General features: G+C 41.5%; 1 protein-coding gene across 1 annotated transcript; it reads left to right on the top strand.

The window, feature by feature from the left end:
• Nucleotides 1-12,334: 12,334 nt before the first annotated feature.
• Nucleotides 12,335-62,889, top strand: BASP1 (brain abundant membrane attached signal protein 1). The gene is made up of 2 exons (XM_065629689.1): nucleotides 12,335-12,497; nucleotides 61,996-62,889. Exon 2 carries the CDS (start codon nucleotides 62,005-62,007, stop codon nucleotides 62,737-62,739), a length of 735 nt encoding a protein of 244 aa, XP_065485761.1. The 5' UTR covers nucleotides 12,335-12,497; nucleotides 61,996-62,004; the 3' UTR covers nucleotides 62,740-62,889.
• The last annotated feature ends 9,200 nt before the right edge of the window (nucleotides 62,890-72,089 follow it).

The raw sequence follows: 72,089 nt of genomic DNA, 5'->3' as shown, positions 1-72,089 counted from the left end.
AAGGAACAGCTGTGTTGTCCCCTCTAAGATCACAACTTCATCTACCCCTGTTTGCATAAAGGTAAGGAGGACAGGTCCTAGATTTCTTTTGCCTCCAAAATATGAAACAAACATTTAACGCAGCAAGTTTTGCCTGACTTGTGTAAGTGAACAGTAAGCTAGCTATAAACAGACATCAAGGTTGGTCAACTTGAATGTAGATCCTGTATTCCTCTCTTGTATAACATAAAGCCCTGGTGAACAGAGACTGAAGTCCATGGTCAGACATGAGTAAAGGCTATTCAGGAAGGACAAGCAGGGAAGAAGAGGAGGTGAGCTCATGAAGAGTCTGACTGTCCAGTGCTCCAGTATAAAGCTGGAGGACAAGCTCATTGAGCATGTCTTCGGGTCAAGAACAGAGGAGGAGGGTACACTGAGAATGAATCTGTAAGAACTACCTGACCAAGAGGACATAGCAGATGAGGCTTTCTAAAGTGACTAGTAAAGATCTGCTGTTTATAGGGTCTTGTCCTCATGTGGTTTTCAGCCCTCTAGACATTGACAACATGGCATTATGTAAGCACTACAGGAAAACCTTAGGTCGTGTTGGTACCTGTTTCCTAACACAGAAATACTAGAGGATCAACCATAGGTAACGGTCTACCAACTGTGAAGATCTTGTGGAAAATGCAGACATAGTTCGCAGCTTGGGTTGCAATAACCACAGGATGATTTAGCTCAGGATCTGAAGGAAGGCTGGGAAGGAAAACAGCAGGGTTAGCACTCTGGATTTCAGGACAGCAGACTTTGGCTTATTTTTAGGGAATTGCTAGGCAGAGTGCCCTGGGAAGTAGCCATGAAGGGGAAAGGTGCCCAGGAAAGCTGGCTTATTTTTAAAGAAATCTTTTTTAGAGCTCAGGAACAAACCATCCTGTTGTATAGGAAGACCAGGAATTCTGGCAGAAGGCCTGCTTGGTTATGCCAGGAGCTTCTCCATGAACAAAACCAAAAAAAAAAAAAAAAAAGAGAGAATACAAGAAGCAGAAACAAAGAGAGGCAAGGAAAGAAGAGTATAGCAATATTGCTCAGCAATGCTTAAGGACAAATGCTGCAGGGACAAAATCAGGATGATCAAAACAGAAGGTGGATCTGGAGCTAAAACTGGTCAGGGACACATAGGGCAATGAGAGATTATACAGGCACATTAGCTGGAATAGGAAATTCAGAGAAAAGCTAAGTCAGTGGATGAATGAGGAGACAGTCTAGTAACAAACACAGAAACAACTGAAGTACCGAAGTCCTTTTATGCTCCTGTCTTCACAGGCAAAACCTGCTCCCAGAGCTCTGTGTTTACCAGCACATATTGGGAAGGAGGTGGTGCATAGGGGCCATAACAGTTTAGAGACTACCTAAAGAGGTGAGAAGAGGTGGTTGCTGACAGAGATGGCTGATATGATTGTGATGCCTCTGTCCATGGAAAGTAATGACAACCAGGAGAGGCAGCTGAAGAACACGTCCTCTGGACATTTACAGACCCCAAAGTACAAGAAGGTAGTGAGGACTAGTCAACACATATTTCCAAAGAGCAAATCATCCACGGCTAAACAGATTACCTTCTCTGACAGAATGACTGACTATGTAGGCAAGAGGAGCTGATTTTAGTAAAGCATTTGACACCACCTCCTACTGTATCCTAGATCTCACTCAAAAGCTCAGGATGCTTGGGCTTGAGTAGGGTAGAAATTGGGGGTCAAAGGGCAGAAATCAGTGGCTTTAGGTCTGACTGGTAAGTAGCAGAGTGCCTCAAAGGGCAGCACTACGATCCACATTATCATCCACAGTCTTGATGATGAGGCTGAAACCTTGCATTTCAAGTTTATTTTGCTTGTGTGGTGTATATCAGTGAAGGTTATACAATTCAGATCATCAAGAAAACCCTCTGGCTAAGGAATTCATTTCAGTTTATCATATATTTTCCCCCTCTGTCCCAAAGCAAATTTTTTTTGAGAGTTATTTGTTTGGTGAGAGAAGTGAAATATTCAGGTGCTATGTTTTGAAAGGTGTGGGTAACAAACAAAATTGGATTGCACATAAATCCAGAAACTGATAGTTAAGCAATTGAATGGAAAGCAACCTCAAGTCAAACTGCTGACATTTAGTTTTTTGTTTACAATATTAATTCTAATATACCCTAGTAAAAATATTCTGGTTCAGCCTTGCTATCATAATGGTGCAGGCTCTTGCAGTAGATACTTCCCAAGGTTCCTTTTAGCAGAACTACCTTCTGGTAGACTCAATATTCCTGTTATTTACTGAGTAACAGAGATAAATCTTGTTCTATCTCTTTTTGGTATAAGAAGGTTGAAAGAAGTGGAGGCAAATCTTCAGCATCTTTCATTCATTGCATGGCATTGGGAATGAGCCGTATCAGGTTAGAGTTTCTTTGCAGTTGGTTACAGGGAACAGGAGGAGAAGATGGCCTTCCTTCAAGTTTCTTGTTTCATTATCCGGTTGGGGCATCTACTGGCTCTAGTGACTAACTTGCTTCATGGCTATGAAATAAACTCCTGGACACATTTTAGTTTCTTCATGTGAAAGGCCTACACTGTGACAGGTAATTTTAACAAAGGTTTTCAATGTTATGCTATAGTAAAGGCTAGTGAGTTCTTGCTTCTAGATAGAAGAGAGCGTTTAAGAAGGCAACATGGGAAAGTTGATGTTTTTATCCTCTAATATTGCTCAGAGGCTTAATTATTCTGGTCAGAATATAGAGTAATTTTTGCTTAAAACCAGTCTTTTTAAAAAGGAACACATAAAGAAGGAAGGCAAGAGGAGTTGCTTTAAGTTTTGTTACTGATTTCCACAAATAAAAGAAACATTGATTAGAAGTGGCACAACAAGAAAACCAGATTTAGATTGTAGACTGAGCAAGATTGGAGCTTCAGACCATGCACATCATTATGCGTCTTATTCATTACATACCACTGCAAATTCACCATGAAATTCTCAAAACTAAGTCTGATGCATCTGTTGTAGAAAAGTAGAATATTTACTCAGAATATGACTGCCTCAATATGCTCTGGTCAGTTTTTCTTTCTCAATTCAACAATAAGGATTTTTATTAGTAGTACTCATGGTTTCCATGCCAAAAACTGGGTGTAGGAAAGCTTCTTCCTGAACTGTTCTGACAGCCCTTTGACATCCTTCTCTTCCTGCAAGGAGGAAATGGTTCTGGCGTCAGTAATCTTCCCTGATGCATAATTTCAGTCACACTGACTTTGTTGGGACAAGCAGGAGGAGGTGCCTGAGCCAACTGCACTGTCATTAGCTACCCACACAACAGAGGGGGATAGCCCTCATGAAATCCAGCCTTGTTGCCTCCTAGGTTCTTCTACTCCCAGTATAAGGACATTGCTCATCGTTATGCTTTTTTATGATCCCTACACCTTACAGGAGTCTAGCCAGCATCATGATCTTAATAATCTATTTGACTTGGCTAGAACCTACAACACATGGTTGTGTATGAGCCTGAAAAATTTGTGCCTTTGTCAGAAAGATTTAACACTGCAACAGGACAGACTGTGCAGATGAAATCACATGAAAGATTGAAAGTAAGACAGCTGTGGTGATTTTGAGGTTTGGTTATGACTTGATTTTACCTATGTTATAAATTCCTGCAGATTCCTTATATTCCCTTTGCATTGGTGAAAGATGGTGTAAACTCCTACCCTTGTTTTCCTGAGTACTACAGCCTCTCTGGCAAGAAGCCAGAGTGCTGGTTTGTAAGGGAAGGAAAGGGAGAGAATAGGCAGGGGGAGTACAAAGAAGAGCTAAAGCATCTCTTAAACTCTAAACAATTCAGCATTCAGCTAACTGGCAACCGTTTTGTACTATAGCGTTGCCCAGTTTACTTTCACAGTTCCAAGAAATAGCTGCTCAAAAGCCCTTCTGCTAATGTTGTGGCTACCACATTTGGAATAGAAACTCTTTACTGATTTGGCTTGTAATCTTTGCTTATTAATAGCTCAGCCTCAGGCTTATGGAGCTTATGGAATTCAGGATACCCGTGACTTACCTTCAGGTGTGGAATTAGGCTTGTTTTCCTGAGTGACAAATTAAGGCACACAGGTGTACTTGAGACTACAGAGCAGATGGGGCCAGTACAAGATGGCACCTATGAATTTCATTGATCAGAAGTAACACCATGTGCCTCTTCACAGAAGTCCTATCAGACAATACATTCAGGAAGTCTAGGCTGTAAGGTCACACCACGGCCCACTGGGCAGCTCTTCTGGAAGGTGCTAGAGACTTCGACTGTCTTGGAAACTCTGATGTTCCAGAAATACTTGGAAACTACTTCTTATAGAAAGTTACAACTTTCCACCCAAACAGGCTGCTTGTCCTGTCAGCTTCATGTCAGACCTACCAGCAATGGAACCTCCTTCAGTGATTTTGGTGAGAAAAGATGATGCCCTGCTTGTCCCATTGGAAAGTTCTTCATCAGCTTTTTAGCTCACTAAATTCAAAGTGAAGGTGCTGTTTGCATGGTCAGATATTGTTACTGCAATTAACCAGTCTTCACTGAAGGACAGACTGGTGGTGTGATAACAGTAGCCTGTGCCTGTCACCACTGGGCTGGTGGGCAAGCAAGCAAAGCAACATCTGCCTCCATTACATGAAGTCATTCAGTTACACCGGTCAATGAACTGTAGCTGATAAAGCACGAGATGTCTGATACTTCCATGCTCGAACACAATCAACTATCAGCTTCTGGATCTCCACTGATCCCACTGGCCTATATCTTTTCCTTTATGAAGCTTTTCAGTAAAGCTGGAACCAGTTTGTGTGTGTGTTCTATTTATGCACTGTAAAAACCTTGATCCTACCATACATCAGGACTCCCCATATGTTCTTTCATTTATAGTACCCACAAAATTCACCCAATAAAGTCAAAAGTTATAGGCTGGCTACAGATCCCCTGTCATTCAGCTACAAACAGCTGGTAGTGCACATTACAAGGCTTATTTAAAGCTCAAGTACTTTCACCCATGCTCTCTGGTAACTGAACCTGGCACGTAAAAACATGAAAATAAAAATATCAAAGTAGTGTAGCATTTCAAAGAAGCATTCAGGAAGCAGACAGCATGTCTTGCTCCAACACAGAGAATTCTGTTTCCGAACGCATGGTGCAAGCTTTGAGAATGTACCCATGTCTGGAATGGAAAGGACAGGTCATCTAGATGTGGCCGCATAACTCACCACGTAGCTGCACACACTTGCGTTCGCCAGTCTGAAGCACTGGATCCTTTCTGTGATGATCTGCTGCTAACAATTCAGTTCCAGAGAAATCTCCACAACTGACCCTTGATTGGAAGCAGAGGAGTGCTTTTGTACATGGGAGTGATAGCAACAGCTTGTGCTATTGACATATCTGGTGGTTAGTTGAGGAATAATGGTTTTGAGGCGTGAGTATTATCTGACTCTCACTTTCTGGGAGAGCCACTTACATCTCAACATTTACAAATATTTTGAGCTTTGGCTACCTCAAATATAGTTATTTAATGAGACTCTCAAAAAGCCATTCAAAGCTTGTGCTTGGCACAAATAGCACAGTGAAGTACAAGAGGCAGATAGCTTTAAATCTAGTGCCTCCAATTTGAAGGAATAAAGGGGTCTAAGAAAAGCAGCTGTATAGGACTAGAGCTGATGTAATTTATGGAGGTTTAAGCTCTCTTCCATGACCACTTCAATCACCAGAGATCCTCAGAACACCTCATTTCAATCAGTTCCTGACCTAGAAATGCACTTTATTGGGAGAGGATAGAAAAGGACAGACAAGGCATATAAATGAGTGCTGTAACCTAGAGTGGTAGGAAGACAACCAAACGATCCTATAAATTGCTACTGTACAATGAACTCCCAGGCTTTCCAGCAGTCAGCTTCCAGGACAGGAGAAGCAGCAACAATGGATAACTCTTAGGAATATTTGCCCCTACTAGACAAATTAGAGGTGGGTGTCCATCTTGTCCTTTCTCTGCTATGACTCCGTGGTGACACTGGCACTGTTAGGAGAGTTTTAATTATAGGACTAAGTTTGCAAAAGTACAGATGCAGGTGCTCCTGAAGTGGCCTCCTGTGACACAGTTTGAATCTGAAAGCAGTGCAGTAGTACCAATATCATGAGTGCTTTCATCAACAAGCAATGTGCCAGGTAAACCTGATGGCTTAAAATGGAGTTACCTCAAGGAATGGGATTTTGCGCTGTCTTGACACAACTAACTGGGCTGCCAGGAGGCAGCTTTGACAAACCAGATATCGGGGAGCAGCAAGTGCAGGGGCGCTCTGCAAGGGAGGAGGATCCAGGAGCTAAGTGGGGCAAGATGGGGAGCTAAACCAGATCTAAGATCCATCCAGGAAGCAGCATAGGATGGGATCAGAGACAGGGCTGGGAACAGGCATGACTGTGTTGTCACTGTGGCCGAAGACTAGTGGCCCAGACTGAGCTGAAACAGCGTCCTGGGCCATGGGCAAGGGTGGGGGGAAGTCCCAGGGGAAGCCTGGAAGGGTCGGTGAAGGCTAACAGTGCCCTCAGGCCCACGGCCCTGGAGTTCACAGCCAGAAGTTCTCTCTCAAGGTAGGAATCCAACTTGTCTTTCAAACAGAGCAATGTTTTAGTCCAGTAAGTAAAGTACATAAGCAGCCTTCAGTGTGGAGATCAGAACATCAAGTCCTGGAGCAGAAAATCACGTTTTTCTTCTCTCAGGGTATTTGACACTCTTTTCTGAGGGCCTCATTTTTACCTTGTAGGAGGTACATTGTAGCTGTCACATTAGTTAGATCATCCAGTCAATCATGCATTTGATCCTACATTACTGACATTCTTGTAGTTGAGTAAGAACAGAAGAAAACACTACAAGATAAGCCAATTCTGATCACTATCAAGATATTGATATAGTCAATTCAGCTGTTTACTGAAAGGCATTTTTGTGGCCATAGGAGCCAAACAGTGAACACCTTATTCAGCTGTTGCTTCGGTGAAACTTGCAAGTAAAAATGGAGCGAAGACACCAAGATCTAACCCATAGATCAGGGGTGTCAAATTCATTGTCACTGGGGGCCACATCAGCTTTGTGGTTGCCTTCAAAGAGCCAAATGTAATTTTAGGACTGTGTAAATGTAACTACTCCTGAAAATGAGTTTGACACCCCTGTTATAGATGATCACAGAGAAGCCTGACATAAACAGATCACAAGAGAAGCTTATAGTAGTTGAGCACATTTGCTTCTTTTGTACATGAGCAACTCTAAGTCTTCAGGGTAGTTAGGGTAGGAGACAGAAATAACCCAGATAATGGTACTGTCAGAACAGCAACTATATCCATCTTTGGGAAAACTTGCATACAGAGTTCTGTGGAGCAGGAAAGCCTTTTAAAATCAATGGCTCATGCAGGACCTCCTGGGAGGCACATATGCTTTGCATTAGAGATTGAGCTGAAGCCAGGAATGTTGGGGTAAAGCAGGGTTCAAAACCCACATATCCCTACCTGGCTACAGGCATGAAGCACCACTCTTTATGGTATAAACAGAAACATCCAGTCTAGCAAAACTAGACCTAGCTATGCCTACCACCATACAGCTTTGGGTTGTAAAGATTAAAATTCTCATCAGAGGCTTGCATCAGTCTTAATGTTGGGACTTAAATTTGGATGGAGGTGTTCCAGTAGCATGTTATCAAAGTTGTTATTTTAGGATTTTACCATAGCTTTTGTTTTATGCATTTCTTTCTGAAATGCTGTGAAAAAGAACCTTGTTTCTACCTGTGGTATCGCAATCAATTTTTGAAATTTGTGTAGTTGGTATTTACATTTATGAGGCAAATGATACCCACTGCAAATAGAAAATTTTACATACGCCTTATACTGACATGTAATATGTCAGTTTCTGAAAAATAAATGACTCTATAACCAGATGAATCAAGAGGGAATTAGACTCTGATTACATTTTATATACTCATTATAAAACTTACTATATGTGAATAACACTCTTATGAAATGTTAAAAAATTGCACTGCATAGTAAAATAAAAAGTGTGATTAGGAAAATGCTTATTGAATAGACGGGCTTGGGAAAACCTCTACATACAGGAAACTGAGTTTATTGTCTTCGCCTTCATACAGGGAAAACTAGGTTTTGCCAATAAATTGAACAAAACACTCCCTCTTGTGGTGTAAGGCTGGAAATAGAGCAGCAGATGGAGTCTCCGGAGGCCAGGCTGCTCTGCCAGATGCAGCTGAACTCCGCAGGTTTGGAAAGTCCTGAGCTGTTAGGACTCCCAGTTTGCTTTTGTTTTGTTGTGATGACAAGTGGAAGGAAGGAGGCGTTTCTCTTCTAGGCTGATTCTGAAAGAGGAGCACAGGTGGGATTTTCAGCTTGGTGATTTTTTTATTTTTTTTTTTCTTTCTGGTCCTTTCTTCTTACAGAGTAAAAGGAAAAGGCCTCACCTTCCCCAGAGTAGATGCTCCTTATTGATACTAGCTTCTCCTGAGGAAAAAGATCAGACAATCCCCAGATACAGAAAAGGAGGCGCTGGGTGACAGGGATGGGGGGATGTTGGTAAAGTGGGAGCAGAAGAGGGGAGGTGGCCATGTGAATACTTTGGACTTGTGCTGCGATAATCCTGCACTAAGAACCACGGCTTGTGGCTCTGTTGTCAGACCTAAGACAATCACAGAGCAAAAAAATGATTATTAATCAGGAGAACAAATCGAATACAAGTAAAAGAAAAAAAAGCAAGTATTTAGGATTGGATTTGTTTCCTCATGGGGAAGATGGAAATATGACAGTGGATAAGATCCAGAGGACAGACAGGGCTGAACAAAGTTGTGCCTGAAATGCTGGAGCTGGAGAGAAAGGCACTGAGATGGAGTAACTGGTAAGAAGTGACAAGAGAAGCTGGCTAAAAAGAGGGAGGTAGCGTGGGTGTTTGCCACAGCAGAGTAACACTGTGGATTTCAGAGAAACAGTGAACCGCTATGATACACAGAAGGGTCTAGATGTACCTATGCTTCCAGAACAGACCTACTTCCCCATCCTTTTGCAAGTGTTTTTTCAATGTTTTTGCTTCTTCCTGATACCACCTTTTACTTTCAGTTCCTTCAACATATGAGGAAAAGGCGGGGATACTTTACACACCCCTAGTTATAATAAAGATATTAAAAGGCTGTTTAGAATACCCATTTTGATAAATGTATCACATTTATCAAATATGACATCTAGACATGTATGATATCTTGATGCAGCAAAGTAACTAAAGGGAGCATTTGATGAATTTTGAATTTGAGGGCATGTTCAGTGATGCATGATTTAGCATGTAGGTATATTTTAAAGAATACTAGCTGGTCAACCATGATTATAATCTCAGCCTTGTAGCTGGTGAAAAATGGCAAAAAGATCAACTCCCCCTCTCAAACTGTTAGCAGCAATTACTATTTCCACACTACTTTCGGTTGTCCAGGCTTTCCCAAGCAAATGACTCAGTACACAGTCAGGAATTTTATTTCCTTGATATACTGGGAATCCTGCGTAACTTGTCTTTCCCTATCAAGTCAGATGGGGCTTGACTCCGTCCAGGTGAATATTCACTGCCTAAGCCCACCTTCAAATACAGGCTTAGATACTGGCCTTTTTCTTTCCCTCTGCAGTATTATTTCACACTGGTTTTGTAGTGGTTGGGCAATTTTACAAGTCAAACCCGACACTCTAAACATCATGGCCCCGTGGGCACCCTTAGCCCTGATTTTCCCTGCCCAGTCTAACCTGGAGCTTCCCCCGAGCCCCACCCATGGTCCAAAACCCCATTTCAGCCCAGAGCAGGGCCTCAGTCCCTGGCTGAGCTGTTCTGTGGGCATGCTGTGCTCCACCTTGCTTCCTGGCTAGATTTTGGACCCATCTCGCCTGTCACTTTCCTCCAGTCCTGTCTCAGAACTGCACAAGGCTCAGAAAGAAAAGTGGAGACAGGGATTTTTCCCCCTTGACCTTGCAGCAGGCCACCGACGGGTAGGCACCGGCGTTACTGCTCCCTCTACAGGGATGCTCCCGGGAACACGAGCAGGCGGACCCCGGCTCGCCCGGGCTGCGCGGAAGCCGCCAGCCGCCACGGCCCCGCGGCGCTCGATCTGCCCCTCCCCGCGGAGGCAGCGCGGGGAGCAGGATGCGCGTCGGATCCGCGGGGAGAAGCTCTCTCCTTCCCCCGACAACTGAGACGTGTCAGGGCGCTTCCTCCCCTCTCCGCCCGCCCTTTTATTTTTTTCCTCGATTACCCAATGTAACGGTAAACGCTGCTTGCCTCACCCGTGCGGCGTTGCCGCCCCTCAGCAGCCCGTAACCGCAAGCGAGGCGATGTCGCGGCTGGGGGTGGGGCGGGGGTCTCGCCTGCTCTCCCTCCCCCAGCTGCGGCAGAGCGCAGCCAGCCCCGCACCGCGCCTGAGAAGGGGTGGGATGCTGCAGTTGTGCAGGTGTGGCACGGCGAGCTGCCGCCCCCCGCAGCTGCGCAGCGAGGGTTAAACCACCAGGAAAAAAAAACCGCAGATGCAGAGGAGAATTAAGGAAAAGGAGAAAAAAAAAAAAAAAAAAAAAGGCAAATGGCTGAAACAAGGGCTGGCATTTGAAGGTTTGCACGAAAATACGGAGAATTGTCTCTGCAGTTTCCCGGGGAACCCGCCGCACCCGTGCTCGTTCCCTCCCTCCCTCCACGCCCAGGGCTTTTGTGTGACGGCGGGGGAACAAGGGGGGCTCCCGCCGTACTCCCCGCCCGGGTCTGAGGCCTTCGTCGCTCCCGACGGCTCGGGCTGACTCATCGCCCCGGCAGCGGCATGGCCGCAGGTTGTGGTGCGTGAAACACATACACCTCAAACACATTTTATTGCCCGATAATTTCCCTGCGTGGGAATGTATGGGAAGCAGGACTCCTCGCGTCGCACATCGCACCGCACACCACGTCCCTGCACCAAGACATCCTCGCCCCAGCCGCGCTCGCCCTCTCCACATGCCCTGCGCCCTTTTCCTCTCCGTCTCTATCGAAAACGCAAACCGGGATTATCCTTATCACGTGCCAGCTACGGGCCTCACGCTCGGTGCTCGTCCCCGGATGAATGGGAAATAGCTTTCATTGTCCCCGCTGAAAGATGGTGCTGCTGGCTTTGAAGCCGTGGCGTAGCCGGACCGCTCCCCCCCGGGCTCCCAAGGAAGTGCCGCCACCGCGGTTCGCTCCCAGCAGGTTCATTTCACCGGCCCTCCCTGGCAGCGGGGGCGGTCACCCGTCCGGGAGCCAGCACCCGGCCCGGCACAGCAGCCCCTGCCCGCCTGCCGCTCGGGGAGCAGAGGGCGCCCCAGCCCCGCGCATCAGCCGCGGCCGGGCTTCCGCAGCGCGGTGCGACGGGCATGGCGCGCCCGGCCACACCGCAGCCGGGCTGTGCCTGGCTGCAGGATTTTAAAAAGAGGGAGGTGGGAAAGCGCCCTGAGTTGTGGCGGCTGGTGCAAAGGTGCTCTGGCGGCCCAGGGGACAGTTTTCAACAGGAGGAGAACTGGAGCGATACCAGACCTGAAGCCCCAGCGACGTTCAGGCCAGCTCTTCAGCTGCAGGAGCGCCCGGGAGAGATCCATTCTCCTGAGAAATGGGTTGCTTTCCTCTATTGTTTTTGCCTTTCGTGTTTACCGGACAGATCCTCTCCTTAAGCGTGCCAAAAGCGTAACAGCCTGGGTTTTTTCAATTTCTTCCGCCCCTCTCCTGAGGGGTAGCAGGCTCCCACGCTCCCCGAAAGGGCTGCACCTGTAGGCAGGCGGCCCGGCTTGCCCGCTCCCTCCGCCGCGCAGCTTCCCAGCTCCGCCGGGGCCGGACCTGCCGGCGCCCCACGGGGCACAGCCGCCCCCGCCGCAGCGCGGCTGCGGAGGGCGGTGGAGCGCCCCGCACCTTGGCGTGCGGCCCCGCGCCCGCTCTCCTTGGGGCAGGAAGGCTGGCTTCTCCCTTCCCGCTCCCCGTTCCCTGCTCAGCGGGATCCTCCCTGAGATTTTTTTATAGGGCGGGGTGGGGGGAGAGAACACAAGGTTGCAAGGTGCGTTTGCGGACCTCCGAGTAAGTCCTCCCGCAACGCGCGAGGCTAATATTTAAAACCTTGGGTCCGTGCGCCCCCTAAGCGTGAACGCCGCGCAGCGCATCTCCTGCCTGCGAGCCTGAAAAATAAATAAATAAGTGCGTGTGGCTTTTGAACTGCCCACAGACTGTCACAGAGAAGGGGGGAGGGAGGGAAAGAGGGAGGGGGAGAGAGTGAGAAATGCAGAGGCAGCAGCCGCGGTAGCGGCGGCATTGCTCCAGCAGGCACTAGTCACTCCAGTCCCGGCGAGCGAGCAGGGGAGAGCCACAGCCCTCGGACCAAGCTGAGCGGGCTCTGGGCTACCTGGGACTCTCTTTGTGACACCCCAGCACACAAATACACAGAGGGGGAGAGCGGAAAAACATAAAAAGGTAAGAAGCGGTATATCTCACTTATGTCATTTACATAGCAGACCCCGAGAACTTTGCAATTTTTATGATTATTTCCTCACCCGTGGTGTCTGGGATGTGGGTAAGGAGATGTGCGTTTGAATCGGGGAGAGGGGAGCAGACTGGGAGCCGCCTCTCCGGGCACATTTTAGGAGCATCGCTGCGGGGAGCTCTGTTCCTCGAGGGAAACTGCCTAGGCGCGGATTCGAGGCACAAAATGGACTGAAGCCTATTCCGTGAAATTTAAATGTCTTTTTTTTGGGGGGTGGGGGGGGAGAAGGGAGGCAGCGATGGGTGTGGTGGGAAAAAATGTGGTTTATGTCCGATTTCTGTGCCTTGAATCTGTTTCCAGAGGGAAGCTGCTGAAAAAAATTGTAATTAAAAAAAAAATCATCCCCAAACCTCTCCACGAAACGAGGCGCTCGGAGAAGAACCCGCAGCACGCTCGGAAGATGGCTGGGCGGGGGGCGGTGGTGGTGCAGGGAGGCGCCGGGGGGGGCCAGGGGGTTCGGCGGGGCCGGTGCCGGGGGAGCGGGGCCGCGCTGCGGGGGGCGGCGGGCGGGGCCGGGCGCGCGGAGGAGCGCAAGCCCGCGGTGGCGGCGAGGCGCGGGGCGGCGCGTGCCTATTGTGGCTGGTAACAATGCGATTGTTCTCTCGGCGAGGCAGCGAAGGAGCGGGCGCTGCCTTCGCCGTCACGCGTGCCCGTGGACGCGACGGCGATTTTAATCTCTGTTCTTGGCGGGGCGCTATGCCAAGGTTTTGGGGAGCTCCGCCTGCTCCGAGTCCTGCCTGGGCAGGGGCTACGAACCGGCCGTCGAAGCAGGCAGGGACCGCCGCTGACCCCCGCCCCCCCCGCCCCGTGCTGCTCCGCTCACAGCGCCCCGGCGCCCCGATGGGCTTCTGTCATGAATATTCATCGAATGCTGCCCCCCCTTTTCCCACAGACTCCCCCCTTTTTTTCCCCTTGTGGTGTTTTTTTTTTTTTTCCACCAAAGCAAGCTACAACTTCCCTACAACCTGTTTTCTTTCTCCTCCCCACCCGCCTCGCTGTGTCGCCTGTCCCCACGCACACGCGTGTCTTTCAAACGCGGCTCCCGCGAGGAACTTTCCCCGCGCCTCGTCTGGGCGTGGTGGCTCACGCTAGGGAAGGGAGGGCAAACACGCACGCGGCACCCATCCACCGCCTCGCCACGCCGGGTGGGCGCCCCGCGGGGCTGCTGCCCGGCGCGGGGCGCGGTGCCGCGGGGGGTGACCGAAGCCCCGCCGCCCCGGCCCGCGCCTTTGTCTCTGCCCGGCGCATGCGCGGAGGCGGGGGCGGGGAAGGGGCCGGCGGCGGAACAAAGGCGCTGCGCTGCGACCCCCGGGCTGTCCCGCCCCGCCCCCCCGCCCCAACCCTCCTCGGCCAAGCCGGGGCTTCACCCCGGGAGATAAATCGCAGTATCCCAGCGCTGCTTCTGGTTTAGCTTTGGCATCTGGTACCATGCGCGACGGCGGAGCGGACCCGTTCCCCCCCCACTTCCCGTGCAGCCCCTTATCTCGCCGAGACAAAATCAGGCATTTTTGGAGGGGAAAAGGAGGGCGGTGTTGCCCCCCCTCCCGCAGCAGATTTCGTTCGGCGGAAGGCGAGTGGCTGCGGGGTGCCCGCCGAGCTCCCCCTCCCCGGGCTCCAACACAACCTCCCCCCCAAAAAAAACGGCCTTCGGGGGGGCGGCGCAGAAAAGAGGGAGCGGGGGGGATCCTCTACAGCCGGGCGGGTGCGGCAGGTCCGTTGAGGGGTCGTTTTGGTCAAAGAGGGCGAAGTGGGTGCGATGTACGTGCCGCAGTTGGATGCCCTGTGAAGCAGCCACGCCGCGGGGACGTGCCTGCTGCCCGGCTCCGTCTAGGGGAGACACGCGTGTTCTGCGTGTCCGAGCGAGCTCCTGAAGCGTCTTTCTCCGCCAAGGGGAAGCAGTCTTTCAAGAGGAAGATTTTGTGTGTGCGTGTGTGTGTTAGTGCGACATCTTGAAGCCTCTTTTGTTCAAATTGTTGCATCTCGATGCTGGCACCGGTGCTCGTTCCTTCTCCCCCCGTTTTCCTTCCCAGCAGATGCTCTTGTCCAAAACTAGGATACATGTTTCTCTTTAGGGTGAACATGCTGAAGCCTGTTGGAAATCGGTAATTTTGTAAGCTAGTATCTGTTAGGTTCTGAAGAGAGGCAACTGATGTATTTGTCAAGCCAGGGTTAAAGATGGTAAAAGAATACTGCAGAGGGTGGCAATGGGCTTTATTTTTTCCTCTCTAGGGTGATGAACATTTGCTGGAAAACATACACCCCAAGGCCCCCTACATGGTGATTACTTGGTATTTCAAGTGTTTTCAATTAAGGTCCCCTTTGAAGAAGCACTGCCATCAGAGCCCTGCAATCTGTCTTACTGTCCCCTCTCTGCTTGCCAGCTGCTTGCCAGGCTCCACCTAGACTGGTGGCCAGGCTTCAAACACCAGAAGGTTTCTCCCAGTGTAGCTGTTCCCTGCTAGCACAGGAGCAGCCAGAGCATGGGCTGGGAGTGCCCGACCAGGGGAAGATGCGGCATCTGCTGCTACTGCTGTCTCCAGTGGTGATACCTCGACCTGCGCAATCCTTTTGTATTCAAGGCTGTTTCTGAGAATTTGGAGCAGACCCTCCAAGCTTTAGGGAGGAGGGAAGAAGTAAAGGCATGATGAAAGGTTTTTGCATTTGCTGTCTCTATTCATTGTCTCACACAACTTCATAAGAGTGAGAAGCTTTGCTTTGTGATCTTTCCACCTACAGGATTGTATGCAGTGAATATTTTCTTTTTGTCTGGGTGTTTTATTTTAACTGGAGAATGCCAGCTCTGGTCTGTGGATGGAATAAACCCCAAGCATTGGGAAATTTGTGGTAGCTCTATCTGTTCTTGTATGCTTCATGTATGAAATGGCTGATTGTGTAATTCAGGGAATTCGTACATATCTGCCAAAAAGCAATCATGCAACAGGTTTTATTCTGTTGATATGAACCTATAAGCGTATCATATCTAGTTAAAATAAAATCAGCATTAAAAGGTAAAATGGAAAATTACTGTTGCAGTTATTGCATGAAGCCATGATTAGTTGTGGGTGGTTTTTTTAATTTTTTAAAATTTTTTTTTCCTTGCCTCTCTTTGCATGTTTCTTTGCATTTGAAATGCAACACTCACTGAAGCAACCTGGTAATAAAACATTCGTTTATCTCAGAAAGTGTCATACCTTTGGGGCACATCCTTTTCCTGAGATTATAGTGTGTGCACACTCCATAATTTCAGAAATGTCTCTAGAACTATCTGTAGTCCTTCAGTATTTATGTGTTTTGGTCTTTCAACATTAAGTCTCTGAAATAAATGGTATTTTCCAAGTGAAGCTTCTTGTGTTTGTGCCGTGTTCCACTGCTAGATTTGGCCCAAGCGGTGAACCATGAAGTCCTTCAGCAGAGCATCCTGCACACAGGGCAGCTTCTGTCTGAACAGTGCTAAATTCTTCCCTTGTGCATGCACTCATCTGTGCCTCAATGGGATACACTGATGGACAGAAGCTGGTTCCGGGACAGAAACAAGCCTTCCCATGAAATCTTAGGACCTGAGTTCTGTGCGGCTGCATTTTCAGGCTACCATTGAGCTACCATTGAGCTACTAATTATTTGGTAACTTGCCACTGAAAGCTGATTTAGCACTAATTTTGAAAACAAGACTTTCAGAATTTTTTTTTTTTTTCAATTTGCAAGAAGAGGATGCTACATTTGCATGTCCACATTTATGTGCAAATCCCAGGTCTTGATTTAGGTCTGTAGGTGTAAATGTAGTGTCCTTGTGTGCATTTTACTATAGGTTAAAATCTGAGTTCTTCAAGTAAGAAAACTGATGCTATTCAAATATAATGAAGAGTTATGAACCAATATTCAAGGCCCTACCTTCATTCCTACATGGGTAGTAAAGGCAGGACGTTTTGAGGTATTGTGCAGATGCATTGAGACATAGTCAATAACTAAAGAAAGAGCACTTAGGAAGGGCTTGGGTTGCTTCTTCTGTGTCAATCAGGAATGACAAGAATGAGGTAACGACTAGAGAAATCAAAGAAATTCCTGAAAGCATTAGAGACTTTAAAATAAAAACCATATGCAGCATAATAGAGGTTTCATGCATTAGTAGGAAATGCTTTCAAGATTGAAAAAAAATGCAGGGGAAAGAAGGATGGAAACACCTTGTGCAGAATGGACTTTGAAGTCTTCTCTACAGCATCCTATATCTCCCAGCTGTCTTTCTTAAAATCTTCTTACTCCAAGATGGAGATATGTGATTAGTATAAAAACGTACCTATTGGTTATTTGATATGAAAATTCGTAAGTTTAAAATATAAACCAATTGATAGCAACATGATTCCTCGAACATGAAAGATTTCTGACTTGCCAGAATCTGAAAATGAAATCCTCTGACTTTCTTCAGCACATCAATAAATGTAAAGAGATACTGATTTGTAACACATGTGGAATGCTCAGGCTCTGCCTGGGAGCAAGATGTGTAGTAATTCCCTCTTAAGTGTGGTTAATGGAATTTAACTCCGAGGAAATAGTTTTATTAATAAAAACCTTCTGTCTTAGGGTATAAATTAGAGGCTGGTCTCTTTTGATGTGTTTGGTATGGTGCTCTGCAGAACAGAAATTAAGCAAGCTGTACAGTTGATCTGACTTGTGGGGTGTAGATTTCCAAGTACCCCACCAGTGCTGTAGTGTTGGGAAAGCCACATGCTTTTTAGTCACAAGTTGCATAGTTTAGATTTTAGCCTGGTAAGTAGCGCCACATATGATTATGATCTGCTGAGCCTGGTATTTTTTTTTTTTAACCCTGTAGGAATTTGAATGTCTTTTCAAAAGATTTAATTTTATGTACGCTACCCTAGCAGCTCAGATCAGCATGCAGTTGATGCTTAATGTAAACCACAGGGTTGGTGGTAGTAGCTTCATTTTGATTAGAGTCTTGCTGTCCATATGAAGGATACAATACTGAATGTCTAATAAGGTTGGGCCTTAACCACCTACCTTTTGCTACTTATAAAGTTATATAGATAGATCCTTGCTAATGATGGCATGATGGTGGTGGTAGTACTGATGCATTGGCATGAAGACGATGTGAATGCAATGTTGAAGTATAACCTTTTACTCCAGGCAAAAGCATAGTAACTATAATGGCAAAGCTTCCCACAGGATTTATTTTAATGGCAGAAATCTATGTTGTCATGACTTTACATGACAAGTGGAAGCCACTTCTGTACAAGTAGTAAAATCAGGGGGCTACTGTTCATCTCCAGTTTCAGTAGTCTTTAAATACTTGTAGGATGTAGAGAATAACCCCTGCAAAAGGACAGAGCCTGGTTTTAGTTTGTGAATTTGTTTTCTGTTATTACTGTTTTCCTTATGTGATTGGTTGGTAAAGGAGGAGCTCATATGCAAAATTACAGATTGATTACAGCTTGATGTTATTAACTGTTTTAGGATGAAGTAGAAGATGGTTACATAGCAGGATGCCATAGATGTGCATCTGCTAGACAAATTTAAGATAATTGCCAAACTACGGAGAAGAAGTGAAGTAAAGTTAGACAAAACAAAGAATGGGTCAACAATAACAGAACTGATACATGTCCCATCTAACTGCCTTAGAAAAGCACATACAAAGCAAGTGCAAATCAGGATGTAGAAAACAGTGAAAACCCAGTTGAAAACGCATTATCAATATGGGAGAGTAAAACCATGAGAAACACTTTGGTACATCTGTCCAAGATAGATGGGAGCCCCAAAACTGCTACATCAGCTTCCTGTAATCGTCCTTCCTCAAAGCAGTGAAGCGTGTCATTCGGGGAGAAAGAAAACAAAAACAAAAGCAGGCTAGAGGTGGTATAAAACTAGGAGTCCGGAAAAAGATAGGGTGAAACCTGTCACCACTAGATCTGGTGCTCAGATAATTTTGGCATTCTCCATTCATATGCAGAGTTTCGTGTTTCTTGTATTTTGACCAGCACTGGTAAGCGCATGATTGACTTCTGCTACTAATTGTGCTGAGCTGGTGGGAGGAAGCAAACTCAGTGAGCTGAGGTGGTGACAACAGCTCTTCTGGGTTTCTTGCTTTCACCACCAAAACTAAGGCAAATGGGGAAGATGTGTTAGCTGCTCTAACCCACAGGTTTCTGAACCAGATGGGCTGAGAGAGTGGGCCGCCTTCTCCTCCAGCAGCATTGCTCAGCCCTGTGTGCAAACTCTGCACCAGTGGATGTACAGCCCATGCTGGGAAGAGCTGGTCTTGCTGAAGAGTGGGTGAAAGCTGCCTGTTGACTCTTGCTTTCCTTTTCAGATCTACAAGCCTTGTGAAGCAAGGGAGACAACAGCTCCCCAGAGTTTAAAAATGAAAATCTGGCCAGATTTGCCAGGCTTTTCCATTCTATACTCTGCTTGAGATGGAGTAGAGCTTACTGTTGGTTTGTAACTTTGTTTCACTAGGAGCTTTCACTTGGAGTGTGTGAGGCCCCTGCAAGTGTACCTGAGTGCTCAGGGCAGCCCCATAGCCTATAATTCAAGTGCCTAAATTAGTGGACTAAAGCAAATGTGGAAATGTGGAAACTCTTTCCCTGTTTACAGTCTATATGTGCTCTGCATAACTCAAACATTCATAGTTAAGAGCAACCTGATGCCTCTAGAAGGTTGCATGTAGATTGTGAGAGTTCAAGGAGTGATTCTGTGAGAGTGACAAATTGCCCATGCAGACAACTTTTTCTGATGGATCTGGTATCATTTGCAGAGAAGGATTTTGGTAAAAATGATTTGTCCATTCTGTGTTCCTATATGCTGTTCACTTTTCTCATTTCCTACCCTCAGAGACCTTCACCTTGAAGAAAACCATCCCACAATGCAGAGGTACCAGCAGAACCTCTTTCAAACTGCTTGTGGCCATCTGATGTTTCAACAGTATTGGACATTCTAATGATTTCCTCAGTGCTAATTTCTCTAGATTATATTTAGAGGAACATTCAGCTTTCTGCGTAGTGGCCCATGCTTTTCATCCAGTTGCCTTGAACTGATGACATTGCCTTAATGAATACTACTTTTAGAAGTAAGAGCTCCCATGTGCACTGAAATACGATAGCTCATCCAAGTGTAATATTGGATAAAATCTTCAACAGAGCTCAAGAAAACTAATATTACAGTAGTTTTTTATAAGCACTAGAATGATTATTAGGTCATCAAAAGTTCAGCTGTCGTCCTCTTCTGTGGATGAGTCAGTGACTGACAGATTCATGCACAAATTATTGATGGTGATGGCAAGAGCGATGTGGCACTCCTCATGGTGTCTCAGTCCTGACTGAATAATACACTGTTGTTGGCAATCCACTAAGTCATGATGACTTGAAAGTGGCCATCAGTGCTGAGTTAGCTTCTATTACCAAGGTTTCAAACTATACTGCAAATCACCTGCAGGTGATTTCATAAAAGTCTCTTGAAACAATGCTGTCACCATGGCACTATGGAGAAAAGCAAACATATCAGTCAACAAATGACAAATACAATGAATCCTCCTTGCATGAAGCAGGATAAATATTGTGTCTTTAAATACTTGCCATCTCTGTTTTCACTTGGAGTTGATACATAGAGGATAGTGTTGAGGGAAACAAGTGGCTTTTCGTGTTCTCCCACAGCTATTGACCATGTGGGACAAGAGATTGAACATCTGAGTCCCTCACCATCTACACCACAGAGGTGATACGGTGTGAAGGAAGTTCTGCATTGACAGATTTATGGTTCAGAAAAAAAAAAGTCTGTCTAGGAGTTTGCTGTGAAACAGTGGCAGTAAAATTTAGTCTGAGAACAGAAATATTTATCTCGGCATTTTTTTTTTCCTTTCTACTTCAAAACCAAAATTCTTTGGCACATTTGCTCCTGGTTAAAGAAGCCATTCAATGCATTTCTTGGTATAAACTTTGTATTCTAATATGTTGGGATATACCTTAATATCTCTGTGCATATTGGTAAATGCGTCACAGTAAAAAAGTTCCGGTGTCTTCAAGGTAGTACTTCTTACGCATTTTTTTCAGCTAGCTCTGACACAGTATCCTTTCTTGCTGTGTCCTTGTAGATCATTTATCTTTACTTCAATTAAATTGTCACAACTGGTTATGTTGCTGTTTCTCTTGATTATCCTCTCTCGAAGTCCGTACTTTCCGCTGTGAACTAACTCAACCTATTTCAGAGAACACCCTGTTAATCACACATAAACATGCAATATGTGCATTATCAGATATTCTGAATACAACAAGATCTATGTCATAAGCTTAAGTGTGTGCTGTCATTCTTGTGTAATACAAAGCAGGGATATGAGAAGAGAATAAATTATTGCAAAACTTTAATTCCAAGCTCTGAAATTAATGTTACTAGACCCCAACTGTTTGTATGGATATGGCTCCCAAATCTAGATGTTCATTAGAGTGAGATCACATCAACATAAGAACTTGATCTTAAAAAAAAAAATGTAAATCCTGTAACCATATAGAAATCCTGGAGCTCTGCCAGCCAAAGGTATTCAACACTTTAAACTTTTTATCACATGAAGAAATATTAATGCAATTTTTCTTTCTGCTGACTGAAAGGGAATATAATTCTGTCCTTTTTACATGATGTTTTAGTTCTAAGCAGAGCTGGCTTTTGACTAAATGAAAAAAAACCAAACCCAATCTCTATATGTGATAGCTTGCATTGTCAGTCTTTATTTTCAAGAAGAACTAATTTATTTGATCCCTGCAGGAAAGTAAACAAATTGCTGTAAGATCATAATTAAACTATATTAGTGAGTTACAAAACCTTCCAAAACACACTTTTAGGGAAAACATTTGCTATTATAACAGACAAAGCTTGTCTGTCAAGCTGTGGCTTTGCTGGACTGCATGTTGCATAAAGGCCAGTAGCTGTCACAATCATACTGGCCTGAGTGTCTTTCATAGAGAAACCCTTCTTTTGATCCACTTCTAATTGCTTAAAATTTTCATTGTGTCCAAATAAAGCACAACATCTATAAATGATTAAGACAATGACCTGATTGCTGTGCAAATCCATTATGAATGCCATAAAGATGTTTGGAACAAATCAGTTCATGATGGCAAATACATATGCCTTTTTTTCTGAAGTACAAGTTCGTGGCTACAGATGAAGACACAAAATAGCTTCTGGTTGCTGTGGAGGGTCCCCAAGTAGGGGAGTAGAGAACTGAAGTGGATTTAGATCATCTCCTGTACATTGACCTCCCAAAGCAGACCGAAAAACTCAAAGGAAATTATTTTCATTAGAATTACAACTAGTCATCTCAGTTAATTATCTCCTTAAATAGAGAAAACTTATAGCAATGAGAGAACCAAAATAATAGATAAAAGATTTATTCACAGCCCAGTCTCTGCCCATGAGCCCTTGCAAGTTTCATATACTAAAGTTGGTTTCAAGTATGCAGCGGTTTTCTGCATTGCAGCAAATTTCCACAGTTCTCCCTGGTCCCAAAGTTCCTTTCCAATGCTTTAAGGGCCTGACTGTGGGTTTGCTACATGCTCCTCACAGCATTTTTCCAGTTTTGTTCCTGAGCTGCCAGTTCCTGGTTTGAATCTCTTGTCTGTCTCACCCTGCTGTCTCCAGAAACCTTCTCTCCTCTGAGCAGGCTTGGGGAATTCTCCAGGGAAAGACCTCTGCTGGCCTTTTGGTTTTCTTAAAGCAAATAAAATGAGACTGTCCGTGGGAGCCTTCTGTGCTGTCCTGCAAACACGGTGGCTTGGTGGGACTGCATCCCTGGGGCATGTGTGGTCCGAAGTGCCAGTCATCAGCTGCTGTGCTACTGATGTTCGTTGACTCCCTGCACTGGAAAGGAGACCAAATAGCTAACTTGATTATTACAAATGCCCTGTTTTATCTTAATTAATCTAGCCATACAATTCTGGTTCCCTGATCTAATTAGCTAGGGAGATAGTTAAATATAACTTTGTGTATCTAGGCACATTTAGCTACTTGTGGCTGAATCTGCTCACGGTTCCTAAGAGACTATATTCAAAGTTATGGAGTCACAGCTGGGAATACCTCCCAGCTGCCCTTCATCTGAAATAAAAAAACCGAAACAAAACAAAAAACCAGAGAGTTCATCTTAACTAACATGGTGGAATATTTTTTATGTTAGCAATACAACTCATAACTTACAATCATGTTAAAGCCTTTCTTGGAAACAAGGAGGCATCTTTCTCTGTTCTGCCACTGAGAACTAGTAAGTAGCAGTGTTGTACACAAGAAGCAGGATTTTCATTGTTTGAATAGATAAACGTAACTTTAGCCTGTATGTGTAATATATTTGCCCTTTCCTGTGTAACAGATGGAAGATGATCAGTAACCTGAGTTAAAATAATTTGAATGATTTGAAATGAATAAATTATGGTAAAAAAATCCTTGTCTGTGGAATCATTTCTAACAAAAACGGTACATGGTAGCCATAAAGAATATGCAATCAGAATTACCATAAAGATTTGTTGACGAGAAAGGGACAACGAATAGCAGAGGTCCACTCCCTAATTGTGCTAAATGTTTGCTACCAAAATAGAATAAATTGCCTTTTAACTGTTCTGAAATGTACATCTAAGATTTTTTTTCATGTACTATGCATTGAACGTTTAAAGGTATTACTTGCATGGGTCATATGCCACATAAAAGAGAGATGCCATTCAAGTGGATGCCCATGTAAACAATAAGACTGCACAATCACAGCCTATGAATGGGGAAAATGAACATATTTCTTTTGTGCAGTGTAAAGAAGAAAATTATTATTTTAAGAAAAGCTAAGACAAAAACCAGCAAAAGGTCACTGAAATGTAATTCATTCTGCCCTGGGGCAAGAAGAGGGACTATCTGGACTTCTCTTGAGGTCTTTTTCAGCCCTATGGTTTGTGGGACCATGCACACAGGAGACCTTTGGAGCAACCTTGGTCTTGACTGCAGATAAATGAGTTCAGTTGAAACAAAAAAAACCCCAAGCATACTAATTTATTGTCATTATGCCTGAGCTCTGTTAAAATAGAGATCAAAAGATAAACCCTCTGCTAAGGTGCTTTATGGGCACAGTATATGCTAGAAAGAAATATACAAATTTTATTTTTTTTCTCTTCTAGAGCTGGCAAGAAGAGATTTAATTTATTGATGCTGAACAGCAGAGGTTGTTAAACAGAGATTTCTCATAGTGCTTCTGACAGAATTCCTGAAACGTGCTGTAAATTTGTGACTGTTCTTCAAATAAGGGCTGATGTGCAAGAAGGGGAATAAAGCTCAGAAAAATTATTGAGGCTTTTGAGTTCCTAAATTTTATTTCAAGACAGTGGTATGTAGTCACATGGGTATGTTTGAAAATTTTACTCTGTAAAACCAGGATGAAATTTTGTGACTCCATCTGAGGACAGCCGTGTAATTCTGATTGATATGACACTAGGATGTCTTTTGTTATTTAATCTATAGGCTGCAGAGACATTTGTTGGGTTGTTCCACAGATGAGTGGAGAATCTAACTGTGTAACAAAGGCTATACACACGTTTTCAACACATGGTTGCTCAAACTTAATGGCATAATAACAATAGCTTTGAAGGTTAAGCTTGATATAAATTAGGCTCATTTCTAAAGAAATCCTTGGTGTGTATTCATAAATGGCTTTGAATAGACCTAATGTTTAGCTGAACAAATATCTTTGTGCAATCTATCTTTTGTGTGCAGGTGGGCAGCTGCCGTTGAAGTTCTTGGTTCAATACCAGGGGCTCTCCGTGCTGCAGCTACTTTGGACTATGTGTTTGAAATCAACATTTTTGTATCTGAGGGCAACCTGAGATTAGTTTAGTTTCCATATGTGCTTGCTGGAAATAGTGTTCTGCTCTTAAGCAGTTGCAGAATGTGTGTCTATTTTTCTGTTTAATGAACTGGGTTCTTTGCTAGCTGCCTTTATCTTGGTGTTATTAGAGATGAGGAAACGCTCACCTTCGTTTAACTAATTGTTAGATTATTCAGTGACGTATGGATTTTAAGCCATGCACAACAGTGCATTGGCATTCTCTGAAGCAAACCTCTCAATGGGGGAGGTGTGTTTTGGAGCAGAACTAGAGCTGTGGGCTTGATTCCAGTTTTGTTTACGTTGTTGATCAGTGAGTATTTTCTTTGAAACTAATTGAGTTGTACTAATAAAGGCAGAGCCGTGAGCTGCTAGAATTCCATGGTAATTTGGATCATTGGACAGGTGGCACTGATTTGGTTTGGTGCTCTTATGTGATATAACGATACTTGTGTTCACAATCACAATGCAGAAGCATTTGCCGAAACATTAAATCCAGGTGTCCCGTCATCTTTTTCCTTTTTTTCCTATCTTCCTCATCGGTTACTTTAAGAAACTAATGGTAGGTTAAGTTGGATAGTGTTGATGTTGAAGGCAAGTTTCTTACTGCCTGAAGAGGAAGACGGATTATCTTTTTAATCCGTAGAAGTTAAGAGTGTGCAGCAGTACAGTGTTTGTGTTGAGCAGATAAGTCAGAAAAAAAAGATGCCTTAGGTTAGGATTATTTTGGTCAGAGGCAAAATCCCTGTTGTTAGATCTGATTAATATTAATAAGCTCATATAAACCGGCACAAAGGGCTGCAGAATAGTCTGTAGAGAATTGCTTTCCAGTGTACAGACCTGTACCTGGGAAACAGAAGACCTAGTTATTACAGCAACAAGGGATGCAAGTGCATACTACCGTGCAGTAGTATGTACTAAGGCAGGTAGGCAGCATGTACTAATGTTTACACGTGCAGTGCTCTCTTCTCTGCAGCAGATCTTGGTGTGGGAGCTATTGAGTGAGGCTGGTGGATTGGAGTGGTCATGGGGCTTTCACTGCTTGTACCGGGTTTGAGTCAACATCTTGCCCAAGAGCTGTGTTTGTCTGTGTTTTGGTGATGAATCTGGTTTCAGTAAAACTGTTCACAAGTGATCCAACCAAGCCTATTTCATCAGCTGCCAATGAAGCTCTGTAGTACAGGCAATAGGTAAGCAATATGAAGTGCTAAAAATGGCCATGTTGGAACTTTATTCAAGGGTTGATATGCCCTAGAAAATAGTTTTTGAATTCCAGTATTATGTGCATGCCGATGTTTAAACTCCAGAGCTGGGCTGATTTGTCATAGAGAAATATCTGATGTGTATAAACCAGATATGGCTGGCACAGTTAGTGTGCTTCTTCAAAAACCTTTTCTACTTAAGAGACAGGACAATGAAAATAAACATGAACTTAAAACCAACCCTCAAGTTTGTGTTTCAGGATTAGAGTATGCTTTTGAGATTACTCTCTGCAACAGTAGGATAGTAAAAACATTTCAATTTTTTACCATAAGGTAACTATGCACTTTTTAAAGGGTACAGTTCGTAGTTCTGAGGTTTAAGACCTAAAGCATACAACACCATACAAAGCCTATGGAGTAATGAGTGTTAATTAAAGAAAAACATATATCACATGTCTATTGGTAAAGCACCCTGAGGATGTGTAGCAATAAGAAAGCTTGTTGCAAAAACAATAATGTGAATTACTTGAATTTGAATATATTTTAATAGATTTTGTAGCTTCCTGTGTAGTACCACATCCTTTGTGTTGTGTGTTTTTTTTTTTTTCCACCAAATGGGAAGTGTAATACTGATAGGAAAAAAGTTTAAATAAAATCCTCTCAGCAGTTTCTAGTCAAGTGAAAAATACTTTTGACTTTATAATTTTTATTTTATTTTACTTTTTAAAAAAGATTATCATACAAATATTTGAGAGTTGGCTATGACAATGATGCTGCTGGGAATCTTTCCATGAAATGTTTTCTGCTGGAAAAAGTTTGAGTTCTTGCAGCTCAAATTCTATAGGAATAATCACGCAGGTTTTTATTTCTAGCTGAAAAAAAGGACAGACTTAGCCACTTTGAGCTCGCTAATCATTTAATGCATAAGATACCCATACAGAGAGCCAAGATTCAAATTTTTGCTCTTGCTGATTCCAGCTGAGGGATTAGACTTATCTCCTATAAACCAAGTGTGTAACATATCCAGCTGACAATTGCCTAGTTTTGGTTGGGTCACTCTCAGCATCTACTGATGGAGCCGGCTACTCTGTGCTGTAGAAACTACCAACTGGCAAGAGAAGGTCTCTGGTCAGAGCACTCACCGAGGTGTTGAAGCTGATGTTCAGGTCTCAACTGGACAGAGATGAGTTGAAACATGCTCTTTATAGATAAAGTGACTCTCTTTAAGCAAATGGTTTAAACCTGAGGCAAATTTTTTCCTGTTTGACTATGAAAGCTCAGATAAAAATGCCATAAATACCAATTCTTTGTGGGACCGGACAGCTTCTTACCATGTAGCTATAGAATAAAGCCAGTGTCTTTGCTGGAATTCATAAGTTAAATACCTATTCCTTCCGCTGTTTTGCAGTATTTTATTTGTAGGGGTTTCCGGGAATATTTTCAAGTCCCCAGCTGCCAGTTAAGTGCCTGGCATGAATCTTAACCACAGAGCTGGTCCCAGTACTTTACATTAGAGGCAAATTACATAGCTTGAAAATTTTAAATTTATGTTACAATGTGTGGGATTTTTTCCTTATATAAGAACTTATCCCATCTATGGTGTTAGATAGCTCCATTTCAAGGTTGCAGGTAGGACAGCTGAACTGAATCAGCAGCTCCTTAGGGTGGGCTGGCTGCATGTTCTCCCATTTGCTTTGTTTTTTTCTTGCTGGGCTCTTTTTCTCCCAGCTCAGTGAGCTGAATTACCTCACCCAGGGCTCAGCTAAGAGCCAGACCAGGTGCCAGGAAAGGGGAGTGTACAGTGGGACCTTCCCATTTGAAAGAGTGAGCTATTTAATTTGGCTTAGCTGTATCACAAAACTACACTTTCATCTCAAAATTTTAATGATTTTTAATGTTATTTCTCTTAGCATGTTTTTCATCTAAACCCACCTTTTTAAAGACAATCCACCTTATGACTAGAACAGGGAAAAATCACATTATGGAATTAAAAAAAAATGCACCAACTTTTGCGGATTAAAACCAATTGTGAAATCTTCCAATAAAATACTTTTTGGTTTAAAATCTAGTAAGTTAATCGCCTCATTGCTAAAGGACTAAATCTGCCCAAAGATCACTGTATGTCTGAACTAACAAAGGTGTTCCAGTGTGGGAAATCAGAAGTTAACTCAGGCTGTGACATCTAATGACCGTCTATATCTCTTACATTCGTATCTATTTTACATAAATGAAGACCAAGCTTAAGCTTCCTTTTTTGGGTCTTTTTCAGTTGTTTCGATTCCCATAAACACAAGCAATAACCCTTATGGTTTATGATGCAATCCTTTTGTTTACGTCTGAGTGGAGACTGATGTGTAAAACTCAGGTGTGAGTAAAGTGGTACAATGAGTAAAGGGATGCCTTGGAGCATCCGACAGTTTTGCACCTTGGGCAGGAGCCAGATGTCTCAGGGGATATTGTGATCCTGGCACTGCAAGACAGCTGCAGAAGACTCACTAAATTCTTACTTTAATGTTGTCTTTTGATTCAAATATTAAAAATAGTGAGTAGGTTGTTATGATAAAACTGTTACATTGGACTGGAAACCTGGGTTCATACTTTCAAGTGTTTCTTAATCTTCCTTTAATGCTGTCTCAGGGAATTGGGGGGATTTCCATCAGTTTTAATCAAGGGGACTACATTTTAATTCCTAATACATATTTACGATCTGTTCAAAGGAGGTGTTTCTGTTGTTGTTGCTGGGGTTTTTTTGTTTTTTTCTTTTTTTTTGGTTACTCATAATTTGCTTCAAAAGATAAAGGATATTTTAGCTCGACTGTTTCATCTGTAGTTCCAGATTCCTACTACAAAACAGATCATTGAGGCTACAGGTTGTACTCCTTGATAGAATTAGATCAGTAAAGCAGCAATCAAAATGTGTTGTACATAAATTGCTACACTGATGCTGGTTTTAAGAAATCCTTTATATTGTAAATAGGAACTTAGCACTTCTATGAAATATCTTATCCTGTAGATAGCTGGTCAGCATAATTTATGAATATAGGTAGTTTTCTCAGAGTACTCACGAGGTGGCTATAAAACTGAGCTTCATTTTGTATGGAGTTTTCCTATTTATGTCTATTGTGTCAGCCATTTGGCTGCAGGAAAGCAGTACCACTTGCTCGAGGGAGGGGAAAGGAGAGCTGTTAGCCAAATATGAGACAGTTTGTCAGGACAGCGAGGCAGGTGCTCTATTCTTATGTAAAGCTGTATTTTATGAGGTAAACCCAGCTATCATATTATCTTTAATACAGTCACTCATCAGGTACTTCCTGCCTACCGAAACTCCCTGAGAAGTGGTTTCTGCCATGTCCTGAGGCAATACAGTAAAAAGAAAGGGCTATTGATGGGATTTTTGAGAAAACAACTGCAAGCAAATTTCTTTTCTGATTTTATCTGGAGGTGGAGTAAAGTTGGACTGGTCCTAACCGATCAGACCTACAGCTATTGAGCCACAGTTTTAAGCTTGTTTATATTGCAGTCACAAAACTGAGAATACATCCATAGTGCATTTGGTAGCTTTAGAAGTGTGCGAGTTAGCTTTGTTCCCAGCAGCACTATGGCCAAGTTCATGAGGAAGCTCTGTGGGAGCTAATTTTATTCTTCTGAGAATGTTTAGCCAGCTCTTGCAGAATTTCACATGTATTTTACTCTACTACTTCTGCTAATGTGGGCACTAGTATGTTATACTGCTCTGTGCCCCATAGTTCTGCCTTCCAACTGAGTGTTTCAGTACTAGTTTGTGTTGCATTGCATGGAGTAGTAAGTATCCTTGTTCCATTCTTTTAAATTGAATTAAATGGAATAAAAATAACATTAAAAATCAGTCTCAAATATACTAGGTTTATCTTTCATTATAAAGATTTCTTTTTCTGCACATAGCTCTTCAGAAATGCTTGCAAAATATAACAATCTCTCTTAACTTCAACCTTAAATAACTGAAGAATTATAAAATTGCAACATGAGACATGACAGTAATGATGGAGATCCCATTACCTTGTATTTGCACACTTCTACAAATGAATGGCACTATAGAGACTGAATCCATCATAGAAATGTTAATGGGTCCAGTGTCATTCCTTCAGCACAGATAGTCAGCATAAACACTGTTTAGAGCAAACCAGTGCCCCCTTTTACTAGCCCCTGTTTTCTAGTGGTTTTGCTTCTGTAAAACAAACTGACATTGAACTGAAGAATTTAAGCTTGTAAAAAATGTGAGGTAACTTATACTCAGATAACAAGGATATGGATAAGCATATCATCCCTGATATAAATGCTAAAAGCCAACAGGAAGAACAAGCTGAAGAAAGCACTTTGTCATTTGGAGTTGTGATCCTGTCAAGATTTCTGTCCCTACCACCCCGGGGTGATACCAACTACCTTCTCGGTGAGGGAGCTACGGCACCATAGTGGGGCTGTATTAGGGGCCCTGGCTGTGAGGCTACCTGCTGTCCTGGCCAAGCAAGCTACACAACAGCACTGCTGCTTTCTCCTTTTGCCTGTGAATTTTATGGCACGTCTACACTGCTGGTGCTGCTGTGATGGCTCTGTGGTGCAACACTAGTTTTGAGTTAGCTCAAGGAGTGTAATAGGATTGCATGGCAGCATGGAGCTCAGCAATCTGCAGAAACCTTGCAAGCAGTGGTGTGAATACACAAATAGTTAGCCCACACTGTGCTTTGGTGTAGATTCATGACTACCAGCACCTGGGCTAGCTGGCGTTAAAGCTAGGCAGCTTGCATCTGTGCTGCAGATGGTCTTGTATGAACCTATGCCTGATGAGATGTTGGAGCACTCGAGCTTCTCACCTAATGCAGGTCTGCTTGAAAGCCCATTTGTAAAAAAGACTCTAGTGTCTACAAAGGCTGCTGCATCTGAAAGGAAGAAAGGTGACTCCTTGAGAAGAACTTCTTGAGACAAGGAAGAAATTGTTTTCATTTTGAGCTGGAATTCAAGTGCTAGCAATACCTAATTGCTGCAGAAATCTAATCTGAACAGTAACATCCCCCTGTGCACTATTGTGAGGACAAACATTTCTTTCTAGATCTCAACAAAGCAAGATTCTAATGTGGGTCAAATGGAAATCCTGTTTATTAAAAAACTGCTAAAGACAACTAGAACTTTAATTTCAATGGAAGAGGCTCCTGTGACCCTTAAAGGCATGCCAGTGGACTCTTCCAGCACATGCCTCAGTAAACAACAAATGAATCACTGAGGTGCTCTAACGAGGATTGATGTGTCCACCCAATTAGAGGGATATAAAGAGCGCTCCCTTGAAATTCTGGGTTCATTTGGGTTGCTCTGCTATTTCCACAATCTAGCGCTGAAGCATTGCTTCAGGGGTATTGTTGGACTCAACAACTGGCTTGTGTGCGTTGTCCTGGCTAACAAGTGCAACTTTTGTACAAATATTTCTCCTATCAAGTATTCAAACAGTGAAATAAAAAAAAATGCCACACAACAAAACAATTCTGAATATTGAAATCAAATCAGTCATTAGTGTCTGCTTAAAGTAAGAGCAAGTTCTCCTCCAAACTTAGCACTGCTACACAAGTGATTGATAAGATTCTCTAAACACTTGTTTTCAGGGGCTTACAGTTTCTGAATTTTACATGGGTTTAATTTTCTCATGCCTAAAATATGTGCAGTTTTGGGAGGCGAGAAGGTGTAATGCATTTTGTATGGAGTGATTAATGCAACTCATCAGATGGAGCAATGCATGGAATATTCATTAAGTATTTTGAGACTGTTTCCTCTTTCTCTTGGATTAATTCTTCTGTTTTCCTTTTTAACTGTACTTGTAACTTGCACTGTTTCAGAAAGAATTTCCTCATGTTGTCTCAAAAGAAAATAAAAGATCAGACCTTTTTATCACTCTACAGAATATTTCTATTCCAAGACAAATAGTCCAATTGTTTGCACAGAACAACACATGGAGTAGCCAAAAGAGGGACATCATGCAGCTCAACAATAAAGCAAAGATCAGAGTATGTTTGGGTTTTTTTGTTTGTTTGGTTTGGTTTGGTTTTTTTTTCAACCAGTTGCTGCCTCAGCAATCATGGAACACTTCAAGACTTCAGCGGATATCTTGCAGGAACTATTTAAGGAATCACACTGAAAAAATATGGTGGCAATTTGAAATTCCCTGACCATGCTGCCAGGAAAACTGCCATGTTATTATGTCTCAAGATAGTTAGATACTGGCACCTGATCCTTTATTTCCTAGACCACAAAGGAAACCCTGACTTTTTTAGCAAATTGCCTAGGCTGAGCAATAAATCATTACAAAACAGCTGATTAAGCTGAGCTAAACAGTTATAGAAGATGCTTTAACTCCTTTCTTCTTGTTGCTTCTTTTTATGCCTTTAGTGTGACCTGGGCCTTATTAGGAGACTGTAAGTTAACTGTGGTAAGCAGCTATTTGAATTCAACTATAATTACGTGCTTGGTTTATATAGTGTTTTGAAGTCTCAGCTCATCATATGTGAAGGTCTTTACAATGAAGGGCTAGCAGTGCTCAGAAACACATCATTATTATGTAAAAGAAGATTTTGTTCAGTTCTGTAGGTTTTATAAAAATTGAAGACATAGTGTTGCAATTCTCACCGAGTAGCTTAAGGTGCAAAGTTAAATGCCCAGATTAAAAGCCTTGACATCTACCATTGGTGGAGAAAGCCATGCTCCTCAGTGCTCTTAATTATCCACTGAAGATAATTAGCCGACCTTACTTGGACGTGGTTATCATACCTCAGATACCACAGACATGAAAGCAATCTCAGGATTTTTTGAAGCAAACTCAAGATGAGAAGTGTGAAGTAGAAACAGGTTCTGTAACATACTGCCTCTCCTCTTTGTATGGCCGGAATCCTAATATACCACGTGCTCAGTGAAGCTGTGCATGATATTTCAAAAAGTTGTAGATATTGAAGATTCATTTAAGCCAAGTTTACTGGAGTCAGCAACTTCAAACTCAAGTCTGTGCTGCTTTTAAGCCAGGAAACCTTCCTAGCTTTACTTTTGTCAATTCTTGGTTTTTCATACCCAACAACACTTTATTTTATTCATAGGTTGGCTGTGTTTGGGATGATTTGATCTCTTATTTCCACTGTTTATGCGATTGAGTCACTGACCCACTGTGGAAATTCAGTAGCATGCAGCTGTGATATAGAGTGTATGTGCCCTATGTCACTGGCCTTCATGTCCACAAACTTAAAAGCCGCTGCCTAGCCATGACTCTGCCAAATCTGCCTGCTTGCCACGTCCTTGAGGGCATAAAAGAATCAACATGTTTTCATGTTTTCTTAAAATTCAAGCTTTTTTTTTTTTTTTTTTTTTTTGGTGAGGCTTTCCCTTTAGAGTAGGGAAAAAAAAAAAAAGAAAAAAGCAGCACGGTAAGAATATTCTGGAATTCCTTCAAAAAATATCCCACTACAGTAGTGAGACCTCTGTATTTAAAATAACCTTAATAGAATTAAATACTAGAGTGAATGGAAAAACAGATGAATTCTGTGCTTGTATTTTATCCATTGCTGTCTGCCAATGTGTGTTTTTTTGCAGTACCTTGGACTGTTTTGTTTCACCTCTGCTCTTCTTGGGCAACTGCTTCAGGGCTGGACCAATGTAAAGAGCAGTTCTTGGTTAGCACAGATAATGGGAAAGGAAAAAATAACAGATGAGGAGGGCTTAGTAGAGAAGAGTTTGACTGTAGCAAAGTCCTTGATTTTAACTCCTATTCTGTGCCAGACCTAATCTAGTTGCCCTTGAGCCCTCCCAAATCTTGACCCAGCCTTTATTAGCTCTTTGAGAAGTGGACTGCAGGCACAGACACTTACTTTTGCTCACTGTGGAGACTGGAACAAAGACCAAAATCTGGCTGTATGAACTAGGGATTGTCTTGCTGCCTTGAACGACCTCCTTCCCCTTTTGTCTTCCTCCATCCGAGCCCCTCCACTTCCCCAACACCAAATTAAAACGTGGTAGCAAAGACTGTTTCCAGCCAGGGGCTCTCGACCTAGCATATAATCTCTTCCAATCCCCAAAAGGGTGATATTTCCCTTGTCCGGCACTTCTGTGTTCCTGCTCTGGGGACATTGCCCTTGCATTTTGGCACTGTTGTCCTACCCCTTATCACAGCAATGGACTCTTTCAAATATGTTAATTTAATGTGCAGAGCCCTCTGTTCTTAATTATTGTCGCTGAGTTCTCTGCCATTAGAATCCCTTTTTTATGTTTTCCTCATCCTTCCCCCAGATTGTCCACAGCTTTGGATCTCAGGGCTTTTCTTGCAGTCAGTTCCCATCCCAGTACTACTTCTTGTGCTGCCCCGTGGTGTGGGGTATTCGCAGATCCCTGCCTGACCATAGGCTCCCCTTCATGCCCAGCTCTGCTCCTTCGTCCCCTCTCTCTGTGTTCGCTCCTGCCTGGGCGCAGCTTAGGTGAGAGCCTGCCTGGTGCTGCCAGGGTTCACGGGAAATAAACTTCCAATAGACACAGCAAAGCTTGCCAAAACCTTGCACCAGGGCTCAGGATAGTTTGTTCTGGCAGGCTATCTGCCCCGCAGTCTGCCAGCTGGCAAGGGTTCTTTTGTGTACTTGTAGTATCTACAAAAAATACTGGTCCTTCCTTACTTTGGGTTTATTTTAAATTCCTCACTTATATGGCCTAAATTTTATGGCATCAGTATTTCCATTGAGGGCTATAGCAATGCACGTAGTCTGGTAGGCATGCACTAAGAGCTGTTAACAAGTGCAGCACATTCTTGAGCAAGGAGCTCCTTTTGTTCACTGACCATTAGCCACTTCTTCAGTTGTGCAGAGCTGAAGTTCTCTCACGGGTTAAGAAATTCTCTGAGGTAGTTCACTCACCCCTCACCACCAGACTGTTGGGTGTTTTGAAAATTGATACCTCAAAGCAGACGCCTCACTCTCTGGACTGCCTCCTTTGCTGGACTAGAGAATTAATTTTAACTGGCAAATGCTTTCATTTAAATACGAAAATATTTTCTTGCATGCTTCATATGTTGGAAGTAATGAATAATTGAGGTATGTAAAATGAACGGAACTTACATAATAGAGTTTCAGAGGCCTGTGGAGAGACCTGAATTCGCTCAATCCTGCTCTGCTGTAAGACAGTCTTAAGTTTTTACCTTGCAAATACAAATGAAAATGTAGAAAGTGTATCAGAACAGTAATCTCTTGGAAACTTCTAGATTTGTTATGACCTTTTTCCCACTGTCGTTTCTTAGGACATTTTTCACTATCATTTTTGCATCTTGCTTTTCAGGATACATTCTTAGAAGTGAACGACTTCGTCCATATCAGGAACTCCTAATTGTTTTCCTTCCCTTTCCTGGATCACCTCACCGCTTCCACTGACAGTACTGAGTAAAAATGAGTTTCCCTGCAGTCTCTTCAGATCACTTACTGTAAACAGCTTTTATTTGCATCCATCTGACTCTTTAAGGACTTTCTATTCTAATCTGTTCATGCATATAAACAGAAGAATAAAAAAAATGACCTGTCTGAATAAAGTTCTTTTTGGTCATGATGACATGGCTTATTCCTCCAAAATCATACCGATTAAGTATTGGCTACATCACCGCTGTACTTTTTTAAATCTTATTTTTCTTTATCAAACACACAATAAACCTGAATCACATAGAATTGCAAACTTCTTTTAAGCTATGTCACAGCTACTGAGGTAAGTATCACTGGGCTGATCTTCTCTCATTTGCAGATTCCTTACCAAAATACCGATCAAGACTAATTCACTTGCTGAGTGCTAGTTTTAATGGATGGGTGCAGTCCACCTGCTTTTTATAGTTGAATCTTCATTGCCATCTATATAAGCTTCATTTTGGACAGTAGTCAGAGGATGACAGTTGCTTGCTTGAGAAGCTCTGGAAATATTTATCAAATAATGCTGTGGCACTGATGTCTTTGCATGTAAAACACCTTCATTCTCCTACTGCAGGTGGGCCAGAATAAGTTACTGAATTTCTTGCAATAAATGCAGGATGGAAGTCATAAGGTTGACTCTGTTGTGAGGTGGTGCTGAATCTCTGTTGCTGCAATGCGAGTCCGCTACATTACTGGGAGAAAGCACTGCTTACACTGAACACACCAGAATGCATAATTCAGATGGGCGGGAGGCCTTCTTCAAGTTGTGCCAGGGATCAGAGTGTAAAATTTAATGAGTACATGGTATGAAGGACAGAGGAAATGTAATCCTGCATCTGGCATTTGCGGTGTACAGTGGAATAAACACCATAACTGCTGCCTCTACGATAGAGTGGCAGTTTATTTTAGAGTTCTTTTCAATTTGGAGGATTTATTTTTCTAAATATGCCTGCTATTTCACCAAACTAGTATCTTGGAAGGGTTGAGTTTTGAGGATACTCCCAGGTTATGATTTACTCCCCACTGTTAGTCTTCAGACTGCCTTTCTGGCATTGGAATCCAACTCAACAAGGTGATTTCCATCTCTCTTTTAGGAAGAAGTAACAATGGCACTCCTTTAGCTTAGCACGCCTGGGGCAATCCCACAGCAAATTCTTTTCCTGCTTTGTACTTCACTTTCACAGGGTTTGTCTCTTGTACTGAAATGGTCATATTCATTCGGAATTCCTGTCTTTGTCCCTTTGCAATGGCCAGCATGAAGGAAGGAAGCTTAGGTTTCTCTGGAACCATGGCTTGTTTTCTGTCATATGGGGATTCCTTGTTTCAAAGTCTTTTCAAGTCAATAGAGCAAGCTAAATCCAGATGAGGTAGGCCAGTTTCTCATAACTTTTAGTTATTGGTTTCACACAATGGACACAGCTTGAAGACGAGGCAGTCCTGGTCATCCAGGTCATTAATTCTTACAGAAATTGATGTTAAAATTGAGGTGTGAACCCATATGTGTTTAGGTCAGAGTACATGCATGCCTTCTGAATCCTCTTTTCTCCTTGCTTAGGCTTGTGCCAGACATGTTTCACACTACCCTGGTATGCAGATGGAATCTCTTATGTTGAAAGATAAAATTCTGATGATCTCCTACTCTGTCTACTTTTGGCCTCAGAACTTACTTGCGGGGTGGTAGCAAACATATCTGTAGAGCCTTTAAGAAGCCTTTCCTGGTACTGATTGAAATTCCAATGGTGCCTGTGCAGCTGCTTGTATGGAGAGCTTGTATGGAGCAGCCTATCTCCTTTTCCATTGTTAATTAATTCAGAGCCTATAGTCATCCCAAGTCTGTAGATATTGAGGACTCTAGCAGTGCAACCCGATAGCTAGCTTCAGTTGTTTAAATGAGTTCTGCTGCAGTACTTCAAAGGTATTATAATATCAAAGTTAACGATGACCTGATGACCTACCAGACTCTTATTTTGTTAGGTTGCCCAGATCTGATACAGTTTTTTAGATAAAAATGAGATTATTAGCAAATTTTCTTTAAAAAACCCTTAATACACATGAAATATCAACCTATTTTTAAATTAGAAAAGTCCAGATTAAAAAATCATAAGTTCTTTTCTGTGCATTTTTCTATCTCTTGCTACATTGCATGAACCCTATCAACTCTACTTTCTTCCACTTTTCAGCCAGCTTGTGTCTATATTCAGCTCTGTATTTGAAAACTTGTGAACTTACAGTAGTTTCACTTCCTGCACAATTTCTGTCATCCCAGTCTGGTGTGCAGTATGCATGCCTGCTCTGCTGGTGCCTCGTTGTAAAAGTTTGCTCTTTCAGAATCTATGTCCTGGGGAGTGGGAAAGATATGCTGTAAAGCCAGGAAGGGGAAAAAAAACCCCACAAACAAGCCCCCCCAAACCCCCACAAACAAGCAAACAAACAAACCAAACCAAAACGAAACAACAGCAACAACAACAAAACAAAAAAACTCCAACAACTCCTCTCTAAAATGGTCATTTCTCATAACCAGAGTGGTCCTCTTCTCCTCTGAAAAAGGTGAGACCTAGGCTGTGTTTGTATTCTTTTTTCACTTATTTTTTAATGGAAAACCGTTGACTAATGACACTTGCTAAAGGAGTAATTTTGCTTACATGCTACCTGTGCTGTACCTTTCATGGGTAGGAAAGAAAAATACCCCGACATTAACCAAATGCATCTGCAAGCCTTAGCAATTCTGCACTGACAGAAAGACGGGGTCTGGAAAAACAATTCTCTGCAGTATTTACTTGAGCCTTCTTTCTGTCCACACAAGCCAAAATTAGCAATGTCAGTGTAGATGTTGGGTAGTTATGCCACACATGGATTTATGAGTTTGCATAAACATCTTGTTATTAAAACTTTAAATATTTACACTGAGATTACGCTGCCTTCTGGACTCTTTTGAGATTATTTCTGAGCACTGAGGTTGGGGTTTTTTAATTGAGAATATTCTAGGGTTCACTTTTTAACATAAAACTGCTTCAGTGCTTTTCTAATCAATGGTTACAGATTAATTTACACTATACCAGGGCTTAAGTGTTGCTTAATCCTTTTATAGTTCTGGCAAAGACTGACCATTTGAGTAGGATTATGCAGCTGTGAAAAAAAAGTGGTTTTAAATAGGACATTGAAGTAAAGTTAAGTAGAACTCAGGGTGCTGACTTTTACTGGCATCTCCATGTTTGGATTCTGCAATGACAGGGCATACTTCTGTGTAGGGCTCTTAGGAAATCAAGGCTCGTGCTGACTGCTCCTCTTAAGGATCCAGGATAAATCCCCCTAAGTGAGACGCCTATTGTTTTTGGTGAGACTTGAATTGGGGCGTTAAAGCAAAAATAGTTATAGTAGGTTAAACTTTAAACTCTTTTCTGTTTAGCTGTACATACATGTAACAAAACATGGCCTTGGCTTGCCAAACATTATCCAGTTGGCAATCACCTGGCGAACAACATGCTGAAGGTTAAAAGACTGTGCTTTGAACAACACTTTCTATGCTTGATGCAATATTTCCGTTTTAATTATATAGGGAACTAGCACTGTTAAGTGGAAGCAAATAATCGCGATGAAAATTTGCAGATTTTCTGAGTAGAAGTTTTTCTTCAAAATAGTAGTGGTGTGGAAATGGTGGGTGGTGAGAGCTAAGTAAAAACTGACTATACCTGACAGAAGGACTGGCTTAAAAATGCCTGGGCACTGCACTTGAATACAGTGGGACCTGGAGGATCTGCAGACTGCCAGACATGACTCATTGAGTAACGCAGTGACAGGTCTCTTTTTAGCAAAACAGCAATGGCCCCCAGTCAGTATGGAGACAGGAATCATGGGAAGAAGCAGTTTGTGCCGGGGAAGCAAATCGTAGCGCCAGTTGTCCACAGTGGATCTTTTAATTTTAATATTTTTAGTATCATTTAAATTCATTCAGGTAACAAGCTAACCCTATTTTCTTCCTCTTTTAGAAGTTTGGGAGGAGGTAAAACAAGTTTTAAGTAATGACTTAGGAATTCTACAGTGAACATGGATGTTGGCTCTCTGTTGCTGTAGCTACATCATCCACCTCCACATACAGTAGCTATGGGAACAGAGCTATTGGAACTTGCAAAAGGAATGCAAACATTTCACTGCTGATTTGCTATTTGTCAGAGTCCTTTTCTCAGAAGTCCTAACATAATTTCCATCCTGGTCTTAACTCATTCACGCCTAAAACTCTATAACTGTGGCATCTGCCTCCTACAGAGTCGGACTCAAGACAAACAGGTCTCTTTTCTCCGTATTTTTACAAGTCTTTCTATCAAATTCTGCTTTGTCTGCATAGTTTTCTTGGGATTACTTCCTCCTTGACTGAGCAAGGACACTGAGTAAAATATATCTGTATACAACAGAGGAAACCAAATGGGCACTGGAAAGCCTCTCTAGCATCAAAAGTAGCTTCACTGCTTAGGACATACCTGCAGTTGAGCAGCTCAGTCACAGAATCCCATGGATGCTGCAAGCCCAAATGCTCTGTTTACCCTGGATCTCAGGGAATATGGTGGTGGTGGGCAATTTAAAAATGCTTGATAGAATAGCTTATTAAAATAAATAGATAAAATAAATAAAATAAATAAACTCACTGTGTTTCAGACAACGTAGCAATCAGCTGCAAGGAATAAGGGGCATTAAGCAGCTGATCCAAGAAGAAGCTTTGTAAACAAGGAGTGCTCATACTCAGTAGAATCTTTGTATTTAGATATAGACATATACGTATTAATATGTATACAAATTCTTTACAATAATGTAATTCAAATATAAATGCAAAAGAAAGTTGTAACTGTTTAGTGCCCCTTTTCTACACAGCATCCTGACATATGCTGCAAAATTCCTGGCCGAAGAATTGACAAAATTAGGTATATGAGGCCTTGGGAAGGAACAGAAGTACCATATTGTTCTTTCATAAAGCTACAGGAAAAGAAACAGGGCAGTTGAAGTAAGATACTTATGTTGATGAAATTAATGTTCACAGCATGACTCTGTCAAAACTTGGCTTAATACATTATAAGCAATTTACCGAAGAGAACTGGTATATTTGAGATAAGGACAGCCACAGTGTCCTGGTTTCTGAGAGCAGAATATAGTCGAGTTTGAATCTCAAGAACTTGATCCAGGCTTGCAATTTTTGGCATCAAATCAAACCAGTAACACCCTACTTCTTAGGAGATAAACTAAAATAAATCACCCGTGAAGCCCAATTCTGTTTCTTGCTTCTATCTATTCTACTACAAGTAAGATTTCTTATTAAAATCGCCATGGATACATGATCCTTATAATCCTGTGGGTTTTTTTCTGGTTGCCTCCTTAGCTACAGAAAGTTAACTAATGCTGTGCCCAAACTTGGAGAAATCGTTATGTAGGTAAAAATGAGATGAATATCTTCAAAGCTTAAGGTGAGGAAAGTAAAAAGCATATTCTTTGTGCTTGCTTATAAGATCTCAGTTTCTCTGCCAGAGACTGGATATCAGGCTGGCATCAAGGTGGAAGAAGATATTTGGATTGGTGCCATTGTTTTTTTTGCTTACAGGGCTGGGGCTGTTCTTTCCTGTGAGCTATGCAATTGCTGCACAGCTTTGCCCTTTTCCACCTATTCCTCCTTCCGTTAGAGTAGTGTGTGGAAGAGAAATAGCTGTATGCTTCGAACTAAATATAACGGCACTCTTCGTTTGTGGAAACGTCTGGTTTTGCTCCCAGGGTCATCTCCTGCTGTGGGAAGAGGGAAGACTGTCTTGCACATGTTGTACACGTGTGCTAAAGGACAGATTAGGCTGTGGGAGATCCAAAGTTCAAACTGTCAAGATAGAGCTCTTTTATTCCCGGTCACCCTCAATTAGGCAGAGCAGGAACTTGACACTGAATCTCATGTGTCACAACGTACTCCCTTCTCAGACCCCTTAGTTGTGACTACAGAAATGAGCTGCTGCTCCTCTCCCAAAGCCCCAGATCAAAGCAGCTCACTTTTGAATCAACAGTGGGCATTTTTACCCAATTCCACTATGGCAGATGCATTTGACAGTGCTTCGTGTCCATCACAGTGGGATCTGGGGTGTGTACCCCATGCTGCATGGCATTTTGTGGTAGATGAGAAATAAAACGTGGTGCGGGAAGCTGCTTGGGCATCTTTGGAAAGAGTGGAGTAGCAGTTTAGAAGCAATTGCCCTGACACAGAGCTCTTTCGCAGAGCTGCATACTTCAGAAAAAAAAAAAACAACCCAACATTTATTCAACAAAAAGTAGGATTGCTGTGGATCAGTTGGCTACTACTGGTGAACTGGTAAAATCTGTACTCTAATTTGTATCAGCATCTCTCTGCTTTGAAAATAAGAATGTGTAGTCTCTGATTTTCTGCCCTGTTGCTTATAGGCATGAATTTGAGTCCCTCAAACTTGGTGACATACAGTACATTGGGTAACTCAGTCGTTGTTGAGAGCATCTCCTGGGCTGTCCACAACCTGGCTCCTGGACATGCGATGATAAGAAAGGAAGGGCAAGGATTGATGATCTTGGTTTAATAACTGGAGCAATATTTTGTACATCAACATACTGCTGTCATTATCTTCTACTGGTATGGACTTTCAGTAAAAGGTAGCACAAATTACTTTAGCTGCATGTGTCCTTTCTCTGTTCCTTAGCAGCACAGATGTGGTGTCATTATGTGCTTCTCAGTGAAACAGGCCGCATTAAAAATGACTTCTGTTACTGTTTAATGTATTGCAGCAAATGCTGTGTAGATCTGTAAATCAAGACATTTGTTCTTCATTTTTAGCAATGCCCTTTCCCTGAACTCATTTAATGAGACTTGAGTTGTAAGATGTTTGTATGTTATCCAGCTGGACTGGGCGCACAATTCTTGAACTTTGACTGCTACTACATCCTCATTTTAAAGTTTCCTGTGTCAATAGACAGTGGCAGCTTTACTCTTAAGGCAGCCTTATTTTTCCCATAATACTGCTCTAATGTTGTAAGCAGTGTAATTGACAGGAAAACGCCTGAGATTGGGAGAATTTGGGAATTTCTTTGTTACTTAAGTCCTTGACAGCTGCGTTTCATAAAATTAAAGGGGCACTAAAAGTGAAGGAGGAGGATAATTTATGAAAGGTAGTGTACGAACCAAAATGTGACGTACAGCAGAAGGTGATGGTGAAGAACAGAAGACTATGTGATTTATTATTCCCATTTGTCACAGCAAACATGCCCAGAAATTAGTTCCAGCATATAAATGCAATTTATGTAGTTGTAACAATACAAACACTTATAAAAGTAGTTACAGAGGTGCAGATTATTGCCTCTAATTTTGGATATCTGTTAATAATAGTAATAATAAAGATATGTTGCTGTTTTCCATCTGCTTTAGATTAAACTCAAGGTGAGAATTTTTTCGGACTGTTAAACAATTTTTATGCCCCTTTTCTACTGAGTGTCGTGGCAAATGCAGGTTACTGAGATTCCTAAGTCAGCTATGCATTTCAACCCAACCACACTGCACAGCCATTTGCCAAGAACGAGTTCAGTGTACTGCTTTTTTTTTGTGTACAGTTTGCTGTTAAATTTCATTCGCTGTCTGGCTGGGTCTAGTCTTGTGCATTCAGACTGTGCCGCTGCCCCAGTGACACCAGGCACCTTGGGCAAGCCAGGCTTGTGTCCAAACAGATGCTGAGCTCCGGTGCTGGAGTTGCTGCTACTGGTCTGAGAGAGCTTTTGTTGCTTGCTGCTTTGTTTCGGTCTTTTGCTAATTCAGTACCTTTCTTATCTAGTCCAGGGCAACATCTTACATCTGTGAACAACAGCTAGTGTAATGGGACATTATCTGACTTAGAGCTGTGGGTGGGGAAGACTTCTTGTTTGCAAGGACCCCATGCAAAAGGAGGTGCAGGTCTTGTGGCAGCATGTTCTTGCTCTTTTTGAATATGAGGAGAGATTTCCTATATATACTTTTATCTAGTCTTCTAGTCTCTCTTCTGTCCCTCTCCTCCCCTTCCTCACAGTGTAAGAGTGAATCTCCTCCCCTGTCTGTTTTCATCTAGCAGCTCCAGCTTGTTTCCTGGGGTCTTTTGCTTCATGCCAGTGCAGAGGAAGCAGGAAGAAGATGCTGGCTGGTGCCAGTAAAAGGAGAAGGGGATACTTCCCGTGCTGAATGTGCACAGGACAACTTGAAGCCCAGGTGCTCTGTCATGGTAACAGAGAGCTAAGCAGCAATATGAACCATACTGACGCTGTACATGGGTTGCTTTGATTTCTTGGTTAGAACAGCAGATGTCTTGCCTTCTCTGTGTGATGGCCCACACTACCCTGCATGCTAAGATAATTTACTGGATAATCCTTCAGTGAGGAACACGGTCAACAACAGAGGAAGACAGTAGGAGGGAGGTAGTCTGCCGTTTTCCAGTATCTGACGTAGAAGCAGATAAGAGACATCCTTTCTTCAGAAATGTTCTAAAGGGAAAGGGTTGCCCTTTTGTACTTTCCCCTTTTCTTGCAAACTCTGTTGGACATAAAAGCAGCTTCACTCACTAACATTTACACAGATTGACTTCAGAAATAATCAGTGGCATCCTAAAATGACTGCTAATCCTGGGGGCTGCGAAGATGTCTACCATTTGTCAGATACTTACACAACATTTGAATAATCAGAAAAGCATAAGGACCCATTTAGTAACCTTTTCCTGGCATTGCTTGTTACGCCTTTGCTGTTAGACCATGCTCACTATGGACAATGGCAGTGAGTAACTTAGTTTTCTGAGTTACAATAATTCCTTGCACTTTGGTAGCTCGTGTTCTGGCTAATGGTCTTTGTTTAAATCTGTGTTTTAACTTTCCTTGGTACCTGCAACTCTCAGATTCTACACTTGAGCTTTTCTTGGCAACTGTGCTTGTAATGTCCAGATCGGTTCCCTAATGTCTTAATATTTTGAGATCTAAAACACTGCTGTAGAAAAGAAATAAAACATAGTCTAGAATGAAAGAACTATTTAACAATTTTTATGCCACTTTCCCACGAAATTATTAGCAAGTATAGGTTGCTCAGACTCCTAGGTCTGTTATGCACTGTGACCCAATGATAGTGAATAGCTGAGATGCAAAATCCTGTAGCTTCTCAGGGGAAAAAAATTGTAGGATTGCTTGCATTTTTTTTCTTTTTACATTTAAAGTAGAGTTGAAACTTTACATCTTGGGAGAATTTAGGTGGACAGGAATAATAACCTCCACAAACCTATTGTACCCAGTTTATGGTAGTATCTGATCAGAGAGTGAGTCCTATTGGTGTTAGAGAAACCTTTCAGCAATATCATCTTCCAAGAACAAAAGTACAGCTTTGAGATATTCGTACATTAATTATATGGAAGTGTCTTCATCTAGATATTGATATTTCAGGCTGTGACTGGTTGTTCAGCCCACAGTTCCTATAAATCTGCATAGCATCCTTGAGTGCTGGTGATCTCTCAAATCTTAGCAAAATCAGCCGTGAAGCACAAAGCCTTTCAGAGCTGCAAGATGGCTGATCTCTCCAGGCAGGGTGTTAAATGGAAAATAAACAGTTCTGTGATGCATTCCCATATTCTGTGGACAACAAGCAATTGAAAATGTGCGCAGATTGATGGGCTCAATGAAGTTCCCACATCTGAATGGGAATGTAGAGTGACATTTATTCTTTTTTTTTTTTTTTTTTAAATCTTTTTTTCTATGCCTTTCCAGTACTAAATAAAAAGGGGAAAGAACAACTCGTTCTCAGATCTTATTACCTCTTTACAGACTCCAGACTTTATTTCCTGCTAAATTTAATTGTAGTCATGCTCTAATGTCTCTCTTTTTAACACGAGAATGTGTACGTGCAGAAAGTTGCTCTCCTGTTGCTCCCTTCTCCTGTCTCTTTATTAACAGACCCATCAACTGCTTGATAATGTCACATGAAGGAAGACCAGGTTTTATATTTTCTTAGACATTAGTCCAAGGCAGGGTGCTAATGGAAAGTCAGGCTTTTAATTTCATCCTGTTGCAGTCAAATATTTAATTATTTTTGCATGTTTTTGCAGCTGAACATTAAGGCTTTTGTTTCACAGCCTTAGTCACATGCACCAAATCCTCGTAAGCCCAGTGGTGCACTCTGCTCTGCAGCATTGTGCTATGGTGCTAGTCAAAAGGAGGTTGTAAATCTCAGCAATTTACAGTGGGGAAATGGTATTGTACCTTGTAAATGTAAAGAATATGCTTTCAGTTAGCTTCTAAACAATGTTTGAAAGTCATTAAAGCAGTCTGAGGAGGGTGATGCTCAGTCGAGAAGACAGTTAATTGCTCTCAATCTGTACAGGCAGGTGGATGTGTATAACTGCAATACTTCTTTTCCCTGGCTATTAGCGTACAGATATTGATATCCATCCAGGTTTACCATTGATACTAATGTTTTCCAGCTGCTGCTTGCTAATATGCACATATTTCTGGTAACTGCGGATCAGATTTGAGTAACTGTAGATGTCATACAGTTGGGCTGCATATGAAACACTTGATTTTTGAAAAAAAAATGTTGAATGTGAGGTGCAACAAAGCCAATTGTCTTCAGGGCTTCTGGTTCAGTATTCTTTGATCCAGCTTCTAACTTCATTCGTAGGGCTAGCAAACAGTGCCAGAGTCTTTATGTCTCTCTCTCTTTTTTTTTTTTTTTTTTTAATTGAAAGAGAATTGCACTGGCAAATGCTAGAGAGATGATCAAAGATCTCAGCTAGATTTCACTCTCCTAAATATAGAACTTAGTATTTTAATACTCACTTGAAAGTACTGAATTACAGACAGTCATTGCAGATTAACTTTTGTTTAGCCTTTCTAAACATTAGTTTGTAGCTCTTTGAGTGAAACTGCAAAATTATTATTATTAATAATGATGGCATTTTGAAAAGACCGAGTTCTTGCTTTGCACTGTTATCTATAGTTATCTTTGAGGGAAAGATCATAAGGATAAACTCAACTGAATTTTGAAAATGTAACTCACAGAAATAAAGTTGGGAGCTTAAAAAGAAGTGAGAAAACTCCAATTTCTTGAGCAATACTGAAATTGCACATTAATTTGTATCTGAATTACTCGGTACAGCAGATAATATCACCACATTACGCCAAACAAGTTTTAAAACAGCTTTTGTTTTAATCTAGCGTGATAGCAAATAGTTGTCAAAAATAGGAAAGAAACAGGAAGAAAGATGAATAAAAATATCCAGGCAAAACAGCCAGTTTAAAATTCCCATGTTTTCATTTGTGGATTAATTCTATGTTATAAATAACATAAATAAAATCAAAGGATTGTTACAGTGTTCCAGCTGGAAAACCAGTCAGAGCACCAACAATATCAGTTAAGTGCAAATGAGCAAAAGAAATCATGTCAAAACACTACAGAAGCTCAGTAGATGGAGAGTAATAGCAGAGATCATCTTGCAGTGGTGCATTGTAGCTAGCTTGTAGATAACAAAATTGTTCTCGACTTTTTCATTTTAAAGTTAGTTTTATTTTTTAGGAGAATTTTGGATTCCTCATGTAGGTTTGAAGTGGAAAAAATTGTTGGGAGTGCCTCCTTTCTCTACCTGTACTAATTTCGACAGACTCCCATCTCTGCACTCCTGACACACCAGTTAGCAGAAACTCAGTGCTCTTCTTTCCCATCCACAATTCTTCTGATTGTTTTGTTTTCCCTGTGGCCTTGTTGTACAGTCCTTTATCAGATTTATTTCAAATAGTGCTAGATGTCTCGGCTCCTGAATATGTAAAGTTAACTTGTCAGAACAAGAAGAAACACACAAATTTTGAAATAAATTTCAAGAACTCTTGTGTTTCTTGAATTTATCTGAATACCAGGCTAACAGGTATGAAGCAGTGAGATAAGCTGACGTTCATTTTTTTATTGAATGTTTCAGACACCTTTGTCTCCTTGCAAGCATGCAGCTTTCCTGGTGTTAAGCATTTAAAATGAGTTATGTCGTAAGAAACCATGAGACAAAAAATGCCTTCTGGGTTTAGGACTCTTTCAGTACTTTTGCTAAAATGAGGATTAGAAATGAAAGCTTAGATTATTTTTGTAGTAAATACTGGAGCTGATGCTTTAAAGAAATTCCAGATACTCTGAGGTTATAATAAAATTATGAGCTGACAACTTACAAATGTAAGAGTTCATAGAAACTGAGTTCATTTGAAACTGAGTGTCACGGTTATGATCCCATACGATGTAGTTACTTTAACCTCACTCCTTTCTCAGGCTAGGATCTTTTAAGTTTTTTTGGCACACATAGCATTTTTCCTGTCCGGCCTCTGACAAATATGACAGTGAAAGTAGTTTTCTTTTATTAAAAAAAAACACCTTTTTTTTTTTTCTTTTTATCCTCTCTAACAGTGGTTTGAACTTTTTACATGGAAATTATGCTTACTTTTGAAATTCATTCCAAAAACTGTTTTTGCTTTGAAGATAAATTCGTTTTCCAAGCAGTGACTACAAAACAGGTTGTGAACATCGTCAACAGACAGTGATATGAGATTTTATCTAAAGCCTCATGTTTTTGTAATTGCCATGATGTAACCTGCATGGAAGTGGAAGTCTCTGTAACGTGTGTGTGCCCTTTGTCTACTCATAATAAAACCAAACCAAACCAAACAATTACATCAAAATGTACATTAAAAAAAATTACATCAAAGTCAATGGGTACCAAGTTAGAGGTTCACAAAATCAGTCTGTGACTTCGAGCCCACAGTGCAGGCCTTTGTAGCCGCTCGCACCTCAGTGCAGGTACTAAGACCTACGAGGATGTTCTTCATTGCCTTGGTATTATTTACCTGGCCAAATTTGCACTGCTGATCTTAGTTTGCTTACCAAGGCTTCTGAAACTCCAGAATACAGACTAGTTTGAGTAGACAGTATGACAATGCTGCTACTGAGGGGAATTTACCTAAATTTATCACCCTTCAAATCCCTAATTCCTGCCATTCCTTGCAGATGATGTTCTTGTATCCTGCTCTGTCAAGCATCATCTCCAGCAGCACTGTGTTGCTACATCTGGCTGATGTTCAGTCACACATTAAAGCAAGACACTTCTAATTTTCATTACTCTCTATGACTGTAATAATGTAGTTGCTACAGCTCAGATCTGTAGGTAGCAAGGAAAGGCAACTTCTGCAGCATGTGACAAGTATAACTCAGAATTTTCAAACTTAAATAATCTTTAAAAAGGTCTTGGAAAGTTAGTGAACCAGTTTAGAACTTCCTCCTGCATCTGTTCAAATTTGAATAATCACTTCTAAAAGGGATATCCTTTCAACAAGACATGCATTTAATTAATAAACATAGAATAAACATAGCATTTAACCATGATGTGTCAGTCCAACACCTGAAAATCTAATGAAAGAAGGTTAGAGGGGTTTATTGTAGTTTTTCAGGTGTTCACAATGTTCTGTTTAAGCAAAGTTACTTTGTTTTCCTACATCTGTCTTTAATAAAGCGCTAAGATCGTTGCCAAGCAGTAGCTTCATCTTTATCCAGCTGGATACACCTGAGCTTTCTTAGCTTGAGAAAAAATCCTTCTCATCAAGTGAACCAAAACTGAGTGAAATGTGCGTATTGGAACTATAAATCAAAATGTCCATGTACAGATGTTCTCAGCCTAGAGGCATTAACATGAAGCAGCTTGGTTCCAGAAGGAGCTTTCAGCAATACCTGAAAATGTTCAGAGGTGCTTTACAGCTCCATATTACAGCATTAGCACAGTACCGTAAAATCTAGGTGAGTGACTTGCTCATTATGCAGTTCTAATATGTGGGATATAATGTTAAGCTTCAGAGACGGTATTTCAGTACAGTGCCAATATGCATAAAATCAGCCTCCTGTGACAGAGATTTGGAGTGAACAAGTCATACGGAACGAGCTTGCTTTTTAAAACAAGGAAAAATATCTCCAAGTCTTTCTAGCATCTGTTGGTATCAGGCAGAGCTTTTCTGAGTTTGAAAAGTGATATTATCCCATTTTGTGAATGGGGAAGTTGGCCTGCAAATGAGGTGACCTTCCATGCAACAGCTGGAACAGACTGAGTAGGTTCTGGCCTCTTGCCTCCTCTGACCCCAGACTCCTGTGGACCTCTGAAAACAAGGAGAGATATTCCTGTGATTTCGTACTACATTACATTTTTATCGCAGTACAGAGCGTTTCGAAAAGATGAACCCAATTTGAAAACACTACTGCTTTGAAATGGGGTCCACCTTTTTGAAACACCCTATGTTTCTGTGTTTGGACTTTGAAAGGGAAGATGCCATCTGTCAGTTTTACCATGTTACGCTTTGTACTACGGTGGCTCCCAGAAGCTTAAACCAAGGGATATTGTCTCACTGCTCTAGGGTGGTAATTTCACCTTGAGGAGATGACTCCTGCCCCAAATGAGCATGCTGTTATTTTAGGGGTATGAAGTTGGCTCCTTAGTCTTGCAGAAAGATGCAGAGCTGGGACAGGCTTCACATGTGAAGCTATGTGTGAATGGCAGGCTATGACGAAATGTAATGGCGTGATGGTAGTTTTGCATTACTTATCTAAGTTGCCCTGAATAAAGAGAATAATTCCTTCGGTATTTGATTTCTGTGTTTGAATGAAGTGGCTCATGTCAGATTCTGTCAGAAGTGTGTGACATGAGAGAAGTTTGTGATTAGTGGCAACTAGCATAAAAGGACCCCTCTTTTTACGCCCATGTAATCACACAGAATAGACTTTGAAAATAAACCTTTTTTATAATAATTCCTTTGCAAAATCTAATAAACATTTAAATAGAAAACTTGCCCTTTTATAGTGAAGAATTGCTGAGCTGAAAATGTGTAGAGAAATTGGCCATTTATGGAAGAATTTTTTATTGTCTTTTATGCATAAATCCTAGAATAAACTTAACTGTGGTATTTCTTGCCAGTTACCTGTGATTAAAAATAGAAAAAATACAAAAGCGTAAGAGATTGAGGTAGGTAAGATACTTAAATGAAGATTTGGGGTTGTAAATAGTCTTAAAATAGTTACGTGTTTCTTGAGACGTATTTCTTGACACTGTCTCACTTAGCATTTTCTGAAATAGCACGAGACCTTTGAAAGTAATATTTCCAAAAATGGATATGAGACTTTCATGCACTTGAATCATATTTAGACCCGCCCCCCCCTTGTTTGGGACGTATGAATTTGGTGTTCGACATGTGCATATGGGGGAACTACCCAGAAAACTGCAGTGAGCAGAACTGCATATATGACTTCTGCAGAACTGAATGCCTCTTGGCTTGTGACAGCCAACATCTTGAAGTTTATGAAGCACAGCTCCCTCTCCCCACCCCCAAGCAAATGAATTGCCAGACCCTGGGAGCCAGAGCTGAGGCAGTCGGGCAGAGGCACTCACTGGGTTCCCATTCCTAGATGGGATCTTGTAGGGGAAGGCAGGGGCCCTGTCCCACCAGCAACACCTGCTAGTGCAGTAAAGGAAAAGAGCAAACTGAAGTGCTGCTCAGTCTGACTTTTGCTGCCACACCATCTAGGAGAACTGATTACAAGTAAAATTCTGGAAAAGCCAGTTATTGTCGGGAGCCTTGGCAGCTGCGTTCTGTTAATGGCGTTAATTGATTTGATGAGTCGATATCTTCTTACTCCTTCTATAATGTGGACATCCTGGGGCACAGATGGATTCCACAATGTGCTAACGTGGAGGACAGAAAATGGGACCCCAGTGCTGGTTTGAAACATGGACTACTGCTGAAAGGCATTAGTGATGAAAGAGCTAACAGAACCTTTCTAGTGGTATTTTTATTCATGGCTCTGTGTTGAAAAATGAAAACAAATTTTCCATACTTCTCAAGACTCTATTGCTTTGATAGAATTCTGTCATTTTAATCCTGAAATAGCTCATTATACTTTAAATTGATGTCTGCCTGCCTTCTTTGGTTAGAATAAATAATTTTTCAAATAGCCATGGACTGAAAGCTATTTAAACTGAAGGAATGACCCTAAGAGTTCTCTATAAATAGCTTTCTGTACAGCATGCGGGCTTTGGACTGTAATCTCTTTTCTGTTATATGGTCCAAGATGATGAAAATTGCTACTTGGCATACATACAGCCTTGATGGAGGGCCAACCTACATCAAAAGTAATGTCATCTAAGGCAATTAATATGCATTCTGAACTGCAGAAATTGAATTGTGGCCCTATTAGGTATTAATTACATTTGCTGACACAAAATGCAAGTCAGTGCTCAGGTGAGGGGAAGGGAAAGGGATTACATCCAACTCCACAGCTATCCCTGCAAAATTATTTTTCTTTTGCATTCGTTTAGTGAGTTTACATTCTACGTTCTAAGATGGACAGATCTCCTACTGATACTTAAATGGGAAAACCAAGCTATTTTGTTGAAAAGAGATATGTACCTGATCCCCTTTCCTGAAATCTAGTTTTCATTTCATTCCTGCTGCCTTGTTTGTTCTCCTCCTTTTTGTGCAGCTGCTGGCTTGGAATGGTTCTGGCTGAGTAATTATTAAATCGGATTTCTGCCTTGTCTGGTTTGAACATAAATCTCTTAGTGCAATTCATGGATTGCACTAGCTGCTCACTTCACATCTTGCCAAATGGGCTTGTTAGCCTCCAGTCTTCTGTAACCTTCTCTCTAGCAGAGCTGATCAGCCATCCCAATATAGCCCGAACCAAAATCAAGGAAAAGAAATGAGAAAGTAGAGTCACTGAAGATGTCAGAAGGAAACTTAGGCAATCAACCCAGATCTGGGTGTCTTGAATCCAAGGTGATATATCTAACAGCTGAACACATGACCTGGTACAGCTTATTGCCTGGCATAGCTCTTACTTTGGGATTATTAGAAACGCTTTGCATTTTCAGAGTGGGTTTCTCAAAGCAAACAGTTATCATGTTGTGACACAACACAAATCTCTCTAATAGGGATTGGTTTTATCCTGCAGCCCCCTCTGTCAGCTTGCACTACAGAAACGAAAAGCAAACTCTGCCTCTTTCAACCTTCTATGGCACACTCTGAATACGTGTTGGTTTATTACCAAAATGTGGCACTGAAGGAGTGTAATAGGCTCCACATGACAGTGTTCTCTGATGCATACCTACAATTCTTCATCTGGGTCAGGAAATACAGCTCTCATTTCTTAAGTTTCAGAGAATATTGCCAGGCTTAATAAAAGATTGCCTAAGATGTCCTGGTATTTTGAACAGCCATTAGAAGGGTGTAAATGAGTAGTGGTGAAAAGGTTGGAGAGAGGTAATTGTAAGACACAAATAGAAATCAGATGCTTAATGCTCTTTGCTTGCCAGTGATTGTTGTGTACCGGTTCTATGTTATTTTGATAATCCTTCCCCAGTGACTAAAGTGAAAGTGGTAAGCTTGGTGGTTTGAATGCAATCCTTTGTTTTAAAAATGGAGTGGGGGGGAAGCAAAAACCCAGTATAGACATGCAGATCAAAAAAGGAACTCTGGAACATGAGATTTTCTCTTGTGTTAAATGTATGCTGTTGAAAAAAACACATATTGTGCTAGTATGAGAACCGGGAAGTGAGAATGACCCAAGTGACAATATAATAGGCCAAACTAAAATCTGGTAGAAAATGCATATGGCACAAATGAGTGTCCAGGAACATGAATACAAAATTTTTTCCAGGGTGTTGAGCATTCAGGCTTGCATTGCTCTTGTTTCTTTTGAGCATGTCTTTACCACAAGACATGATTGCAACAGAGCTGTGAGAAACTAAAGAGCTGATAAGGTGCCCACACTGATACTGTGGTCATGAGGAGGAGTATTTTTCTTAACAACATGAAAAATATTTGTAATTCAGCCCAAAGTCTTGCAGGGTTTAATTATAGGTAGTTCTGATATTATGCAAAACATGACTTGACTTGTATACATTGACTTCAGTACAGGATTTTTCATTTAGAATGAAACTTCATACACAAGACTAAAAGTCAAAAGTTATTATTCCAAGGGGAAATGCAGCAGCTCTTCAGGAAGCTGGCATAAAACACCTTATAAGTGTTGCTGAGGTGGTAAGCAGGTTTAATTCTACCAGGGGCATGATGTGTGGTACTGTCCTACGGGGTAAGTGCACACAACTTTCTAATGCAATGTTAAATTTGAAGGTATTTTCAAAATAACATTCCAATCACTCATTTAACTGTCATTAGCAGTTGCTTATTAACTGGAGGATGAAATTGGTTTAATCCTGTGACTACATATGCCTTTATTTCTGAGGAATGTCATTATGGTGTTCAAGGCCGAGGTTATCAAGAAGGTGGGCACATCAACAGTAACTGAAGCAGCTGCATGTTTTGTGATGGAGATTTGGGATAAGAGAACTCTAGGGTGTTGTTGGTTTGTTTTTTTTTTTAAATCAACCACCCTCTTCCAATGTCTAAACCTTAAGCTGTGATACCTCCTCGAGCATCATCTGTAATCATTTCATTTTGAAGAAAAATAGAGAAAATCTAGTGTTGCAGCTTAATACAGAGTTGAAACAGATAAAAACAGATAGAGAACATGTTAGCTAGATCCTAAACCTTAAAATACTTTAATAGTTAGGCAGTGGAATAAAGAAGTCAACTAAATACTTCTTTTAAATTTATAATCTTTTGGTTTGCTGCATAAACTAGATACTGTGTATTTTGGAAGGAAGTGCTTGCGATGTTCTCATGAACACCATGACACACACCCCAATGGAGAGTGTTGCCTTGGGTGGGTGACAGTTCATCTTGCTTCCCCATTTTCTTCTTTTCTGTGATGCAATTGTGGAGTCATGTGCCGCAGTCAGAAATGGTGTGCAGTCCATGTAGCTTGTATGTAAAAAAGAAAAACAAAAATGAAAATTGGATTTAATTCATAATTATAAATGTGGTTTCATTGCCTGTAGTGAGGGTGTCATGCAAACAGAACGAAATACATAGTCTAAGGATAGTAATGGTCTACCATAAGTCTGAGCTGTCTGTTAAGAGTCCTGTTCCTATATATAGGATGTTTTCTTACATCCAGGGCATACAATTCCAGTGCTTTTTCCAGTGGGCAGCACCATGAGCAGCCTAGAGAAGGGAAAGAAAAATGCTGAAGAATTTAGTAGTCACCTGGAGAATCCATTTTTAAAGTAAAACTGGTAGTTTCAAGATTTCACAGTTAATGTATCAGTTTCTTATATTTCTGTCATTTACATTCTAAGGACTGTTTAATCAAAACTAGTTTGACCAGTTAAATGGGCATTAAAGTAATACAGCTTTTTAAAGTGTGGAATGTAGAATAGATTTAATGTAATGTAGATCTCCATAGATAATTTTCTCCAGTGACAGTTCCCTAGTTAAATACCCTAAGGCCTTTTTCAAAAAGTGAATGTGGCTCTCTATGTCCTCATTAAGAAAATGGCACAAAAGTTTGCTATTTATTCAAATAGTTACTGAGAACCTTTGCTATTTAAAAAAACCCATGTAAATAAGGAAAGTATAGTAATTTTTTAAAATTTATTTTTCACAAAAGAAGCATGAATTTGAAATCTCTTCATGTTCCTCATACTTTACGTTCTTTGTTCAGGGTAAGGCTAGAGAAATACAAGCTATAGGTATTAAGCTTGAAAAAAATTCCTTTCCCAGTGTGCAGTCCCTCCAGGAATGAAGTCTTCCCACATCTGTTCTTCACTAGGATTGTAGTGTGGAGGAGGTTAATCTTTTCATTGCTTACTAGCATCTGACTGTTACATTTTTGGAGTTTCTCTTTTGGAGGCATTCAGAACCATCCAGGGGTCTGCAAACCAAGTGAATTTGTGGTATTGAGATCCATGATTGAGATAGCACTGGAGGGACCAAATTTGAGCAAAATGTGAATTAGAATGCAATGGTCTCATTATCTAGGCTTTTATCACCTTGTGTGTTTTTGTAATTAGACATGGTAGTGGAGTCTTAAGTATTAGAAGGAGGCAAAAAGTGGCTGGCCATAATCGGAATAATATGTGTGGAATCTCACGTTCCAGGGACCTGAACAGTTTGATAGATGTGGGTAACAAGCACCTCTGAAATGTGCATGATTTCCTGTCTAGGAACTTAATTCCAAGCTACAGATTAGAAAGCTTTGGCTAGTGTAAAATATTTATTAAACTGCTTCCTATGGAGTCATGCACAAACCCCAGAGTGATGTGGCAACTTAGTAAGAATAAGCAGGAGGCACGTGCTTATATTAATATTTTTGACTTAGTCTTCTAAGTTATTTTGAAGCCTACAAACTGCAAACTGTTTCTGCAAGAGGTGTTCTTGTAAAACTAATCTCAGTTTCTGCAAAACAGGTGTTTACAGCAGATTTTCCTCTTCCAACCATGTGCCCAACAATAGTGTGATTAGGATCTCAGTCCAGGGCAGGCTGACTTTTGGCTTCGTGTGTGTACCTCCATAAGCATGTCTGCAAGCCTCTTTTCTTATTCAACGAAAAGTACATATGCAGTTAATCTGAATATAAGATAAATCCTTTCAACATGAGCGGGGTCTAAAGACTGTAGGAAGGCTGGTAGACTGAATGGGGCAGATGTGGCAAATATAAATATATGGCAGCATTTTTCATTTAACCAATCAGAGCACTGGATGAAATGAACACAAGGGCGAGCAACGCATACACTGCACCGTAAAAATAACCTATTTTATACTTCTTCTATGTTGCTCAGTTTTTAATATGGCTTGTGTTTCTGTCATAAACAATGCAAAACAGTCATGCAGGAGCTGCCAGGGATGAAACTGGAGGCACAGGCAGTTGTGTCTACACTGCTGGGCCTTGTAGTAGTGTGTTCGATCCCTGAAAAACAAAAACTGTTGTGGCAAAATCAGTGTGATTCTGATTTGAAACCGACAATAAGAAGGTATCAAATAATGCTAACACCTAAATGTACCAGCTGTAGACAATCGCCTAAGGAGAGCAGGGGTGATGTTATCTCTGTCCATATTATGTGGCCTAATAAAAGATGATAACTCTGCCTACAAACTACAAAGCACAGCCTCGCCTGGGGCAAGTGGAGAGTTCGCACGCAGCAGAGCATTTCTTCCGTGAACTCGTTGACTCGGGAAGGTAAGACAGTATCAGTCCATTTTCTGCTCATGTTTGCTGCAAAATTTGTAGCTGGAGAAGCTAAGGCTTAAAGAAGCGAGGTGTATGACATGCAGGAGTGTGCTTCTACAGAGCAGCTCTGCAGCACTTGGGTCAATACTTCACTAAAGTGTCGTTAGTAAAAGATGACACAGAGAGACTGTGCAAGGTGGTACCTTGATGTATTTGTTTCTACAGACTCTTCTACAGCTAAAGTAGTACTGGTGTCTGACCAGAGTCAGGCTGGGTAGTGGATCCTCAGTCAAGATATCTCTCCAGGTTCTTCAGCTGTACAGGCCTCCAAATCAGGAGGATGTAAGTCCAAAGTCTTTGACAGTTGCTTTCAATGTAACCCACAAAATCTTCATCATTCTGTGATTGAATAATGGATACATTTTATTTTTACGCAGGAATTCTGCCTAGCTGGCTAGCTTTTTTCCACGGAGGGTACAAAGACGAATGACACATGCAAAGCACTTGTGGTTTCAGGTGAATGCTAATGTGAATTGATAATTTTGGCAAAGTCTTTGCCTATAATGAAACTGCTGAGATTCATTCCCATTCTGTTCCTGGAAAAATAGGCTCATAATTGATAATCTAATACATACCTCAGAGCTCAGGTATTTCACATGATTCTTAGTAATATCTCAGGTACCACTTTTTAATTTGCTCTCAAAGTAATTGTCATGTGATTATTAACTTTTCTGATAACTTACTATATTATTAGTAGTTATGTTTCTCAAATGAAGCAGTTACCTATAAGTTCTTAAGTAGCCCAGGCACAATTTTATATCAGCCTGCAGTGTGCTTGAACTGTCATAACTCTTGTAACTGGAGTCTATCATCAAAGATCATAATATAGATATATTAATGACAAATGTCCCACATTAAAAAAGCAGATTGTCTTTCCTGTTTATTTGTGGTGCAAGTGTCCCCAGGAAATTTAAAATAATTAAAAACCTGAAATTCCTTTTTTTTTTTTTTTTTTTTTTTTAAGAAATGGCATCAAATTTATTCTACTTCTCACTAGCGGAAAATAGAACTGAAATCTGCCTGAAAATCAAACCCTTAGACTTGATAGTATTACCTCTTAGAATTAATTTATTAGCTGCATGCTAAAAGCAAGCAAGACAGTACCAAAATTGGAATAGGCTTCTTTTAACAATCAAAGTTAGAAAATTAAGTGAGCACAATGTCTGTGTTTTAAGTCTTCACTGTTCTTTTACTCTATACTCCTTTACTAAAACTTGAGATTAATGAGGTTTTAGAAGAAGGAAAGAAGGCACAGCAGCTACAGGGTTATGCACATGCTGTGGTCCATGAAGAAAACAGCATAAGTGCCAAGCAGAGATGTTCCCAGCTTAATTTTGTGTGTGTCACAGCAATAAACACACACAATTGCTCAGTGATAAGGACTCGGCTTGAACAACCAAGGCATGGGGAGACCACAGGCCATGTTTTGTTTTGTGCATCTAATGAGCCAGCATCTTGATATCTTGGGACATATGTGACTGCCGTGGGAAGGCTGCTCAACCCCTGCAGATGTGGCATTGCATGAGGTGCCTGGGTCCTTGGGGTGCAGCCCAATGATACCCCCAGCCTTCTCTTTGGAAGGGAATGGTGGAAGAGGAGGAGAGGAGAAGAGAAAAGAGAAGAGGAGAAGAAAAGAGGAGAGGAGAGGAGAGAAGAGGAGAAGAGAAGAGAAGAGAAGAGAAGAGAAGAGAAGAAGAGAAAAGAGAAGAAGAGAAGAGAAGAGAAGAGAAGAGAAGAGAAGAGAAGAGAAGAGAAGAGAAGAGAAGAGAAGAGAAAACAGAAGAGGAGAGGAGACGAAAACAGAAGAGGAGAAGAAAAGAGAAGAGGAGAGGAGAGGAGAGGACAGAGAGGAGAGAAAAACTAAGGTGTATGAGGATAATTGAGAAAGAACAGAAAAATGTGGCTTTGTTGCTGAAAGACAAGGCTAGTGAGTCAAATGTTATCAAGAGGTATGCTTCAGACATCTTCTAACAGTAACCTGGTAAACTAATTGTTCTGGGCTGGTGAGAGAGGAGTGTCTGTGTGTGTGCAATGGGAAGCATCAAGTTGTACTGCATATCTTGAGAAGTACTAAGGGTGTTTTTTAAAATTTTCTTTCATAAATATTTCAGAAAATCTTTTGAAAATTGTGTCTGGAAATCTCATGTTTCCTCAAGTTCCTATATACATCCCATTATAAAAATTTGCATTTTTGTAAGAAAAACAGATGCGTACAGTGAGGTACAAAAATACAATGGTTTCTTAAATATCTTTTTATTGATTTTGAGCAGCTGGGGGATGGGGCAGTTCCTGGGATGGTATTTCCTTTGGTTTGGAGTGTTGAAACCCTGCCTTTAGAAGGATGTGCATTTTACAGCTCTTGTCTACAGGCAGTGTGAGATAACTCGTGCCTGGGAACAGGCTTGTGCAAGGGATACTTTGGCCTGACCTACTGCCTGTGCCTACGTTGCACTGAGGAGAGTGGGATTTCAGAAAATACCTATTGTCTTCCTGAACTGGTTTTTTTGGGGGTGGACTGAGCTCCCCACACTTTACATAAAGTTGAACAGGAGCTTTGGAAGTTTAGCTTTGGCAATCAGACTATGGTAGTATAACTTACAGGTGATATCTGTGTTTTCATCCTTTCCTGATGCGCTGTTCTCTGTACTGAAAATGAGGGTGCTAGAAAGTCCTTTCCTGAAATAGCCACATCCTTTCATGGGATGTGAAAGTCTATTCTAAATGAAACATTTAGAAATGTATTAGTACATAAGAAATCTAACTGAGCAGACAAATTTTTATTGACAGGAGACAGAGACAGTAAGAATCTAATTCTAGAGACTTTTTCAATATAGAAGCACAATTTGCAATATAAAACATTGTAATAATATTTATTATCCTAAACTGTACAAATGTATGCTGCCTGCATTCCAGGGACTCATCTCCATCAGATCTGAAATGTTCTGTGTGTTCTTCATCCTACTATATTATGGTCTTATGGACATAAATTTTTTTTGACACTGTTATCCCAGAAATCCTGATTATCATGAATATTCAATTTTCAAAGTGCTTAACATGCTCTGGGTGACCTGTAGACGTTATACTTTGTGAAACAACTAGGGTCAGATTATTTCTTATATAGAATAAAAAAGATAACTCTGCAAGCTCTCCAGGAGCTTGAGTTCTGGAGATGAACAGAAACTTCAAGATGAGCACAATGACCAGTGGCTCTTAGAATGATAGCCTGGCATAACTATGATGATGATGATGATCTAGATGGCTTTTAAATAGTGAGATGTGAGATTCAGCGTCACAAAGAAAAAATCTATTCTGTTATAACATGGCTGAAGCTATGCTGGAAGGTGGCAGTCCATTCGTAACTGTAAATGTTTATTAATAGAGCCTCTGCCTCATCTTCTGCTCCAGCATCTCCAGCCAGCTGGCTGTGATGCAAATGGAGACACAGCAATTTCACAGTGTACCTCCAAGCAAAGACAGTGCATGGGGTTTTTTCATAGTTTGGGCGCACATTTCTCATATGCATGCTTCTCTGCTTATTAAAGGTCCTTTGGCATGTGCATTCTGTAGCCAGTTGTATCTGAGTATAAAAGCTTTTTGCAGAAGAAAATATAAATTGTGGTGGGTTACTACTATCCATGAAATAGCAAAATCTGGAAAAATACAGAAGATGCAGCAAATGAAATTAAGCTTGCAGTAACCAGACTTTACCGGAAACAAATATAGTCTTAATTAGGGATTGCAAATTGGGATACACATGACTTTGGTATAAATCTCTGATCCTGCTGACTTGCAAAAGCCCTTTCAAAATATTTGGTTGTAACTGTACATAAACAATAAGCTGGAGTAATATTTATGGAGTATCAAGAAGCCTGTAAATTTGTCAGATGACAAACTAATGTCCATAGGCTGCCTTAAATACCTAAAAAGCTGTTATCTCTGCTACAAAGGTAGAGATTAGATTGCTCAGCTGTGGCTCTGTGGAAATTAATCCTTTTATTGCTGTTCCCCATAAAATTTCGGACAACAAAGCAGGATTTCAGTAACGTTACATTACCATTTTGCAGGGCTAAGCCTTCTAAAGTATTTGCAAATTGTTCTTTTTGAGAGCTGAAATCAGAAAGGTCTCTGCTGACCATAATACCTCATTTTTACCCGAGACGTATGAAAAATCTGCTGTTGGGCAGTGTCTGGGCCTTGTATCTCTGTAAGCAGAAAATCTACTGAGACGCAGCTAGTTCTAAGCGGTATTTAAAATTATTTAATATTCAGCCTTCTATAAGCACTCCTACGAATTTTTACTGGTTTGAATTCACAATTTTGGCAAGTGCGTGAAAAATATAGGACCTTTGCAAAACAGAAAATTAGAATGGTTCAACTCCCTTGAAGAAGGTCTTAAATCAAACATTTGTTTGACAGTACTTTGAAAAGGTCACCTTCTCTACTATTTTCAAATAGTACCAAACTAGGAATTTTTTTTTCTTAACCTTTCATTGGGCATGAATGATATAATGGTTTTAACACCAGAAGTGTATTTTTTCAGGCAATCATAGAGGTTTTCACGTTCATTAATGTCAGTTTATCTGTGTCTCTTCCTGTTTCAATAGACAAAGTTTTCTTTAAAGTACCGTGAAAGATTTTGTATATTCTTAGTTAAGACTCCCACACAAAAGTTATATAAATACTGATATGGTTACACATGTGCTCAACTTCTTTTAAACAATTGAACTGTGTACCTGATCACTTATGCTTGAAAACCTTGAGCAGAGGCTACAAAACATGCACCCCTCTTCTCCTCGCCCCGATTTTTTATTGCGTTATGTCACGTGCCGCAGACAAGCCTGCACTTGGAAGTGCTTATACTTCTGTAGTCTCACTGAGTGCTCACAGGCTTGCTGTGTTTCATGCTCTGTGTTTCCCCTCCTGCTGTGGGGCTGTGGAGAGATGCCGTGTGCGGGAATCTGGGGCTCGCGGTGGGTGATCCCTGTGGGAACTACAGGCTGGGAAGGGGCTGTGGGGGCTCCGTGTGCAGGGATATCCCCACTCGGGAGCTGCTCCTGCTTCTGGGGCTGCTGGAGCATGGTGTCCACACCTCTCTGGTCTCTGGGTATCATCAGCCCTGTGTGTAGGTTGTAGGTATCGTGGGAGCTGGCTGTGTGGGTAACAGGTGGTGGGAGTAGAGTGTGTAGCTGCAGTCTTCTGTCTGACAGAGAACATCAGCCTTCTCGCTAACTCTCAGCTCTCTTTGACCTTTCGAAACCTTAATGCAAAGGTTGTTCATAGCCTTTGCTAGAGTGACGGTGTGCTTTGTGTTGGCCAGGGGTAGATGCCAATATTGACTGTCAGATTTTGTTTGTGCCCAACCTGAATATATATACGGCTTTTTCTGCTTGCACATTTTATATGCCTTTCTTCTCGGGACACAAGAGATTGTGATGATTGTTAATCCTCTATCACCTTGTTACTCCCTCCCTTCTGAAAAGTAGGCTGTGTTAGAGGGGTTCAGAGAAGGACTGTCCACAGGGGATGTGGCAGAAGAGGGTTTGCTCTCTGAAATGCTGCAGGGTTGACTGGGACATAAGCTCAGCAGCAGTGGTGCTCAGCACCATCAGTGCTTTCAGCTGATAACCTCTGACCCAAGTTCCTGTAGTGTCCTTTTCAAGGAGCCATCGTCGATTTTTCTCTTGTACCTCAGCTGATCTGATTTTGATAGTGATAAATGCTGAGCTTTGAGTAACCACCTCCTCCTTTTTTCTGTTACAGAGCTCCAACATGGGAGGCAAACTGAGCAAGAAGAAGAAGGGGTACAGTGTCAATGATGAAAAAGCTAAAGACAAAGACAAGAAGGCTGAAGGAGCAGCAACTGAGGAAGAGGAGACTCCAAAGGAGGCTGAGGATGCCCAGAAAACCACAGAAACCACAGAAGTGAAGGAGAACAACAAGGAGGAGAAAGGTGAAAAGGATACTCAGGTCGCTGCCAATAAGACGGAAGAAAAAGAAGGGGAGAAGGAGAAAACAGTGACCCAGGAAGAAACCCAGAAACCAGAACCAGAGAAGTCAGAGTCTGTTGTTGATGCGAAAGTAGAGCCACAGAAGAGCAGCGAACAGGCACCCAAGCAAGAGGAGCTGACTGCAGCCTCTCCTCCTGCTGCAAGTAGCGAAGCACCCAAAACTTCTGAGCCTAGCAATGATGCAAAAGCTTCCCAGCCTTCAGAAGCCACAGCTCCCAGTAAAGCAGATGACAAGAGCAAAGAGGAAGGGGAAGCCAAAAAGACTGAGGCTCCCGCAGCGCCTGCAGCCCAAGAAACTAAAAGTGAAGTGGCCCCAGCTTCAGACTCAAAACCTAGCAGCAGCGAGGCTGCGCCTTCTTCCAAGGAGCCCGCGGCAGCAACAGCAGCACCTAGTTCCACTGCTAAGGCCTCGGACCCTGCAGCCCCACCAGAGGAAGCGAAACCTTCCGATGTTCCAGCGACTAATTCGGATCAAACCATAGCAGTGCAAGATTAAATTGGACAGCCTGTTGAAACAACCACTTAAAACAACCTGCGTCTTTTTTTTTATTTTTTCAGCTATACTAACTCGTTTCAGATCTGAAATAACAAATATGTATTGCCCAGAAAGAAAAGGAGAAAAAAAAGAAAAAATGAAAAGGATGTCCCATCAAGCTGGGAGGGAGGGAGGGGGGAGAATCCAAATAGTATTTTTGTGGGGAAATATCTAATATACTTTCTGCCAACTTGACACAAGTCCTGGATTAAAAAAAAAAAAAAGTTAAATAAATGGATGTCTGAAAGTACAGCACATCTTTTGTATCTGAACTGCTGTAAATGCACTCCACCAATGTATCAAAATCTTCTTTTTGTTCTGTAATGGGGTTTGGGAGTGATGCGTTTGATTCTGCCCACTGGGTTTGTGCCAAGGCAATCAGATCTTTATGAAAGCAGTATTTTCTGTGTTCTTTTTTTTTTTTTTGTTTACAGCCTTTCTTATTTTGATATTTTTTTAATGCAGTGGATGAATGCCAACTTTCAGACAAAACCCACTTAGCTGTCCACATATTTCTCAATGCCAACCCTCCAATTCTTCCTCTCCAAATATTTTTTGGGAGTAAAAAGCATTCTCATCCTACTTAGCCTACCTAGATTTTTCATGACGAGTTAATGCATGTCCGTGGTTGGGTGCACCTGTAGTTCTGTTTATTGGTCAGTGGAAATGAAAAAGTCTGCGTTCATTGCAGTTCCAGTTTCTCTTCCATTCTGTGTCACAGACACCAACACACACTCATTGGAAAACAAATGAAAAAACAAAATGTACAATGGATGCATTGAAATTATATGTAATTGTATAAATGGTGCAACAGTAATAAAAGTTAAATAATTTAAAAAATATAAAAGTGTAAAGACTGATTAAATCTTCACTTTTACCCTTTATGAGCTTGGTGAAGGAGATTCTTACACTCAGAGAAGAAGCGCTACATCTGGGGCTGCTTACTCTCCTATTTATTGTGAAGTAAAGGCAAAGAAAGAACCATCAAGCTCATGATCCTAGAAACATGCTGCCATAAACTCCCGCTTCGACAGCCACAAGCATTTGCAGGTGAGGCTGGAAGAAGTGGCAAATGAACAGCACATCTCCTATATATTTTAACCCAGCCAAAGTAAAAATGGCTTTTGCCTGCCTTAACATGTGAAAAAAATGCTCTCTTGGTATTTTAAAGAGCCAGAGGCGTGCTGACTGGGTTTTAACTGGGAGTAAGGCAGTGGATTTGATAAACTGATCTTTTAAAATGAGGCAATTACATTTAATCCTAGTCTATTCAAATATTCCCAGTGCTGATACACTTTGTTCTTTTCTTCATTGCCATTGTCCAGCAGATGAACCGCAGCTGCCACAAAAGGCCAATTCTGTGTATTTCAAATATGAGTAACCTTGTATAGCTGAGCACAGTGTAGCCCAGCATAAACAACATTTTTCAATTGTTTTGCTTGTTTGCCCCATTTTTTTTCAGCAGAAATGCTGAATAATTGCAGTTTCTACTCAGTGGTGTCTTTACTGGATACAAACAAAAGATTTCTACACAGAGCCTAGGATTCACAAAACTGGTTAAAGAAGCATATTAAGTCTGCCCATCAATAAGCTCTGAGGCTGATCAGAGGTTCTGAGACACGTGGGCAATGGTAAATAGAAACACAGCTTAAACACATACCAAAGGGATGAGTGGACTTGTGTTTAGTAAATAAGGGAAATGGTGTTATAAATTTATATAGATGATTTCACATAGCGTCTCTCCATGCAGTGAGGAGGATTCACTCTGCAGACTTCCATAATTCTTACCCTTTATTTTATTCAGAAATACACAGTTCCCATGCTGTGCTGGGCACACTGATGTGCATGTGTGCGCCTGCAGAAAGCTTAGTGGAACAGGCAGGATTAATTCAGTTTGGCTTAGATCAGGTCATTCACTTACATGAATCTTGCACCACCAACAACCTTTTCCATCCTTAATGTGAAGGATTCAGCTTCATGAATAACATGTCAAAATGAAGTGCATTCTTTTGCACAGATGAAGGTCAGCTAAGTACTCTGGCTTAAAAAGAAGGCAGGCATTTTCAGATGAAATAGCTGAAGCACTGCAGGGGGCCAGGCAGATAACACATTCACAGTAGTTCACCAAGCTTTGTGGTTATATATAATACCTGCCACGATCTACAGCATCTTTGTGCGACCAAGTCTGTGGCTTTCCTGCAAATCTGTAAGACCCCTCTGCCGTCTTTTCCCAGTGCAGATGTGTCCTAGAAAAGGAGAAATTCTGTCCACAACTCCCCCATAAATTTTTGTGAGATGACTCCAGGACTGAGAGGAGTAGTCCAGGGATCCTGCAGTACTTTGTGGTGACATAGTACTGAATTGAACCGAAGCTGATGGGACTAAGTCTGTGCTCTGCCTTTGGGCTGGAAGTGGCTGCCAATGGATAATAGGTATGTAACTTGATTACTAGGATGGTATGCCTATGTGCCTACTAACAATATCACACCTTGGCTGGTATCACACCCATTCACTTTCAATACAATGTTCAAAACAGTGTTTAGTCTCTACTACTAAAACAGCTTGACAATCAACACATGCCTTATTTTCCCCTGAGCTTTCTTCAGTTGGCACACTTAGAGCGGGTGAGAAGATATTGAATGCAGTCTTACTTTAATTCTTTGAAGCTATTAAAGATACCCCTGTGCTCTACAGCTGTATCCAAACCCAGTGCCTTCTGCTGCAGTTGACAGCAAACTCAACACACAAGCTGCCATTCTCACAACCTGCTTGCTGATGGTAATTTCTTCCTGACAGTGTTGATGGTGCAAGGGAGTGTTATGCCCCATGTGGCTGGAAATCACTAGCCCATGGACAAAGAAATATGCACTTGTGTTTGAGAAGCTGAGAGGCAGTACAGCCAAAGACTGATGCACTTAAATGAGTGCTCATTATTCTCAAAAAAAAAAAAAGGAAAGTTTCTATATAATGCTTTTAATTCTTTGATCAGTAAAGGGGGCTGCAAAATCTTGTCATAGTAGCTAAAATGCTCAGTGTGTGACTGATAGTGCCAAGGCATTCTGGCTCAGGCCATTGTTCAACAGTGCTGCTATTCTATACCTACATATGCAAGGAAAGAAATAATCTCTGTTCAAAGAGCTTATGAACTAAGCATATGTGGTTAATAGAAATGTGACACATGTTGCTTGCCTGAAGTGGCATGAGAAAAGTTTAGAGCCTAGAGCCCTACTTTTCTTCAACTCAGTCCAGTATCTCATCTCCAACATTCTCTTTTTCTGAGTTATAATCACTCCTTAATAACAGTAAAAGTATGCGAAGGGTATAGAGCTAACAGGCATGTTAATGCTTTGAGCATAAGCACATTGCAGATAACCTCAAAGGACCCAACCCTTTTGTGAAAGCATGCCAAAGGAACAGAGAAATTCAACCCTGGGAAAGAACCTTGGCTATTGTTAAGAGCCCATACAGAGAGATGTTTGCAAGGTCTCCCGTGTTTTGCCTTGGAGACTGTCAAGAATGTGTTGCACTCCTTTCAGCAACAGGAAGTTCAGTGCCATTGGCTTTGCTAACGCTTTGCTTGCACTTCATAGCAAGGAGAAATGCAGTTGCTGTTACAGCAACCTAACTTTTCCTTTTTTTTTTTTTTTTTACTGTACTTGAAATGTGCCTGGTGGTATTTTTATAACAACGTTGAAAACTAACTAAAGTTATGTCAAAATATTCATAACTAAATACCTTCCTAGGAGCAGTGCTTACCACTTGCCCTGTAGCTGTTTTCTCCACACTAACATGTGCCTGTACAGAAGAGACACTTCCATGAAGAAACAGCAAAATAAACCATTATAGGATGTGTTGGTGTCTTATGAGACAACACTCCCAGGCGACTGTGTGACTGCCAATATCTAATGAGTCAGTGACTCCCAAATTTCTTCTGGCCCTTCCTTTGTCCCAGTACTTAATTAGGAGGTCTATCCATTCTCTGTCTCAACAACTACCTTCTCCAGATTGGCATGAAATTGAGCTTGGTTCTAGTGTACTGAATTGAGCTTGAAGCAGTGGGCGAATCAAGCCCTCAGCCTTGTTTCAGGACCTTCTTATCACTAGATTGCATTTCTGTGAATTTATCCTTATTTAACCAAACTGGCGAGTGTGTCAAAGAAATACCTCAGATTTGTTGCCAATACTGCAGAAGGCATTTTCTCATAGTACCTTTCTTCAGTACATCTACTGTTACACTTTCGTTGCTGTCTCCTTGTACTGAATTCATAGTCTTTATAGATCTTTCTAATGACATCTAAAATGCTAACAACTCGGTTTCCTTTATTTATTTATTTTTTTATTTTGCAGTCCATACTTTTTCCTCCACTAAACTCTCCACATTTATCCAGAGTCTGATTTGGTTCACTTTTAAAAAAAAATTTTTTTTTTTTTACTTTCTGTTTTATATTTAACCTCCCCACCATATTTCATGCAATATGAATGCATATTAGCTCTTAAGCAGTCAGATTTGGAAACCACGGCCCTCCAGCCAGGGAAAAAACACATACATGCGTTTTCCTTCACTGCTATGAAAAGGACTCTTCTCTGGTACTGGCAGAGCTTTGCTTGCTGCATTTATCGTGATGGGCTCAGTATCTGGCCATAGAGTTAGGGAAGCAGAAGGTGTGGTTTGTGGCTTGCCTTTTTCTTGTTGTTGTTGTTTGTTTTGTTGGGGGAACACAGGGAAGGAGCAGATATTTCAAAATACAGCCACAGAAGCTGAAACACAGGACAGATGACACAATCTTTTTGTCTCCTGGAGACGATAATACTCTATGCTGACTGGCCACCATAGGGTTACCAAGTCTCTCCAGCCTGTCAGGATACCTGTCTCTCTTTTAGCATATTTGCTTGTCTAGGCAATAAATATTAATTCCTGATCTCACTGTCATGGGTGTTTAAATGTATCGTCTCCATCTTTAGCTTGTTTTTCCTCTACAATACAACTCTTACATCTCTGAGAGTCTCCCGTTCCATCAGGAGACTGTTTCTTGATTGCTGGGCTTGATAAAGTTGTCTTTTTTGAGATTGTTCAGTCAAGTGAGGTGCAGATTTGATTGAGTTACAGCTTTGTTTCACTCACTAAGCAAAAGTTCAAAGGCTTTATACAATGTTCCTGATGGGGGTAAGACGAAATCTTCCTACAGGCCCTACCAGTCTGTTATTTGGAACGTCATCAGGTTGCTGCAAAATGAATAACTTGCTAAACATTTCTGCTGGTTCAGTTGGCCAGTAATTTTAGATTAACACTTGGTAAACTCCAACATTCAGTCTCACTTGAGAATTAAATGAATTGTACTGGGCTCAATACAAGGACAGGATAGAGCTGTTCACATTAGGAGGTGGAAAAGTAATAGAATTCAATTTTTTTTCCTCCATTCATTTCCAAGCAGTTCAGAAAACCAGTGTGAAACAGGAATGTGTCCCTAGATGGTCTTTTCATTTTGGGAATGGGGACAAACCTCATAGCAGCCAAACTGGAAGTCATACTAACCAAAAAATGGAGAATGTCTTTAAAACTTAACAGTTAGCATTTTAAACCTTAAACCTGAATAGTAGGTGTTTTAATCAAAGGCTACACAACCCCACTGAGAAGCTGGGTACTATAGATACCTGGTACGGCAGGAAGCCAGCTGCTGGGCTTCTATTCTCTCTATTCCAGTGGCTCTCATTTTTAGCACTCCTTTTTGCCCTATCCCTCTTTTATTTGCTTTCTACCAGTTTTAGGTTTATTATGTGTTAATGAGAATGGTGTACTGTAATGACAGACCATACTGATGATCCATTAATAGCATTTTTCTGGCTTTTTTTTTTTTTGGTAGACTTCTGGCATTACTTGCAAGATTTCAGACTAGGTCCATAAAAACTTATATGTTTACCGAGTGAAATATGAGTTTATTTGGTAGAAAGGAGAAGCTGAAAAAATAATTATGTCATTGGAAATCAGTGCAGACCTGAAAGAGCAAACCCTTTATTCTGCAACAGTGCGGGATTCTGAAATGGCTCACTGTAAGCTAAAAGACCCTATGGAGATTTCAAAAGCAATCACATGTCAGTATGCTGAATACATTGTTGGTTTAAGCTCTGCTGCTTTGTCCAATTATCTGAACTTTGTCAGCTGCACTTCATTTTTTCATTTTTAAATAAAAGACAGCATTCCCAAGCTAGCATCTCTGTTTCAAAAGATGAACAACAGTAGCTCATAATGAGTATGTTGCAAAGGAAAATTCCAATCCCATTAAACCTTGAATAACCTTTCCTGGTAGAAGAAGCTCCAACACTACACAGGAATCTTTTCTAACATTTTATTTAAAAGAAAAAGTTTCGTGATAGCCAGTTTTTCAAGGACATATTCATAAAAGCATACTTTTATAGCATAACTGTTGATGATAAGCTAAATGGACAATCTAACAGAGTCTGGCCACACATCACAGGGTATGGAAGGAAAACCTGGAAAATGGGAGGTCAGTCCATCAGCTAGCAAAATTATTGATTCAAGTCCACTGGACTGTATGAAAATTATTTTATCTGCAGTTGTTCCATATAGATCTGAAAAAAAAAATAGAATGTCACATTATAGTAAGTAGCATTGAATGAATGGATACGAGAGACGTAAGCTGTTAACCTTAGTGATAACCTAATAACAGGCAGATTTGGATTTGAATTGAAGCAGGTATGAATACCAATTAGGAATGTAATGTATGCTGTAAAACAGTAAATTTAAAGGATTTATTCAAGACTTCAAGCTGTCAGTTTTTATGAATGTTTCCCAGTGTTTCTGTGTGACAAGTGGGACAGTACAAGTATCAGCATATTTCTACATATGCCCATAAAAATGAAATGGAGAAGAAAAAGTTAATGATAGCAGGAAGGAGTGGTATATACCTCCTAATAGCTCTTAAATTTAAACTGGTGCACCATGCTGCAAATACCTTGGGCTTGAATTTTGCCTTGCACCATATTTTAGTGTTCTAGCTAGGCTGTATCACACACAAGTTGGACAAGAATTTTGGATGAGATTTGAACAGCACCTCTGTTTTCACTGCATTACCACTATTTTTGTAGGCATACCTGACCTAATTTTATACCAATTTTTCTAGTTTAATCTGTCAGGACCAACATGGTTACACTAGTGGAGATCTAAATAGGTGATGACACAAACTCTTAGTTGGGCCTTTCCCATGCAGACTGAATTCTATGTTACCTACTGTGCTTCATCTGAGCACATTACCTCTGGCTTTGATGTGTCCATACCAATAGCAGTGACTGAGAAAACCTGTCAGTGGGTCTTAATGTGTGTTGGATGTCTCACATCTCACTGACCTCCTCTATTCACCGTGCTCAAAATTTAAGGGTGGTTGATACATTCTAGTATGCTGAGCTGGAGTGTGCTTCTCTGGGTTTCAGCTGAAAGGCCAAAAACTTGGAAAAAAATCCCAACAAACTATACAGTTCCTTGGTCAGTATAAGCAGAGAATGGAAAAGAAGTCTGAAATTATGATAGTTGGCATAAAAGTGATGTTTAATTTCATAGTAGAATTAAGGTGACAAAGGCATAAGCTGTGTCCTGAGAAGAGAAGCACCTTACAAATGGGATCGCATACAGTATTGTAGACAAGGAAGCTGAGGACAAAAATGTAGCTAACATGAGAACATATATTGCTTTTAGGCAAAAGTGAAACTTGTGATAATTGGAGGGACATCTAGTTTGGCAGAAAGACTTATCCACTGTTGCAGCTATTTTTAGAGAAGGGATAATATTTGAAATCTATTTAAAGAGAGGGCTTTTTGTGTGATGCTTACATTTCTGAGACTTAATTTAGATTGCAAATGCAAGAAAATACATTTTGGTATACTCAATGAAATTTTGCAACAGCATAAGCAAAACCTTTCCACAGCAGGATGCAGGAGTGTAAAAAGAAATGAACCGTGGTGTCAGTGAAGTACAAGTTCCTAATTAGCGCCCTGAATACATGCAATGTTTCCAATAAAAATGAGAGGATGGGATAGGAGCTGTGGCTATGGTTCTACACAGTGATCAGAGCTCATTTTCAGTGAATGGAAAGTCCTGTTTTAGTGATAGTATCAAGAGATACCATCAGATCCAATGAAACTATCAGTCAGATCCAACTGCAGTCGATTGTAGTCATGATGCTTCAGCTTAGATATGACTTTTTTGAAGGAGCAGCTTTTGTGTGAATGGCTGCTTCCACTGATCTTATAACCCTGCTGTCCAGCTTGAAGTCCCAGAATTCGTTTGATAGCATTGAAAGTAAGAATCAATCTACCTGTTGCAAGTCAGTGAAAGAACAGCTGTAGATAGAGAAGACTAAAAAGCCATTACAAGGTCAGAGAAGCATTTGGGAAGGAGTTAATCACAGAGGGAATGTCAGAAGAAGTTTGCAGTCAGTGTACAGGTTCAGGATAATGATTTTCAGAGCACTGCTTTGAATGAGTATGGAGACAAGGTGCTAGCTGAGAGTCTGAACTAAGTAGAATGGGTTGCAGGCTAGTGATGTTATGCAAAAACAAAGCACAGAGTTTTTATCTGCATATGAAAGCACAGAGAAAGTCACACACTGCTGTTCTTTTCTTTTTTGCTCCAGCTCTCCCACATTGATATTTACTTCCTCCTGCTGGCTTAACTTTTCCCTCAAGGATCTCTTTCTTGTCCCCAAGATGATATGCTTTGTTCAACAGGCAAGATTTTCTTAAAGTGGCCAAAGCACCCATTTAAAAAGAATGTGACAAATACCAGGTCTTCCTCCTGTGCTTCTGGAGAGGCTTCACGTACTGCCTTGCCCTCCAAAGCATGTTATACGAAATAAAGATGTACCAGCTCACCTGGTATCTGAAACCGTCACAAGCCTTACCCTGTTAGAACATAGATTTTCTCCACTGTTATATCACTGTACAGATACAGATGGGTGCATTGCATTTTAGTGCTTGCCTGAAACAACAATGGTCCTGTTAACACAGAGAGATCATTTGATGAGCCACTTCTCTGGCTGCCTTGTGTGCTGCCAGGTCTGGATGCTTGCACGGGTGAGGAGAGTTGCCCACCTTTGGCTCACCAGGACTGCCTGCAGGTGAACTGCCTCTCCCTGCCCTCCAGCTGCTCCTCCTTCTGCCTGTGGCGTGTCTGCACCAGTCTCCTGCTGAAGAGACTTGGCTTGGAGGACAACAAATCACCTGGGGAGGCCATGGAACCACTGTGGGAGAGCTTAAGGATTGGGAGGAGAGCTACTTGTCAGGACTTAAATGGGTATGGT

Source organism: Caloenas nicobarica, chromosome 2 (assembly GCF_036013445.1).
Source record: "Caloenas nicobarica isolate bCalNic1 chromosome 2, bCalNic1.hap1, whole genome shotgun sequence".
NCBI lineage: Eukaryota > Metazoa > Chordata > Aves > Columbiformes > Columbidae > Caloenas > Caloenas nicobarica.
The sequence above is the reverse complement of the archived record's forward strand: the minus strand, read 5'-3'. Positions and strand labels throughout refer to the sequence as shown.

Coding starts and splice junctions, on each gene's coding strand:
- BASP1 (XM_065629689.1), top strand. CDS start 62,005: ATGGGAGGCAAACTGAGCAAGAAGAAGAAGGGGTACAGTGTCAATGAT.